Raw genomic sequence first — 72,089 nt, 5'->3', positions numbered from 1 at the left:
ACATACCACCACTGCTGGCACATCAGATGCCATCACTTACATCTTCTTTAACATTACTCACACCACTACCTATACAGGTCTTAGAATTGATAGTTTTACATATCAATATCAACGAAAGAGATAGATCTACCGTTATTAGTTTGCATGTATTACCATCATACTACCATGCATATTTCCATTAACACCACCATACCACCACTCGCATTTCCATTAACACCACCTACACACCACATACCACCACTCATCACCACCTATACACCACTCAAACACCACATACCACCACCTATACAGCCCATACCGCCACCTGTACACCACTACTGGCACACCAGATGCCATCACTTACATCTTCTTTAACATTACTCACAACATTACTTATATAGTTTTGCATTTCTTGACATGACAATATTAATGAAAGAGATTGATCTACCGTTTTTAGTTTGCATGTGTCACCACCATACAATCACTCACATTTCCATTAACACCACATACCATCACCTATACACCACATACCACCACTCATACACCACATACCACCACTCAAACACCACATACCAACACCTATACACCCCATACCACCAACTGTATACCACTACTGGCACACCACATGCCATTACTTACATCGTCTTTAACATAACTCACACCACTACCCATTTAGGTCCCAAGTTATGTATTTCTTAGCATAACAATATTAATGAAAGAGATTGATCTACCGATATTAGATTGTGTGTCACCACCATACTACCACCCACATTTTATAAACACCACATACCACCACTTATACACCACACACTACCGCTTATACGCTAAATAACACCTACTCCCCACTATCGGCACACCAGTTCCCTTGACTTTGGGTTTCTTTAACACTACTCACACTATTATCTATATAGGTCCTTAATTTTACATTTCTTTCCATAATATTAATTAAAGAGATTGATTTGGTTTTATTAGTTTGCATGTTTCACCACCATAACACCGCTCACATTTTCGTTAACACCACACACTACCAACCAAATTTTCATTTACACCATATACCACCAAATTTGGACCACATACCAACCCTCACATTCTCATGAACACGACTACTGGCACCGCAGTTGCCACCACTCATATTTACTTTAACAAGTATCCGTGTTTACCCTACTCTCAATTGTGTAATCATTATAAGATTGTTCATTATCTTCACTTTTTCATGAACAATTATGAGACTTCCTATAGTTGATATAGTAAAAACCCAGATCTATAGAGAGACCAAGTGCTCCAATAGAGGGAAATTTAAAATGCAGCTAATGCAGGATACTCTTTTTTCATTTTCAAGAGTATGCCAGACATAATCAAATGCGGAAAGGAGGGTTTCTTTATGTGTCAGAAGTGTGTCCTAACTTTTCCTTTGGAAACAGGAATATAAATATAAATATATATATATACACCACCATACACCGTATATCGTCACTCCTTTACACTCTGCTCGCAATCATTATGTAAATTAGATTTTCTTACATAACGTAGTGATGATCGGGAGAAAATAGAGGGGCAATTTCAAGGTCACAATGTGAATTATGACCTTCGCGCAAATATAAAAATGTTGAGTTATTTTATACGAAATTGAAATAATATATTATTTGACAAGAAATTTTTTCACGTATACGGCTTATCACTTGATAACGCCTATCAATAGAACGACACCATATAGACATGAATTGTAAGATGTACGTCGTGACGTACTTTTTCGTTGTGATCTCATAGGGTGCGAAGTGCACAGATAGTTGTTTTTATATACTATAAAACTGTTCTGCTATATCCATACTAGAGTTTAGGTCCAAAGTACTTTTAGAGTAAAAATGAATTATTTTTAAATATAGAGCGTAAAACTATATGGGATCCGGGTTAGAATAAGTCCTCACTTCCCCTTGCTTGTCGTCAGAGGCGACTATATGGGGCGGTCTTTCGGATGAGATCGCAAAAACCGAGGTCTCGTGTCACGGCAGGTGTGGCACGATAAAGATCCCTCCCTGATCAAAGGCCGTAAGCGCCGAGCATAGGCCTAAATTTTGTTGTCCTTCACGGGCAGTAATGACCTCTCCTGCAGAAAGATCTGACTCAAACCACACAATATAGTGAACATATGATGAAACTCTTTGCATGTTAACCGAATTCAGTTTTATAGAACTACCAAATAGCTGAGCTCATTGTTTACAAAACAGTCAGCGATTTTCAGAAATAGCCGCGTTTCCGAGAAATGAAAACGAAACCTCTCGCCTATCTATTTTTCTAGACATGATGCAATACTACGGACCAGTAAATTATGTGTCAATTTGTTCATTGAATAAATGTGTAAACTTTCAACCATTGTTTTTTTAATTCTTTTTATTTGAAAATTTAACATAAAGGAATACACCAGGAATACAAAACGCTCACACGCTATCCCCCCCCACACACACACACACAGCGCCTGCTACACATCGCCACCTCCCCAGCTTGACCGCGCCAGGTGGCCAGCAGGCCACCTGCTTGACCCCTACACTCAATAGCGCTCAAAACTGCACTTAGTTGAACCCCCTATCGGCCCGTACTCAAAACTGCACTCAGTTGAACTCCCTATCTAGGCGGGTTATACTACTAATATATGCTATAAATGTAATTTGCCAGAAATCTTGTAAAGAAGTTGAATACATACTCCAGAAAAATTGCTAGAATGAATATACGGATAGGCGTACATTTCCGGACTTTGTTGTTTTTTTGGTTTTCGGACCTTTTTTTCACTGGACATAACAATCCCACTTGGTTCATGCCTGCCAAATCTCAAAAGTAAAATTAACTGCTTACCTTTACATTGAATACATACTCCAGGACAATTGCTAGAATGAATATACGGATAGGCATACATTTCCGGACTTTGTTGTTTTGTTTTGTTTTGGTTTTCGGACCTTTTTTTCACTGGACATAACAATCCCACTTGGTTCATGCCTGCCAAATCTCAAAAGTAAAATTAACTGCTTACCTTCACAAAGTCTCGTCAGTAATACTTTCAACAAAAATGTATTTGAATGGTTTCCAGTGGTTATTCTGTTATGATGCCAGAGAATTCACCCAACTGGTTTCGTACATATTGCACGATACATAACAGGTTCGTATTAAAGGTTCGGATTCCGGTGTTCAGAGTGCTCCACCATCTTCACCACCAGGAACCAGCGACATGCTAGAGAATTCACCCAACTGGTTTCGTACATATTGCACGATACATAAAAGGTTCGTATTAAAGGTTCGGATTCCGGTGTTCGGAGTGCTCCACCATCTTCACCACCAGGAACCAGCGACATGCTTGCCGCGACTTCAGGACCTCTGTGGTTAATTAGGAGACGGGGACTCAAGGATGCTGAGAGGGTAGAGTTTGCCAAGTTTCAAAGAAATCGGGCTAAACATGTGAAACCATTCATGAAGCAAATAGTCCCCAATGTTTTCAAAGGTAGGAAGGGCCTCAAAGTTAGCACGTACACACAGCCACTATGTCAGCCTCCAAACAGAGGTAAGAAGCGAGCACGAGGCTCATTCAGGACTCTAATAGCATATTGTCCTCTGTTACAACCACAAAATACACCATTTTCAAAACCAGAAGACCCCTAAGTCAATGTGGCAGAAGTTCCATACACTGTGGCTGAAATGCAAGCACCACCCTACGTGCCAACAGAAAAAGAAAACCAAACACCCTACGTGCCAATAGACAAAGGAAACCAACCACCCTACATGCAAACAGACAAAGAAAACCTTTCAATGGCTATCCTGTTCGAAATCCAGAAAAAGTGGTTGATTCTCAACATTGGGGGGAAGATTTCGAGACATGCGTGCCAGAGGGGCTACTGGCAGAGATGGTCAGCGAGGGGTCATACAGAGGGCATCCCTATGTATTTCCTGGACAGGAATCCCAGGTTCTTCGACTTCGTGTTGGACTATCTGAGGGACCCAATGAATTTCACGAAAATCCTTCCCACCAATTAACAAATACTGCGACAGCTCCACGTGGAAGCATCATACTACCGGCGAACAGGACTGACAGAAATAATCGGAAAAAGTAGATGACACACCCTTTGGGACCAGCAGTGAATCACTCTGTAAAAAACGAGAAGACAGGAATGATTTTTGTGATTCGTTCGGTGACAGGAAATGACTTGTGAGAACACTAAATTTTTCATTGTTATTGTTATAATTTGTTCGTGACCTAGAGTTGAAGTGTTCCCAGATTTCTCAATATGTAAGAGTAGTATAACCCGACTCGATGGGTGGTTCAACTGAGTGCACTTTTGAGGTCAAAAGGTCAAGTTTTAGAACGCAGTGGAGAGCGGGCGAGGTAGGGCGTTGCTAAGGCGGGGGTGTGCCTAGCGCGTGCTGTGCAGGGCTAGGTTGGTATGAACTAGAGCGGAGATAGGTGGTATGACGCAACAATGGGTCGATAGTGCTATGACGCAACAATGGGAAGAAAAAATAAATCGATAACACTTATGTCGAGATCGCTATGACGACGAGGCCTGAGCCGTGTGTGTGAATCCTTTAAAATCCACAATGAATAATAAACGCATGATGTGAAGTTTACACATTTATTAAATAAACAATTTGAATAACAATTGAACACAATTTTATACAGTTAAACATTAAAATTGTCAGAATAAAGTCCACACCAGTTTTATCACACGTTCATTCTTTATTCTTTCGGCTCAGCTTTCTCTTCTTTTTAGGGGGTTCTCCTTCACTCATCTCTTTGCTCGTTTTCTTAGGGGGTGGTGGGTTCCACTTCTCCGATGGGGTGTACTCTCTTATGACCGGAGGTTTTGTGCCGGGTAACTCGCCAATCATAGCCATCAATTCGTCTTCATCTCTCGGGCAGTCGCTGATCCAGTGGCCTAATTTCCCACACTTGTAACAAGGGTCCTTTTCTACAGTTTTCTTGACTTTCTGAGGGCAATCTGGTGACCAATGTCCCGTTTCTCCACATGTGAAACAGGGGTTAGTGGCTGGGTCCTTCCTTCTACTGCTGGTGATGTCCTTACGGGTTGCTGCTAATTTCTCTCTGGTTGCTGCTAATTCCTCGATTTTTTTCACCAGCACCGCGGTGTGATTGGCGATTTCATCAGCCATCACGTTGATCCGGTTGACAATACCGTCCAGTGTGGTCGTAATGATGGCGAAATCGGTCCTGCTCATGCGGGAATCTTCTCCACCGAAGGGGGGTTTATTGTATAAGCCCATCTCCAGTCCCGTAGCATCCTGTGAATCGGGAAAATAGAAGCCTAATCCCGGGTCTGTCGGATTCTGGCTAGGGAGGTAATCCGAGGTCTGGGCCATCTTCTCTTGTTGAGCAATGTAGTCTGAAGGCGTGAGATTGAAGCTCGTGGTCTGGTTCGGCGGTGAGAGATTGAAGCTCGAGGTCTGGGGCATCTTCACTTGTTGACCAACGTAGTCTGGAGACGTGAGATAGAAGTTCGAGGTCTTCCCCAGTTCAGTCTTCTGATCGTCAGTCTTAGCTTTCTTCAGTTCAATGTAGTCTTTCTGTGGCGCTATCTGCTTCTGTACCAGCTGATCTATTTTCTTCTGAGCTTTGTCCACAAATTCTAGTTGTTTCTGAGCCATGTCTTCTGGAAGGTGATTGAAGATCGAATGAGGACTGACACTTGGGCTCCGCTTTTATAGCCAGCAAAATGTCTAGACTATTCTGTCTCGTGGGGAGCACGTGGTTGCAGCATCTTTTCTGGAAAAACCGGTTTCATTTAGAACATCTCGCGACCAGCGCGTGCTAGTGCACTAATTGAACTTGAAAAACCGGTTTCATCTAGAACATCTCGCGACCAGTGCATGCTAGTGCACATTGCTACACATTGACTTTAGTGGAATGGAACTTATATTGGTGTTTAAAATAGCCCTGAAAAGGGCTGTTTTGTGTGTGTGTGTTTTTAATAATCTCTTAAGCCAAATTCGTAGGGATAATCTACATCATAAAAGTTATAACTGTGATCTGCTGAGGTAATGGCGTTTTCTATTTTTTGAGCTCTGCTACCTCGGAAATTCATCACGTTGATTGTTTCCAGCCAATAAATGTTTGCACAAAAAAGCTGCCGCCATGCACCGCCTCTGTTACGACGTTTTTTCAAACGCATGAATCCCGACACTTTTCTGGTTCCGTTAGACAGCGTGTAAAACTGGGCAATCATAAACTGTATTACAGTATTGTCGCGGTAGCAATCTTCCAAATCGATCAGAATGGCATGTTCCGTTTCCCTCTCTTGTAAGACATATTCAAAACACCAATTTTTAGATCTTCTCCTACGATTTCTCATTCGACGCATCTCTCTCAATTCTTCCCATACGTTGTCATCCATGACTAACAGTGTAATGGTCGAGAATACGCGTGCTACTGTACAACAGGCTATTGCATCATCGGAAAAACCGGTTTCATCTAGAACATCTCGCGACCGGCGCGTGCTAGTGCACTAATTGAACTTGAAAAACTCTATTGTATCAAATCTAGAATATTCTCTGCACTCCACGACCTTTTCCCTATAAATACGAATGTTTTCTTAACTTATTTATTCACTATGGGTGGAACTTCCAACAATAGGTTAGACGGTCATACTTGTATTATAGATTTTGTCAAGATTGTTGAAAATTCGTCTTGGTATAAATCTGCTAAAGCCTATGTACAATCGGCGATACACGAGGTGGGGAATCTTGACAGTTTTCAGAGGATTGGTAGATCGTTAGTTAAAGACACGAATCCCGGGCGATTGATCATGATCTATTTGTATGCTGAGGAACTGAAGAAAATCATCCCCGATCAAATCCGAGACATCGAAATCATTCTACGAGAATGTTTACAAGAAGGATTCATGGAAATAATCCGTTTTAACTAGTTTTCCTTCATTATCGAATCATGGCTGGAAGTGACAACATCGTAGAAAAAGCGGATACTTGTATTCATTTTAGTCATTTACAAATCATGGGTGAAAGTGACAACATCGCAGAAAAAGCGCATAAGCATGCATTAGAATGGGTCGAGAAAATGCAAGACGATGTGGTGTTTCAATTCGCTAAAAATTTTCTGATAGCGGGAGTGTTTCCATTGACTCTGGACCAATATACAGATCTACGGAACCAGGTGTACATCAATCTCTATAACGATGCGGGGTTGATGTTAATTTATGTCGTGGGGGAAGAATTCAAGAAACGCATGCCAGAAAAAACCGCCGAGATTGAAAGTATCACCAAGGACTGGCTTCGAGAAGTATACATAAAGTGTGAAGAACTTAATTCATTTCATTTATGAAATCATGACTGCCAGGGATAACATCGAAAAAACATTTGTCCTACAGTGTATTGAGGAAATAGAAAACTTGCCAGATTTTCAAAAATTGAAATCCTATCTTCGTGCGGTATTATTTCCAATCACTTTAGACGAATATTGGTGGATATGCAGACATTTGATCGAGAACCGTATCAACACCGAGTCATTGGTCTTGATTCATTTAGTAGCCGAGGAATTAAAGAGAACAAAGCCGCACATCAGTGGCGTGATCGAGACCCTTCGAGTGCGGTATCTTCATCACATGTACAACAAAATACAAGAAAATGTGTAACTTTTAATCTGGACAATAATGAAGTGTATCTGTTACCCGAAGAAGACCGGAAAAGTATCTGGATGACTGTAGCCGCTGATCGATATCGATTTCAACGCAGGATTCGAGAAATGGAAAAAATGTTGGACCCTATTTTAAAAAGACATGTGTATTGGTGTTGTGTGTGGGAGTTATGTATTTGAAATATGTGACATGAATAAAATTGTTTACACGAAAGCTGTGTTTGGTTGAGTCTCTCAGAGAAGGGTTTATTTGATGAGGAATCCAGAAAATCCTAAAGGTAGAGTGAAAATCGAATCAAATAAGGTGTTTTCTATCGAATAGACCTTATGAGATGTTTTTATGGATGTACATGGTCGAGAAATAAATTTTTAAAGAGGCGGTGAAGAAACATTGAACCTCGACTCGACCTCTTTAACCTCTGTTTCTTTGAAAACTATGCGACGTAGCAAAATAAAAGTAAGTTTAACGAATTCGCCGTCTCAGAATCTATCAGATTAAATCTACCATGCACAGACATCGAATGTCTAGAAAAAGACAATGAGAAAAAACTCTCTTCTCGAAAGCACAAATCCGCCATTTTGACGACCGCCATCTTGGCTTCGTCTCCGAAGCGAGGGATGTTTTCGAGGAGGTCCGCGCTTTCCTGATATATACCGGCGCGCTCGCCAGTTCGCTTCACTGGTGATCCAGCAAAGGTTTGATTATTTTTAAGTTATAGAAGATAGAAGAAAGAAGAATGGCTGAAGGAAGAAGAGAGCCTATTTACAACTTTCAGACCCTGCCTGGCTTTCGGTACCGGCTGGTAGTGGTGGCTGAGTAGCGGGTAGGGGAGAATTGGGTCGTCCGTTCACAGAACGACCTGAGTACCTTCTCCCCTTTCGACCGCAGTGGGGCCCGTGAGATCGTGAACCGGGTGCGGCAAGAGTATGAAGGGAGGAGTCACCGCCGCACCGCTCGGATGTCCACGGCTACGAGACCGCGCCGACGGGCCCCACAGCCACCCTCACCACCCCCACCTTACTCCCCGGCGACGCCTACAGCACCACCACCAGCGATCCCATCGGCACCGGAGGAATACAGCCCGGTGCCGATGAGCGAGTCGCCAGCGTCACCGGTGGAGTATTCACCGAGGTCACCGTCCCCCGCGCCACCTCCAAGCCCAGCCCAGAGTCCGTCGCTGTTGGTCGCAGACACGCCACCACCATCACCACCGAGACCAGCAGCCCCTGCAAGACCCCCACCACCTACCATCCGATCTGCAGGGAGGACTCCGCCACCGAGACCAACCCACGCACCTGTGGCAAGTAATCCCCCGAGGAACCACCCTATGACTGTCCCTGGCTGGGCAGATAGGGCGGTTCCTATCTGGTTTAAGTGCCCTGTCTGCTGGCAAGACAGGGTACACTCCGGTATTACGTGCAGGGGATGTAGGCAGCGCCCAGCTTGCTGCCTGTGCGTGGAGCGGATAGAGGAGCGGCGACACACCCGGGGACGGTGCCCGTTATGCCGGTTTAACGGAACCAGGCATTGAAAGTCGGTCTTAGGACCAAACGGCCCTTTTTAGGGCCACCCACATGTTACGAAAAGATGCTTTTATGGCAATGATTGAGAAACAAATTAACACCAGTTCCACTTTATTAACAAATACATGATTTAATGACAATATACACTTGTTGATCATACCTATAAGCAAAATCATGAATACATTGTCTGTAATGAGTCCAATTTCCTCCCGCTAACCCACACCCAATCTTATAAGGGAAGGCTAAAGTCTTGTACGATAATGTGGCCAATTCACGTAAACATTGTTGAAACCATAGTTCTCGCTGTTCGGGTGTATCTCGATAGCGGGGAATACGCTGAGTTCCTTTTCCGTAATCCCACTGGGCTAAGAAACAAATCACATCAGGGTCTGTAGCATTTGATAAGATGCGTAACGTGCCGGGTATTCCTCGATCGGGTTCTATAGCTAGATTTCTATGGCCTAAGGGTCTCCGTGTAGCATACAAGTTGCCCCACGGATATTTGTCGGCAATACTTTGACTTAATCCATGAGGTTTCACCGTTAAACAATTACATTGTTGTACAATACCATCGACTTTCATACTGAGTAAATCTCCCTGCACATAAGTCACACTCATGATGTGAATGATACGTGTCGAGGCTACACCTTTCGTTTTTATAAGTCACATTCACGCGATGTGTTTGTTGAGTGTCAATCATGGGGTTTCTTTGATAAGGGTTCACTACCCCATTCAAAGTGGCATTAAAATAGGATGAAATAGGTTTTTCTCTATCGATCTAACTATCATTGAGGTTTCTACTGCCTCACAGACGTGAGAAATGAAGTTTTAAAGAGGCGGTGAAGAAACATCGAGCCTCGACTCGACCTCTTTGACCTCTGTTTCTTTGAAAACTATGCGACGTAGCAAAATAAAAGCAAGTTTAACGAATTCCGCGCCCTAGAATCTATCAGATTAAATCTACCATGCACAGACATCGAATGTCTAGAAAAAGAAAATGAGAAAAAACTCTCTGCTCGAAAGCACAAATCCGCCATTTTGACAGCCGCCATCTTGGCTTCGTCTCCGAAGCGAGGGATGTTTTCGAGGAGGTCCGCGCTTTCCTGATATATACCGGCGCGCTCGCCAGTTCGCTTCACTGGTGATCCAGCACTGATTTGAAGAAGTTATAGAAGAAAGAAGATTTTTGAAGATTTGAAGATGAGCCAAGTTCCGAGCCCACCCATCACGAACCACAACCTGGTCCCGGAGGATCAGCGTGAGGACTGGGATGCCGAGCTGGAACTGGTACAGCGGCCCCCGGGGCGCATTGTGTTCCAACCCGACGACTCATTTGAGTGGCACTTCTTCTATGAAGGAGTGCCAGATGCCCCCAAGAAGCCGCTCAAGAGACGCCGCCGCCGCCAGCGGAAGAACAAGGCCGCCAGACAGTAATGAGGTAATCAACCTCTAGACAGTGTGGGGGGCTTTCATAGTCCCCCCGGCCCTTTTCAGGGCCACCCACATCTTATGAAAAGAGACTGTATATGACAATGCTTGAGAGAAACAAAAACTAACACCAGATGCACTTTTTTTATTAAGAAACTCGCTAAAGTTACACAGTGTTGATAGTTAATAACTTGCCGTGTTCTTCATAGTCTCCCGGATGCGAGACTATTCTCATATGCTTTCCAACAACATAGAGGATGAACGAAATACCTCATGTTACGCTTCGTTCTCCAGTGTTTCATTTGAATTAGTCCTCTTAACGTTTGTTGATCTCGGGTCATGATCAAATACTGGTATTCACTCTGTACGATTTTAACGATATCCTCCGGTCCTGCATTGTCTAAGATAAAAGTCCATGCCATACTTTGAGGAGTTTCTCTCACTCCTTTGACTCTTCTATAAACTGGCACGTAATCCATGTCTAAGTAGACTGATTTTTTTTATTGTGGCAAGCCTGTCTTATATAGGTACACACAACACAGATTTTTTTTTTTTTTTAATTTTTATTTTGTAAACAATTAAACATTTGAACAATTACATCAGTGACAAGTTAATACCATGACATTGACAACTTTGTCCTTTATGGGTTCTAGGTTTACGAAATGTCTCTTTAAACCATTGGGCTACATAACGATCTCGTTGTAACGCCGTGCCTTTCCAAGGAAGTAACCAATCTTGAACCGTTTTTCTTTTACGATGGCGTTGATGTAGATAATACACACAATATTGGCCACAGACATCCGTGTTCAACGCTTGATAACAATTCGTGTTATGAATCCAAGTGTCGCCGTGGCGTCGCATAAACGCTTTGATTTCTTGATGCATCGGGGGTAATCCGTAAGAATCAAAATATTCTATGATGGGGCTGTTCAAATACAAACACACCCAGTGGGCTCCGGGGCGATGATGAGGGTCTGTATTGATCACGATCGCTTTTTGGTGGGGTAAGATCTCCGGTAATACATCTCTAGGATACACACCTCCAAACGCAGGGCCTAAATCTCGAGATAAGACGTCTCTCAATTGATACGTGTCCATCAGTAATCGATGCTGACTTCTCGTTGTTTGTTGATTTCTAGAAAATTGTCAAAGACGGCATACACCACGCAGTTTAAGGTCGTCGCTATGCTGTCGGCAAATTGTACTTCTACTCTCAGGTTCCCCGTCTGTATGAGATGAAATTTATCCGTCTGAGCTTCTTGATCTTTGGTGAAATCCATACACCATAGGGTGTAACCGTTTTTATACTCTTCCAGAGTAATGTCCGGAGCCCAATCTTGCCCTAATTTTCCCAATCCTTTGTACAGACTTAAATACGATCTCAGATACTGATCGGCCGTGAAATTCGGTTCCAGGGGACGAGTTTCCATCATGTCTCCATTGATACTGACTTCTAATTTTTTGATTTTCTGATTTTGGAAATTAAACGGATTTTTAGCATCATCCCCATTAAAGGCGGCGTTTTCCACAAACCCCAAGAGGATGAGTTTGGGCATCTGGCCTTGGAATAGGTGATCGGTGATTTTCGATTGGGTCCCGGTGGGGATCGTGAACGTTTTCACTTCCACTCTTCTCAATGGGTATTTAGCTGTTTGAGTACTCAGCTGTTGATTGATCAGATTGATGATCGTTGGAGTCGGTTTGACTTTTCTCACCCACAACACCATACTTTGAATGGCTACTTTCCCACTACTTCCGGCATCGGTCATCATGTAGAATTGAGGTCTGGCACGATTGAATCGGAGACGGACGTCTACTCCGTTCGGCAGACATTTCTCTTGCTGAAACAAATCCAGATGTAAACGGTCCATCAAGACAATTTCCTTACTGTTATTTATTTTGTGGTGACGTTTTCTCAACCCCACATTCTGAGAATCGTCGGGATATATTGGGGTGGGTAACATTGCATTGATGGTGACTTTATCATTAGCTACGGGAAATTCCTTTGGAGGTTGAACCAGACCAGAATACTCTCGATCTTCCATTTGACCGGCGGTATCTTTTTCCCACAAGGTACAGGCTCTCATCTGAGTTTTCAGAGTTTTGGGGGCATAAGACAGTAATTTTTCCAAGTAGGCTTTGTACGGATAAGTATCCGTTCCGGGGGTAATGACTTTGCCATTGAGACTCACATCGATTTCACTGAATAAGGAATGTAAGATGTTATTGACCGGGGTGGAAGTAGAACCCGCTCCCGTGAGAGCCGTCCCGTCTGCTTTGGTGAATTTACAGACCATCTGGAGATACGATTGAGATAAATCCAGATATTCATCTCCTTGACCTTTGATTTCAAATTCAATGGGAGCCGTATCCGAATTTAACGTACTGGAAATCGGATAATATTCCATCCATTTAGAGTCTTCTAAAGTGACGTTTGTCGGGGGAACTTTAAACAGTTCCAAACTGTCGGTCCCGCACGCGCAGGATTCTCTGTGCATCATTTTTGAACGATGTGTTACTGATCGTTGTTAGGAATCAAATGGGTTCACCCCTCCCTCACATCTCCTTTTTATAGGTTCAGTCGAAAATGTCGAGAGATCGTTTCTTCTTACCCCGGACCGGTGCCTGGGGCTTTCTTTTACGCGGTCCTCCTAAGAGACGTTGTTGAGAGGGGGTCTTGGACTGTCTCTTACGATGTCCTCGTGCACCGGCCTGTCTTTTACGGGGTCCCCCTCTTGCTAAGAGACGATGTTTGGCCATACCGGCTGTATTCTTAGCGGCTCGTATACCATGTGTCTTAAGAGCGTCTTTGAGAGATCTCTTATTTTCTAAAACATCTAACCCCGTCTTTGCGGCGGCCGTCAAAGCTTGTTTAGCTCCCGTTTTGAGTAAATCGGTAAAAAACTCTTTTCCTCTCTGTTTTCTTCTTTTCTTTCTCCTCATAGCGGTTGCTAACGCCTCCCTATCGGTAAAAAAGCCTTTTCCTCTCTGTTTTCTTCTTTTCTTTCTCCTCATAGTGGTTGCTAACGCTTGCCTTCCGTGAGTTCTGAGCGCTTGTTTGAGAGATCGTTTATTTTCTAAGACATCTAACCCCGTCCGGTACCCGGCTTTCATGGATTGTCGTGCTCCTCGTTTCACCATCCCCGCTAAAACACTGTCCCCTTGACGGGATCTTAATTTTTGTTGAATTCTCGGCATGGCCATACGACCCGTATTTTTGATGGCTTGTATTCCGTGTGTCTTGATGGCATCTTTGAGAGACCGTTTATTTTCTAAGACATCTAACCCCGTTTTAGCGACTGCTGATAAAGCACTTTTAGCTCCCGATTGAGTAAATCGGTGAATAAACCTTTTCCCCATTGCGTGGGGTTAACCTTTTTGAGGAAATCGACGAAACCTGCCCTCCCTTTGCCCCCTTGTGGTGGCGGTATTATATTGGGCAAGGAAAATCCTCCGATGACTTTAGCGGCCGTGTTAACAAGGCCACGAGCCAAACTCTTGGACCAATCTCCAAAATATCCATCGCCTGTTTGTGGTGCGGGGCTCCCTCCCAGTAACCCTCCAACGACCTGACCGATCACGGGAGCCGCTAGTTTACCGACTGTTTTTAAGAGACTACCCCACCCATGACCCCGCTGGTGTAATAAACCTCGTTGATACTGCATCTTTGTCGAGACTGACCCCTTTCAGAGCCTTACCCGCTTTTTATACTTTTTGCGACCCCTCTTTTTTCTTTTCATACCTTTGCCTCCTTGAACAGCCCCGGCTATGGCAGTAGCAATCAAAGGGAGGAGAATGGTGAATAATCCGTGTCCTTTCTGTCGTCTGACTCCGCGATGATACTTCATCGTCACACGACTTTTCTCTTCAATACACTTTTCGGAAATGAAGTTTCACGATCGTTCTTCCATTTAAAAAGGGCATGGGGGTCCCCAGAGAGGTCATGATGTGAATATCGATGGTATCGAAATGTTTTTTACTCAGTTTCAAATATTCTGCTCGGATAGGTTCCCATTTGGCTTGTTGTCTATCATCTTGATGAAAGGTACAAGGAACCACTCTTAATAATTTCAATTCGTTGGACCCCACCACTTGCGGATCCACCACATCGCAATACACGTACATGGATTTCAGATTTTCGTACAAATCCATGGTATGGTTAGCTAAGTAAGTCACGTTCAACCACGTAGTCATGGGTTCATTGGGAATGATGAGTTTCTCACTCCCTATTCCGAGTTTGTAAGCTAAGCCAGTGGGAAAACGGATGGCTAAGGCTGTTTTTTTAAGTATACTACCATGAAACTGATACATGACTCGATCATATTTCTCGAAGTACACTAATTTCATAGAATTCTCTTCTCGCGGATCGCCGGCTGTTTTCCATATCTTTGCGAATGTTCTGTGCAAGCCTTCATTGATTTCATCGATTAAAGCCGTGGAATGAATGTAAGCCCCGGTTCTAAAGTGAATTCGGTAAATAGTCATCATAGCATTGAGTGGAATGACATCCCCCCAATCCGTATGGGTCCAATCAACCACTACAGCACAACGATTTAAAGGGATCGAGTTTTTTTTTGGTCAGTGTAAATCGCCCCCATTTAAACGTATCTGGATTTTTAACCTGTTGGGCGTAAGCTGTAGGGATAAGGATGTCAAAATAAGCCTCTTCCTTTGTAATGTTTTTCAAGGCATTGGTATACATCATTTCGGTTAACCCTACTTCCCATTCTCCGTCCGTTAAATCCAGGGTTTGTGGTAATAAGGTTTTAAATTGAGCAGTCGTATTATTTGAAAAAGCTTCCATAGACCCGTCACTGAGGAGAGTCATGTAAAACCCTTCTCGGTGAGCCATGATGATTCAAATGATGACCATGTTTCCGTTCCTTCTCTATTTATACTCATAACACAATGAACATTTTCATATTTTATTGAACATACAACATAATGTTAATACACAATTTTACATGTCATTCTTCTTGATCGCGACCACCACCGCAAGTCAACGATTGTAGAAAAGAGTCTTCCAACTCTAGTGTTCCTCTCTCGACTAAACGGCGGCGCATCATCAGATAGTGTCGGGTTCCCCAGCAATCGGCCACATCATACCCCTCCTGTAATATGTCTTTGAAATGTCGGAGACAGTCCTTGGAATTGTCAAACCAAGGACTCTCAATCAATGTCCATTCCGATTCGTGTTGTCGTCCGAAACATCCCCAATGGGCTTTCACTTTCCAACGAAAATCTTGATACTTGGTCTTCATGATAAAGGCTGACCATCCGTGAGGTATCAGTATACGTTTGTACAAGTACACCGGTTGATCTAACACTTTGTGTTGTTTACAATGTCTCAAACACATCTTCTTATCCGCAAACCATGCCGTTTTCTTTCCCTCTTGTTTCCATGCGTACTGTGTGTTAGCCATGGTGAACTGGTGAATCTGAAGAAGATCGTTCCTGTTTTATACTCGGGCTCGCTAACGTCATTTGTGGACTAGGCATGACGTAGCCTACGAGAGAACTTAATGTGACCATCCAAAAATCACGATTGGAATCGCCTAAGGCTAACATTACGACCGACGTAATAATGATTGTTAAACACAGGAATAATTGTGCAAAATACACAATTTCTGCTCGAGGGACTTTTTCACCCAAGAATTTCCATTGGACGGTCATGGCAGAATGAGATCCGCTTGCGGAATCCATGAGTCAAAACTAGGGGGATATCCTTTCCAACGCACTTTGACTTCTGAAATGACTTTTTTCCCCACGCGGCGCTTTTTATACCCTAAGATCTCCTCCACTTCGTAGACATCGTCTTTTTTAATTACTGCTTGTAATTCTTTATCGTAAAACGTTCCTTCTAATTCTTCTCCATGGTCGTCTTTAATTCGATATACGTTGCGTCCTGGAACTTTTCTGGAAATGGTAAACAATTCTGTCGTCCAATTCGGTAAATAACCTTTTTCAAATGTACGTTTCGCTTTACTGATCCGTACACGATCTCCCGCTTGTAATGAAGAGGTCGATGATAGTTTCTGTTTTCCGTACAAGATTTTCCATACTTTCAAGACGTTCTTGGCATTGACTTGAGCAGGAGCTCTCTGAATACTGCGATGATACGTGTGATTGTAACCGTGTACCAGATCGGGTAAAACATCCACATACCGTCGTGTTTTATGACGTGTAAAATATCGCCACATACGTGCTTTCAGGGTGCGTTGAAAACGCTCCACAATACTAGCTTTGGTTTCGGCATTACGCGTCGTAAAGAAATGAATGGATTTGAAGGCTTGCAGAAATTCTTTATTTGTGAATTCTCTCCCTTGATCCGATTGAATGCGAACGGGGCGACGTCCGTCTCGAAATATCCATTTGAGGCCTCGTATCATTTCTTTCCCCGTTTTCTGTTTTAAAGGCACCACCCACGCATATTTCGACAACACGTCAATCGCACACAATAAAAACGTATACCCATCATTGTATTTCTTCAAGTTCGAGACGTCGGCTAAATCTAACTGCCATTGTTCGTCTATATCCGTCACTCGCGTCTGTTGTCTTTTAAATTTCCGACGTATGGGCTTATGTAGGGTATACGTATCCTGTTCTTTGAACCATTCTCGAATTTGAGCAAGAGTAATCTTATGACCTAATTTACGCACTTGACGGTATAAAGCCTGTACTCCTCCATACCCTGTCTTAGGGTCGTAATAAAGTCGCTGTAAGATCTGATTCCTAGATTTTTTCATGGTAGCGTTAACCATTTTCCAATTTCACGTGATGTCTTTTTACCAGCCTCCCTGATATTTTTAGGGGTCATCATTCGTCTGGGAGTTTCATAGAAAGATTGGTCAAAACCCGAGATTTCTTGAAATCCGCTCTCATCTTCATCTATAGGTTTAGGAGTACTGATTTTTCCGGGCTTGTCCATCGCTTTTATAACATCACGATTGGTCACATATCCTTTAGGGGCATTCGTTTCTTTTAAAGCTTGGGCAAATTGCTGTAACCCTGCAGGGGGTTCACGATGTTTTAAAGGTTTTTGTCTCTGGGACTCGGTGATTAAATCCACGATATTGGAATCGGGAACCTTATGTCCTCTATAACTGATTTCTCCTTCTTTACTCCAAGTTAAGACTTTGGATTTCTTGAGATGATCGAGTAATAAACCCGCTTTCTTTTGACCCGGTTTACTGACACTTTTGATAATCTGATCTTCTAATGCATTGGTATCAGCGACTGTGGCACCCCCAGGCGGTGTTGGTGGTAAAGGTTTAGACGGAGTCTGTTGTCGTGCTTGTTGTAAATATTGTCGATATCGATGAAGGTGATGGCCATACAAAGCTACTTTTTCCCCCTCGGTTAAATCATCTCGATGTTCGATGTCATCTAATTCACTGCGTAACCCCACGGTCGATTGAAATTCGGGAGGCTTGGGTAATTTTCCCTTCAGCTCATTCAGCATGGCTTCGGGTACTAATACCATTTTACGACTCATCTTCTATTGGGATATTTGCAAATTTTGTTAATTCCACAAACGAATGAAGCCAAGCCCCCTTTCTGATTGAGTAACGCTCGTCGTTTTTTCACGGGTTACGGCTGCACCATGCGTCTTAAGATGTGCTTCTTCGGACCAAGTTGTCGCTTCTGAGCGGGAGTGAGAGGAATCACCCCTTTTAATATATTGTACACGATCTCACAAATCTTTAGAATGCAGTCATTGGAACAATATTTGATGACCTCTCTCTTTAATTTGGAGGAATAATGAGGAGCTGCTAAGGTTTGCAAGAGGGGTAAATGAGGTCTTAATCGGGATTCACACTTCTTCGTATCAGCCATAGTGTAATAATGAAGGTCTGTGCACATTCCCCCTGCTTTTTATAGTGTTACGCGCTCGGGTGTTGGGGATTGAAACGTCCGTGATGAACGGTCTCCTCGTGACGATCGCGACTACTTTTCAAATTGTATTGCAGAGGACAATATCGACATTTGTATTTCTGCTTAGGGGTCGATGTGCTTAAGGGAGTAAAATGTGCCATACCCCCAAAGGCTTGACCAAAACTGGGTAAGGCTGTATCGGTGGTTCTGGAAGTTCCTATGGGTCCTCGCATGGCTCGTTCCATTTTCTTTTCAGCTAATCCTTGTTTCAGTTCTGCTAAAGTCTTCGTTTTCCTGGGTGGGGTTGTTTGAGGTGTCATATATTTCGAAAAAGGGATTTTCACGATGAGTTTAGGGGTCTTCTTCTTAGGAAATTTAGCCATGCGCAAGAGATAAGGAGCCAGGACACTGGTTTTAGGATCGTGGGTCTTCCGGTGAATGATGAGTTTCGGAACTTTCTTAGGAACTTTAGGAACTTTCTTTTTTCTTTTCTTAGCTAAGGCTAAGAGGGAAGGGGGTAACACACGTGTTTTCTTTTGCTTCACGACTCTCGCCACACTACGGGGACGTCTTTTACGTTTTTGCCCCGTTTCCCATTTGAACAAATGACGAATGATGGTCCCTCCTAAGAATCCGGCTCCACCCCGTTTCAAAATGGCTTTTTTACGATCTTCTTCATTCGCATTCTTATTGGCAATGACATTCAAGTCGTGACGATGTGTTTGAATGAAACGCCCCGTGAGTTTATTCACGGGTAAGACTCCTCGTAATAAATTTTTAGCGCCCATGGCAAACCAGTTGAGTAAGGCTTTACGGCCTAATTCAATGAGATGGGCTCGTTGAACGGGATCCCGTTCCCGCTGTAAACGTCGTAACGTTTTCACTAATTTACTCTTGGCTGTAGGTCTACCCATGATGAAAGGTGTTTGGGAAATGAAATGAATAGTCATTCATAATGATATTTATACTCTCGGTGGCATGTGCACCGCTAAGGTAGAAAAGAGTTGACTTCTTAATCTTAAATCCTCGGGTGTCTGAGGACTTAAATCGACTAGTAAATACCCGTGAGGAATACTGGTGGCTTCATCATACGCGGGTAATAAATGAGGCATTTGTAATTGACGACTTAATACCCCAATCTGAGATTTATCTCTAGGATTTTTAAACAACACGAGATAGTGGGCATTCAGACTGATAGTACGATGTTGCACGGCGCGATCAAATAGATTTTGCATGATATATATAACACTGGTATTACGATGATGCGCTTTGCGCGTAAACCAATCTACAATAGATTCTATGGCTTTACCGCCCATCATATCATCAAAAATGAGTAAATGTCGAGTAGTGAGATCGGCGACTAATTTCTCATCGTCTTGAGGAATGTTGTGAACGAATGTTACAGCTTTTTGTAATGATTCGTAAGCCGGTTGCCATTCTCGATAACACCATACTATTTTTTCTGGGGGTGGTGATATCCACTGCGTATTTTGTACCAGTTGCTTTACAAATTCCGTTTTACCCGATTTAGAGGGACCCGCCACCACCATAGTAAATTCATGTTTCAATTGAAACGGGGCCAGTGTCTCGTAGGCATACATCTTGATAAATGACACAAGTTCATGGGATCATACATATTTATTAACAAGTAAAAATACGAACCGTTTCTACAAAAGAATCTCTACAAATAGGACATGTTCTAAGTCCTGAAGCACACATAGCACAAGTACATAAATGACCACAAGGTAAAAAAGCAATTCTCAAGTCTCGTTCTAAACAAATGTGACATTTCTGGGTACACATTGGATTCCCTGCCCCGTCTAAGGGTAAGTTTCCCCAATCGCGATCACTGTCTTTAGCGCGGGCATAGGCATTGAAGGCTTGTCGTACCCATTTGACACTTTTATTGCACAACACGTAAGCACAATGAGGGCTCCAATAGGCATGTTCTATCCAAGGATCGTCCCCGGGTTCCCAATGTTTGAGAGACAATGTGCAATGAAAACAACGCACATGATCATCCATTCCTTTGTAAAAGAATCCGGCTTCTGCAATGTTAGGTAATAAGTTCAACAGAATATCGGGGGCTGTATGAAATGACACTAGACGAGCCGATAATTCACCATAGGAAGGCACTGAAGGATTCTGTAGTGATCCGTATTTACTCATTTTGCAGACTGATGTTTTTCTCAAGACGCGTTTCCTTTTTTATACCTAATATCCATAAGGAAGCGTGTTGTAATGGTGAACCCGCTGTCGCTTGTCGTACACTACGCGGTATTTCTTTACTAAGGGGATGGTGCGAACATCGTGCTGGCGCGTTCTCTGAATGTAGTGAGGATAACGCACGTGGACTTCTTCTTCTTCCCCTTTTAACATTTTTTCTAAGGTAGCGAGTGAGACGATCCTAGAAGCGCGATAATTGAGCGTCAGTCCTTTAACTTTACACATTGATTTTCCCCCCTGGGTCTCGTATGCATAATTTTTAGGCCCTCCCGACATGTACTTGATGATACGATCTCCACTCAATTCATCGGTCCAGCCGCCTAAACTGTTGACAATGGTAGGGTTAAATTGGGTCTCATCGTGTTGATAGATAATACTATCCGTATCAAAATAGAGGACGCGTTCCCCCAAAGGTTCTAACGTCTCGTAGAGATGTAAACGAGCATGCGCTGTGGTAAAACAAGCCAGCACTACGTTTCCGAAAGGACAGTCTTCTAGGAATTCTTCTTTCTCCTGATAATTGATCAGCATCATGTCGGTTTCGGGGTGATCTCGATTTTCCAGCAGCTCGACTCCTTTGATTTCTAGAGTGGCATCTTGTAATTTTTTCTGTAATTCTTCTTCTTCGGTTAAATACTGTGTTTGTGGTAGTTGTAATCGTTGTGCAAATTTTCCCCAGAGACAATTTAAAAAGAGTTTGGCAATGGTTCTACGGACGGGGTTTTTCTCGATGTCTATTAGATTCATGAAGATGCCTTCCCGGCGCCGGATCTCATCGATGTAGTCTTGTTTCTGTTCGGGCGTCTGACATTCATCGGGAAATCCGGAAGCTTCTTGTTTAATTTTTAAAAAAGTATCGATGTAAGATCGAAACAAGTCCTGACTGGTCTTTTCAAAATGCCAGACTTCATAGATGCGGTCGAGCCGATAACCGAGATCTAGAGCTTTGTGTACTTCTACGGTCACCCAGGTGCCAGTCAGACTGCGTTCTGAATCGCTGTGACTGCATCGATCGTCGGGTCCTAAGTTGCGATGTTCGGCGCAGGTTCGGCATAAGGGGAAAAGTAATTTTCCTCCCGTCTTATAGGGTAAGACGGGGTGATACAGACCTCGTGGTGGTAAGACACGACAACGAATGAGACCAAAGTACTCTCTCACATTCTTGAAATCGCTGGTGATGACTTGAGGATGATCGATGGGAAACGTTCTGTATTTCAACACGTAAGGATACAGAGAACACACATCGACGTATCGCATGTCTCCCTCCTCGCAATACAGGCGAGTAGCATTGGTACGACCTCCGTATAAGGCATCGCGGGGATTTAAGGGGTCCTGAATATCGAGGTCTCGTAGTAATGTTTGTAACTCTGGATTGTTTTTCACTTGTCGATCAAACTCGTGTTCCCAGATGCTCACGACTGTATATCCTTGTTGCTCTAAGGCGGTGGCGCGTTTCAAGGTTTGCTCGTACAGGATTTGATACGTCTGCTGGACTCGATGGGGGTGAGTTTCCGTCAACAGATTCGGATAACAGGTGGGGCACCCGTGCCAGTAGCAGCCGTAAAATTCGTACACGGTGCGGGATTCCTCCTCGTAGCCGTCCACCGTATAAGGGCCTATGGTAATTTCGCCCCCGTTCTTAGCATGACGTATGTTGCGGTTCAGGGAGGTGAGCCAGCGACAGGCCTTGGCCGAGTAGCGGCGCGACGGTTGATATCCCATATTGGGTATAATGGCTATGGTGTCCTGTGCCATGAATCCTCGGCGATACGCTAAATTAGCCGTGCTAGCAAAAGTGATGGATTCCTGAAACGGGTCGACGCGGACGAGTCCGTAGAGCGTCGCCTTAAATTGCGCACAACAACGGCGTAAAATATCCACATCCGAGATACAGTAAGCCAAGAATTCCTTCTGGAAATCGAACACTTTCCCGGCCTGTTGAGTGTACCAGGTATAGAAGGCTGCACGATTAGCGATCGACATGTCGTCAGGATTGTAGTAGTGAGCATCGGGATAAGCCCCCACGTAATTCTGGTTCTGTTCCGTGTTAAAAAAGTGGGGGAAATAACCTTTTTTCAGTTCTGTTAATCCAAACGCAGAGGGCATCTTGGCGAGGGCAAAGGGGAGGAAATTGTATGAATCGATGAATCTCAAGCCGAACACCCCCATGCATAAGATTTTACTGCCGTTGAGGATGACTGCGGGTTTGATACAGGCCGTATGCACTAGATAGTTCAAGATGAACTGCCCATCGTATCCCTTGAAATTGTGCGCAATGGCGGTCGTTTCATCGTGTTTGAAGCTCACATTACCCTTCTCGTCCGTCTGGGATTGTAACAGCCATTCCATAAACTGTTTTAAGGTGTCGGGGCCTTGAAATACGAAGCGGCGTTGCGAGCCAAACGCATGACAGTGATCACACCGCATGTCAATGTCTAAACTGTCGCAATGTTGACACACGCGTTCGGCCACACAGAGGTTAGGGGTGTGAATTCCGTTTTCCTGTGTACATTCAAAATCGAAATAAATGTACATTTTCAATTCCTTGTTGCGTTTGGGCTTGGGTTTCTTTTGAACGAAGCAGAAATGTGGGGTGGTGACGAGTTTCTTGCAGATGTGACATTGTGTTTTTCCGCCGCACGCGTGTCCCTTTAATAATTGCTTAGACATCCATTTCTGACACTGGTCGCAACGTCCCATTAAATTACACACGGTTGTCGCGGTATTGCTACTGTAAGGTTTCAAGTGGGTCTGGTAACACGCAGCATTTCTAAAAAATCCCTTACAATGAGCACATTCCGTGCGGGTGCCGTCCGGGGTACAGGGAGAATCGGCTAAACAAAACGAACAGCGGTGAGGACAGACGGTACGGTGCTCTTCGATGTGGCTATATCCAATATCACAGTAATCACAATAATATGGATTTTCCGTCACTCCCGGCATCGATGTTATGGTATCGTAATGTTCGTTATCCAGTAGAATGTTCAAACATTTTCCGCTCCCCTGACCTCTGTAGATGGGGTCTAATCGTAATCGCTGCGTGTTTGTCTTAAATTGAAATATTTTCAAGCGATACTCGGGTGCCAGGACCTGATGTAATTTCTCCCATTCCTGAGGCCCACACGGTTGGTCGTTTGCACACCCGGCGAGTTCCATGAGCGCTAAGGCCTGTCGTTTCTGGTCGAGAGCTTGTGTATCCCCTTTTCTCATCTTTAACCATTTTTTCTCCCATTCGGGGTCCGGAACCTCGGGTTTTTGACTGTGTAACTGTGCCACGGCAATAGCTCGGGGTAGACACAGGAAATCCTCGGGGTTGTTAATACGAACGATAGCTCTCTTGGAGATCTTAAATTTCTTTTTATCGACTTGTAGATGCTTTTTCTTCATACCGCCGCCACTCCCTTGAGGATATTTGACATGAAAAAAATCTAACTGTGTGGCTCCGTCTGTCATCAGGAACTCTTTTTTAGATTGCTGTACGGCTTCTATTTTGTTTAAAATTTTATCCTCGTTGAGGTTTTTAGACTGGGTAAATTCGACCCAAATCTCGGAATCCAAAGACGGGTGTCGAATGTTGAGCCGTACATAATCATTGGGGTTGCACTGCATTTCCCGTTTCACATTTTTGAGCATATCTTTGAATAATCGCCGAATAAAGGAAGAATCTGGAAGCTCTTTGAAAGTAACGTTGTACACATTTTGTTTCACTTTAAATTTCCTGGAATGGCGGCCTCTGTGGAGCTTGATTCGATAATATTCCGACACTAACTGGCGTTTTTCTCTGGCTATCCCCCCTCCCCGCTGTAAAAATCTCACTCGTTGCCAGTTTTCTCTGCGGAGTTCTAATTCACGCTCTCGCTGTATGTGTAGTTGTTCCTCTAAAAATCTCAATCGCTGTTCAATATAATTGGTTGGGAGCCCATTTCTGCTATTCCGTAAGTCGTTGGGTAATCGCTCAGACATGGTAATGAAAGTGACAACGCGAATTGTGTATTGCGTTTATATACTTATTGTGACGTCATAGAAAAGCAGGTTTTTCCACAACGTCAATAACACTCTAAATTAATTAAATTGTTTATTTAATAAATGTGTAAACTTCACATCATGCGTTTATTATTCATTGTGGATTTTAAAGGATTCACACACACAGCTCAGGCCTCGTCGTCATAGCGATCTCGACTTTAGTTAGTGTTATCGATTCTACCCCATTGTTGCGTCATAGCACTATCGACCCATTGTTGCGTCATAGCACCCGCTCCTATCTCCGCTCTAGTTCATACCAGCCTAACGCGCTAGGCACCCCCCGCCTTAGCAACGCCCTACCTCCCCCGCTCTCCAGTGCGTTCTAAAACTTGACCTTTTGACCTCAAAAGTGCACTCAGTTGAACCACCCATCGAGTCGGGTTATACTACTTGGAAGTTTAGAGGTTTTCTTATATTAGGCTTAATAAATTTGTGTAATGTATGAATGTAATGATTGATTGATTGACTATTGTTTAACATCCCTCTCGAGAATATTTCACTCATGTGACGACGACACCATTGCCAAGGAAGGGCTGCAAAATATGGGCCTATGCCCGGCGCTTATGGCCTTTGAGCAGGGAGGGATCTTTATCGTGCCACATCTGATGTGACACGGGACCTCAGTTAACCATCCAGTTATTTATACGCAGGTGATAATCAATCTCTACCACTTATGATAATATTCATTTGCTTATTCAGGACGCGCAGGTTCCCTTCACTACATATAAACAATACACAGTCAACATCCTTGTAAATGGCGACTAACACTAACACGCCATGACGACAGCTGAAAAAGATCACTTCTGATATCGGCTCTGTATTGCTAACATCCAAAGAGGAACAAGCATGGAACAGCCGCTTCAGTCCTTCAGAGGGAGCTGAATTATAAAAATTGACGTATTAAAATTGATAATCATATTGATGAAATTATTGGTAAAGGGCTGAATGGGCGAGGGATGGATATTTTTGCATTGATGTAAATATTTACATAGTTTGAGATAATTGAGGTACAACTTTTGAAATTGATAAATTGTGATGATTTAACATTTAAGAATACTTTATGGTTTCACAAATCCTGACTCGTTTTATCCTTTGCCGGGTATACAAATTTGGAAAAATCCACGCGTAGTTTTGCATGACAAAACGCAAAACCATCAAAAGCTCAACAGATGTATATGAAAGGCGAAGATAACGAACAGTGGTCAATCTTAACTCCTATAAGCAATACAAAATAGATAGTTAGGCAAACACGGACCCCTGGACACACCAGACGTGGGATCAGGTGCCTGTTGACAGGTCACACCCACTGTAAGCCCTATATCGTGATCAAGAATATATATATATATATATTATACAGATACAGTACCCACAATGTTATTCTTGACATTCCTATCGTGCTCTATCGTGCGTGTATCCTATCGTATCGTGCGTGTATCATATCCTATCGTGTATCAGATTTTCCATTTTTTATCATGTTTTGCGTTTATCAGGTCTATCGTGTATCGTATTTTGCGTGTATCAGGTTTTCCGTTTATCGTGTAGCTTCGGAAACTATCGGGATCGTATATTAAATCTAATGAAAAAGTAAGATACTTTCCGAAAGCTTTATTCGTTTTGTTAAAGAAGCTATTTTTAGGAATCGAGGAAAGACAGTATATTTGAAAGAGAACATAAAACTGTCGATTGTAGGGCAGAAAAAGAGCTATATGTCTGTCCAGAGAGGGTGAAAATTTATCAGAATTTCATTCAAAGTAGTCTGGAAAGTAGGCAGTGGTTTGCCGAGCAAACCGAGAACAGTAAAACTGAAAGCTCCTTCATCTGGAGTTCATAAACATTTCCTTGTCTAGAAACAATTATTTGTAATTAACACTAACAGAGAAATAGGAAGTTCCGATCTGAAAGGAAAAATCAGTAAATTACATTGTTTATTACATATATTTTAATAATGGTTCTTTTTCTTCCGATTTTGTTCACCTGTATTCAACTTGTATACCAACTACTGAACTTGTGCGCGTTCTTATCTATCTGATTTTGTGTATCACCCGTGTTTTGACAGTAAACATTCTCAGGGACATTGTATTTCACACATTTAGAAGATTAAGATTTAAAAGAGTGCAAGGGTATATTGCATCTCCCACAGTTCTGCTCAATTGGGCACGATTCAACTATCATCGTTGTTTTGTTTTTCATTTGTACATGTACACATATACCAATAGTCGTTGTACATTTCCACATATACCAATAGTCGTATGTGTAGATACTGGAAATTTATGCTGGTTTTGATGATTATTTGAATTTTTTACATGCTAAACACAAAAATTTTAAAGCGTTTCTAAATTGCGACTTTAAATCCAGCCGGGTTTCGTATATGTTTTTAATAGTTCATTTATTTTTTGTTTACAAAATATCAATTCATGTAAATATGTTCCAATTACTTATGACTATCAATTATCACTCATAGTGTAGAAATATCTAACATATGAGCATATGGTGTAGTGCAGTGGATTGTATTTAAAGCGGTCATTATGAAAATAATTGTAGTTGTTGAATGAGCGGTGAACTCAGAGCTTGATGCAAAATAACCCTCTCCTCGCTACACACAAAATATTACTTGGTTTTATTTGATTCCCAAGATAATAGACATTAGAATAAGAGAGCTTTTGAAGCATGATATCACTACATTATATTACATTTTGTTAATTCCCTGTTTAATTGCTAAACGCTCGGCATCAAGTGTGAATGCCACGGGTCCTCGGAGATGACCTTAAAAACAGACGCCCCGGATCACGGTAGGTGTGGCACGCTAAAAAACCCTCACTGCTCAATGGCCGTAATTGCCGAGCTGATTCATATATTTAACGTTCAAGGTGACAATATACGTTTAAGAATCATCGGCTGAGAAAATTCATATAGATATCAAATAATGAATTCAATACCGTGTATAGTTGAACTTCCGGATTTTAGCTGTAATGACGTTAACAAAAACATAAATAGAATTTTAAAAAAAAAGAAGTAAATGTACAACCGTGGATAAATAAATTATATGCTTTAGGTATATATTGAGTATTGAAATCCTTCAATATTATTATCAACATAATGTAATTATTTTGTACGTATCAAACTTTCGTTCTGTCTAATTTGTTTCTAAATTTACAACATTTCTATCAGGTTTTCCGTTTATCGTGAAGATCGTTTATCGTGTTTTGCGTTTATCAGGTCTATCGTGAAGATCGTTTATCAGGTTTTGCGTTTATCAGGTTTACCGTGTATCCTATCGTATCGTGCGTGTATCCTATCCTATCGTGCATGTATCGTGTTCTATCGTTCATCATGTCAAGAATAACGTTGCGGGTACTGTGATATATATATATATATCCTAGGGATTTTTTTTAAGTATATAGTCCCTTGATTATAAATCAGGTTGTTTGACATTCCTACGTGGGAGCATTTATGAGTTATTTGTAAACATAATCGCCGAAAATTGAACCAAAAAAACCACTCCAGATCCGTTATAGCTGTGATGGACATTTCCCAACAAGTATTTTGTGAACGTATATTACCCTTAAATTATATATCAAGTTGTTTGACATAAATATGTGGGGACATTTTTGAGTTTAGGGGGCTAAAAAGTATTTCTTGTGACAAGACCTTTCCGTAGGTACCAACATTTTTTATCTTGAAGTTTGACCTACTTTTTGAAAACTTTAACCTTGCTAATAACTGTTAAACACTAAGTGTTATAGAGCTTTGATATTTCACATGAGTATTCTTTGTGACAAGACCTTTCTGTGGGTACTAAACCTTTTGACCTTGACATACTTACAAATTAATTTGACATTGATCATAACTTAAATGATAAATATTAGAGCTTTCATATTGCACATGAGCATTTCTTATGACAAGATCTTTCTGCTGGTACCAAGATATTTGTCCTTGTGACCTGTGCCATCTTTGGAATTGACCATTATCGGGGACATTTGTGTTTCACAAACACATCTTTTTTTACATATGAAATCCCGAAAAATGGAGAACCTCTTCAGATCCTATGTAGATAATATGGACCATTATAAACAATTATTTTCTTAAAGTATGTAACCCTTTTATTGCAAGTCAGATTGTTTGACATGAATGCATGGGGTTCTCTTTTAAGTTTTGGGTAAAAAAAAAAATCTCCAAATTGAATATAGTTGTTATTGATATTTGCAATCAAGTATTTTGTTAACTTATATTACCCTTTGATAATATATCAAGTTATTTGAAATTAATGCGAGGTATATTGATGAATTTTGAAGTGTAGAAACTTTTCTGGCATTTTGTACATATATACATGTAACTACATGCATTTATCAAAGGTAAGTAACAGGGGAAAATATGTCTATGAGTTCAAGAGGAAGAATCGGCCCTCTTTTGTCCATTCAAACTGGATTTGACCTGCGTCTTTGTCTCGTCTCCAGCCATATCCTACAGGAGAGGGAATGCCTCATGTGCAGTAGTCCAAATGAGGGCTTGATAAACATGCATGTGAAGAGTATTTCTACATGGAGGAGGCAAGCTCAAATCTATTCCATCATAGTTTGAGAACACACATTCTGATTTTGACTGGAAACTTCTTGATGTCTGTGTAATTTGGTTTCCCATACATGCATGGCACAAACATATTTTTCTAGAACTGTTTGCAAATGACTGGAAACAAATGCCGATTTTCCGAAGGTAGAGAAGATTTCGTAAAATTCTGAACTTTTCTTCAGAACTTTCAGGGGATTTGATTTTCGGCTATAAAGTCAAATACCTTTCCGTGACGCTCAAGACTCACCTAATCTTTAGTTTCTGACTTGTTTCGGTCGTTGAACTTAGTGTAGGTTTTTCTACAGGGTTAGAATAGGTCCTCAGTAACCCTTACTTGTCGTAAGAGGCGATCAAATGGGGCGGTCCTTTGGATGAAACCCCAAAACCAGAGGTCCCGTGTCACAGCAAGTGTGGCACGATAAAGATACCTCCCTGCTCAATGGCCATAACCGCCGAGCATAGGCCTAAATTTTCCAGCCCTTCACCGGTAGTGGTGACGTCTCTATATGAGCGAAATATTCTAGAGAGGGACGTAAACAATATTCAATCAATCAATCCATTCAACAGATTGGATGGCACATCGCCTCTCTGGCAACCAAATCAATATCTCGAACTTTACTTGTTATGTCATAGTCTCTTTTCTTCTCTGCAGATTTTTTATGGCTTCTTCTGCAGTTTTTATGACACACTTTACCAATTTGTTTTTCTCCTTTGTACTTTAGAGTTTCTTTATTACAGAACAAACACTTATCGGATGGGAAAAGTGCTGATAGTGAACACTGGTTGAGAGAACGTATCTTGCTTTTAAAAATTGGCTGTTCACTCGACTCGGTGCGACTTTCCTCAATACTCAATTTTCGCTTCAAGGAACTAATATTTGTAAATTGTTGATAATACCAGTGATGAAACCATGTAAATCGTCAAAAAGTTTCTGGTGAACAATCTATGTCTTTTGTATTCTTGGGACTCTGCTTTCTAATCTCTGCCACTTCCTAGATTTTTTGGAATCTTTGCTCCGTAAAAGATTTTATGTCATTATCCTTTACATTCTGTTCATAATGTATGATACATCTTTTTTCTTGATTTTGATGGGAGCTTAAAACAGATTTCTTTCCGGGCTTAAGATTTAAAGCTTCTTTTTTTTTCTAAGTGACATCTTTTAAAGTCACAAGAAAATTGAAAAGTTGTACAATTGAATTTCAAGTATGACGATATGAAAATTTATCTATTTTACAAATGCAGAATATAATTCATTAAACTACATAATTGATAAATTAGTTCATTGTTTTCTCTACAGCTAAATCATTATCTAATTATATTTCCCCATTTTTTGCACGTACAGTACGCAGAATGGCCGCCGTCAATAAATCCTACAGACATACCTGACGTTTTTGTTGTGTTTTTCCCAACAAAATAAATTAAAATGTATCCTCCCTTACCAGTACTGGGTTATCTCTGAATCGATAGAGGTCCATATTTCCTTCACTTCACGAATAAGGTCATGGCGATTTTTGATTTCGTCCAGGTGGTGTTCCAGTCGAATTTTGATTGTTCTTTATACATTTTCTATAATATTAATGTCAGGAGATTGACTGGACCAGGTGATTGTGGGTATATTGTTCGTTGTTTTCCAGTCAACTGTCTGTCTAGATTGATGCACTGGACAATTATCCTCCTGCAGTATCCAGGGACTTGCAGGGAACTCCTTCGCGACAAGGGGCCACAAATTACCATCTAGGACTGAAATATACTTTTCTAAGTTTATATTTCCTTCGACTTCGGTCAAAGTTCCAACACCATTAGAAAATAAACATCCCCAGAACATAGTCGATATGGCGGATCGGGGCGAATGGTTGCTGTATATTCCAAAACAGTCAGGCTGAAATCTTTCCCCAGACGTAATTTTTCTGTTCTTGCCTATAACAACCTTCATCTCAACACAAAATATGACTTTAATCCAGTTTTCCTTCACTGTTCACCCCAACTTTGATAGACACCATAAAACACGGTTTTGACGATTTGGTTTCGAAATTGTTATTTTCTTCGTAACTGAACACCGCTGATACTTCTCCACCTTCAACCTTCTTCTTACTGTTCTATTAGACACCTTTTCAGGTACTGATTCATTAAATTTACCAGTTAAGTCTGACAAGGTCTGACGGCGATTTTTCTTCAACAACCTTGACAAGACGCGATCGCTTCTTTCGCCCACGAATCGTTTTCTGCTCGGTCTTTCTTTGTTTTCCACAGAACCCTTTTCAGCATTTCGTTATACGACTTTCTGGACGGATTTTGCACTTATTCCAATAATTTATTAAATTTTCCGGCTACTAAATCCACTCTCGGTCAATTTGATTATCGTCTGCTTTTGCTCTGTTGACAGGTCTTTTCCTTTCGGAGCCATTTTGTTTGACGTATGTTTTGATGCTAATAATAGATGCATGGAACTTCTTATAATCCATGACGTGAGATATGACGCTCATGGATACGTGTAACTGTCATAATTTTGACCGTATATTTACCGAGAAAATTGAAAGAAAACGCCAGTGTAATTTCTTTTATTTACGGCGGCCATTTTGCGTACTGTATTATGGCCAGGTACTGTATGCTCCAAAAATAGTCTATGCGCTTTCTTTTAGTCTATTATATATATTAATGGGCTTCAATGCATTAAACATACATAGAGAGCGATATTCTACGTTGGAAGTTATATAACTTACTTACTGGCCAACTAAAGATGGTGTATTAGGCCTATACAAAGTAATATAACCTAGAAATGACCGTTCACCATGTGTTGTACACTTTATTCATTACTAGAAAAGACCTTGGGGCTATTCCAGAAATAAATACATGGGGGTAGGGAGGCACCTTTTGTATATACCAAGCACCCATAAAAAAAAAATTGCCCCATGACTCATCAAATTGATAAAACTCATTTTACAATGACCCATCTAATTAAAAAAAACCTAACCAGACCCACCACAAAAATATTTTTAAAAATACAACCACCTGTAAAATATTAAAAATTAATCTTTTTGAAACATGTTATTTTTTTTATTTTTTTTTTTTTTTATTTTTTTGGAGAAAACTTGAATTCCCAATTGAGCACCGTTCGTTTACAACTGCATGCACATTGATATAATCTGAGTATCATTGGATAAATTCCTATGATCTGTTTGAATTGTTTATCTCTATATTATATATATATATATATATATATATATATATATATATATATATATATATTACTAACTTTTTGTTGTAGGATTCCATCTTAACATGTCAAAGATCACCATTTTCATAATTTCTGCTATAATCAAAGTACTGATACAGTACTGAAAGACGGGGTCAAAATAATAAAGCTTATAAATTTTATTACTGCTGAAGATTTTTATAGGATTTTGATACTAAATTACAAACTTAAAAAGAATTTTTAGAAATTAAAAAATTTGAGCCCTTGACTGACAGTAAACTAATAGACGGGGTCATGTGACCCCGTCACAAGAGATTTTTTTTTTTTTTTGCACTCAGTTCTGTGAATGAAGCCTAAATTATGATGAAAGAAAAACTTAATTATGTAATATAAAAATACAGGAAATTGTGTTCTTTAATAGCAAGCCACCAAAATATTTTTATTTAAAATTTTAGATTTAAATACTATAAAATGAAAGCACACACACAAAATATTTAAAGAAGCTCATATGCTTTAAATGCAGTGGTCATTTACAAAGAAAACGTTAAAGGCCAAAAAAACCCACTTAAAATTTAAGGGTGAGCAGGTCCAAAAGAACAGTGAATGAATTTGGATTAGCCTAAACATGATCAGCAATGGAGACAAAATATTGTTATTCATTCCAAAATTCTTCCTGTGATAAACCAGATTTTTTCACGACACCATCTAGTAATACCAACAAATCTGCTTTGTCATTTTGCTCCCTTGTAAACGAGACACCGTGCTTTTCTAAATGCCACTTCAAGTCAGCAATTGTTAGTTGGCCTAGGGGTGATCCCTGGTAGGAATCTTTAACTGCTTTTCGTTTTTCAGATGCCTCTTTCTGCTGTCTCTGATGAATATATTTTTAATGTCATCTTTTGAAACACCTATCAAATTTTGAAGATGTTCCAAGTTTTCTGCGTGGTCATTCTAATCTGCTTTTTCCATGTAAAATTGAATGTTCTTAGATGGAAGATAGTAGTCTGGACAATCCAAAAAAATTGGTAAATCCATTGATTTTTCAACGAAATATTTCAATATCGTTCGTCTTCTAATGGAGGCCTCTATATCACCATCACACTGACTGATAAATATAACGCATCGGTACCCTCGCATAAATCAACCAAGGTTTGCCTATTTTTATTAGAAAACGGAATACCTATTGATTTCAAGATATTCCCAAGATCGATGCACTGTAAACTGTAATAATCTACAGAGTTCGCCGCCATCACGACCCAAGGGACCCTACTAAACGCGCCTCTAATTTGAGTAGTGTCGTAATGGAAATAAAGGCGCTACAAAGAGTGACAACTCGAATACTTCTATGTTACTTCCGATTTCGAAAGCACGTTATCTATTTTCCTTCCGACGTTTTGTAGCCAACACGACAAGAACGACAATAAAAATATTCTGAAAACTCAACACCCACGTGGCACAAAATAAAAAAAACAAAACAATAGAAACTACCCATAATAAACATTTTTTTAACAGTCCAACCACGGACCAAATAAAATATGAAAAAATACGACCACCCACACAAAAAAATATCGTTTGCCGCCCGACCCCCCCCCCCCCATTTGATCATTTCTGGAACAGCCCTTAGCGAATTGTGCGCCGTCTGCCTTATAAATTTGAATGCGGTATGGAACACAGTAATGGTCACATCGAATATGCAAAAAATGTCAGAAATTCAAGTCGTCATATCTTCAAAACGCCCCATCATAAAATTGTCAAACAACCGTTGTTTACCTTCATTTTTAATATACTTCTAAAAAAAATTATAGTGTAGAAAAATCCCTAAAGGGGGGGGGGGGTAATGTGTTACTGGCCCATGGACTAATATGAATTCAATGTGAAAAAGAAAACTCTTACATATGACTGATTCATTTTCTTCAATGAACTGTATTATTTCACTGGGCGAAGTGACATGAACATATCGTACATCTCAATGAGTTGATAATTTATCTTCCCCATCCCAAAATGCAGGGGAGAAAATTTTAGTCTCGAAACTAAAATGGCATGGTGGTTTTTTCTTCGAATGCCAACTCTAAACAAGTAGAGGACGAAGGCCTAGGTAAATATTGCTTCCATAAGAAACCTGCATTGATAAATTGCGTATTTTTGTCACTTGATGGCGAAGACATTGTATATTTTGTGCTGATGCCAAACATATAATAAATTGATTACATTTTCGTTTTTGAAGAGCATCTCTATTTAATAAATAATTATTTGTATACAAATTTTGAAGAATACGTATTGCATTATTCTAATTTATAAGTAACATATGTACATGTAATTTGGATCCTTTGCATTCTGACATCAAGCAAAGCAGCCTTCAAAAGGCAGGTGCTCTCCCTTCTCCAAACTATACAAAACATATGGGTAAGGCAATTCGTTAAAGAAAAAATATCCACATGAAGATCTACAGCGGTTTTTATTTTTATAGAAAATCAAGGTTTAATTTCAGATTTAATACCTGTGACAGGCTGTCCCAAAGAGAATTATTTCAACAAGTTGCCACGCTTTGTGGTGATCATTAGCATCCAGACAGGCTTGGAGTGCTTTGGTGATGCAAGGTGAAGATAACGAACAGTGATCAATCTCATAACTCCTACAAGCAATACAAAATAGATAGTTGGGCAAACACGGACCCCTGGACACACCGGAGGTGGGATCAGGTGCCTAGGAGGATCTGATCTGATTCCAAGAAACTTGGCTAATTCACGCCCATTTACTTCCCAAAAAAGTTTTGCAATGGCTGTAAATACATTTAGCTAATAATAAATTTTGTGATTTCATAATCAACCATTAATAATATATTCTGATAGTAGAGTTTTTCTTACATGCCCTACCCTTTGTCATGTTGATTTAAAAATGGCCTAGACCAGGTTGGAGTACCATGTCTTGGAGATTCTCATTCTCCCGAATTACTTTTGTTCCTAATTAAAAACATGGGATGAACATATTTTCCATTTTCGGGTATTTGGAACTCCTGTGTCCCGGAGAATATACTCCAACACTTCCTTCTCTGCTGTGTAGGAGCATGAATTAACAAGAACAGGGTTCCCTATTTCAATTGATTGATGTTTTTCCGCCACAATCAACAATTTTTCAGTTATCTGGTGGCGCCCAGTTTTTATTGGTGGAAGAGAGAACAGAGATACAATGTACCTGGGAAGAGACCACAGATCTTCCGAAAGTAAACTTTCTCACTTACCGGCGCGAGCGGGATTTGAACCCGTGCCGACAGAGGTGAGAGGCCGTGTGATTTTGAGCGCGATGCTCTAACCACTCGGCCACGGAGGCCCCCTCCCTGTTTCAAATAATGGTATTAGATTATTTGCATGCTGTTTATAAATGTGGCCTTATTTCTTTTGCGGAGCAGTGATGGACATAGGTGCTTTTTGTTTCTGTAGGATAATTTACAGACACGTTTCTGAGGGTGGGGTGGGGCAGCCGCAAAAAATTCAACTTTCCAGAAAATCTTTGACAAGCAAAATAATAATAGTATCAATAAAACAAAATTTTCCAATGTTGAGAATCCTTGTTGTGGGGTGGGGGGGGGGGGTTACGTTCAAACTTTTATAATATAATTGTTTTTTCTTCTGACCTTAAAAACGGATGACCCGTGTCACAGTAGATGTGGCACGCTAAAGAACCCTCACTGCTCAATGTCCATAAGCGCCGAGCATAGGCCCAAATTTGAAGCCCTTCACCGGTCTTGGTGACGTGTCCATATGAGTGAAAAATTCTCGAGCGAGACGTTAAGCAAGATACAATCAATCATTAACATGATCGCATATCACTACATTGCAAAAAAATGGGGGACCGGCCTCTCAATAAACATTCTCATAGTAAATTAACAGTAAAAATCTGTGTTTAAAAAAAAGACCACCCCTGTTCCCATGTCCCTGATGTAATTATTTTCGTACTAATTATATTTTGGAGGGTTGGTTGGCATGCATCTTCGTTAATTTTTGCCTCCCCTTTTATTTTTACATAATCACTTGTGATTCATGTTTGTGGTGCAAAGGTTTGTAGTTATTAATTTATAATTCCAATGTTATTTATTACAATTGTTTTGATTGGACAAAAATAAAGCTGAACAAGAGTTTATACATCAGTAAATCCGAAAACTCGATGTATTGATACACGCCGGAAAACAAATAACATAGTGCGGGGAAACTATTCAAATTTTTGCAATTGTAAATAAAGTGAATGAATTGGAATTATAAGAATCAAACATACTTTTTGAAGAATTTATCGATGTGTAAACTTCGGACATTTTACTCACAAACTTAACATGAAAGTGCTTCGCACTTTTATTCAGTTTGTGAGTAAAATGTTTACACATCGATAAATTCTTCAAAAAGAATGTTTAATCCTATAGTACATACCCATTACTATGTCTGCAGCATCCTGATGCTGTTGTGCCATAAATCCATATGGATCCTGTTTGGTCTTGCTGTTATGTGTTCTCTGCATTGTTGCCAATCTTAACCCTCTTTTTCTTCTTTGAATAAGTAACTGTATACGATCTTCTGATGATGTAAGGCCCTCATACTGCTCGTTAACAATAATTTGACTTCTTTCCGAAATAAAATTTTCTCTAAACTATGAATCTGCATCTTAAAATATTTTAAATAACTTGTGAACTGAATCTTAAATGTTTTTACAATACAGCCAGTGTTGAAGATATAGGTTAGAATTTATTTGTAATTCATAAAGAGGGTACAAAAGTGCACAACTGTGGTCACAGCATTAACAATGGCCTTGGCGTTAAAGGGCCAGCATGGACACTGAACTGAAAATTTTATTTTCCCATTTTTATTGTATACAATGCTTAACTAAAGTATTTCTAATGGTCAACCAACTTCGAATATCAGTTGTTGAGTTATAAGTGAGATACAGCACTCGCAATTCTTTGTTATGTAAACAAGACCCGTGCCATGTTTTTGTTTACATATGACTGTCTAATAGAAAATAGCGTATTTAAAACAAAATGAGATCTGCCAAACCATTTAAATGTATTAAGAATTCACTTGTAAATTGGAAAAAAATCTTTAAACGATTGATTGAATATTGTTTAACGTCCCACTCAAGAATATTTCACTCATGGAGACGTCACCATTGCCGGTGAAGGGCTGCAAAATTTAGGCATGCTTGGCGCTTACGGCCTTTGAGCAGGGAGGGTTCATACATACGTGATTGGGCAGTTCCCCTTATTCCTAACAGAAACATATCACGTATGCACTAAATTTCAGTAATTTACTTACCTGAATATACCTCACATTTGTTGTATGCAGAATTCATGAACTCAGAAAATTTCCACGGAAGCAATATTTTTTCGATACGTAAAAAGACAATATACCGGTGTTGACAGGCCGATGAAACTTGTGAAATATCTTTATAGCTTTCAAAAATTACGTACGCCTCAAGAATTAATTCTGTAAACAGACACGTGTGGTAATCTGAATTAATTCTTGGGGTAATCTGGTAATGAAACCGCGACGTTCATCAAATTATTTTAATTACTCAGTGTCAGAGATGGCGCTTTTAATTCCTACAGATTGTCTTTGCGCACGCCAACGTGCACTAACATGACAATGCACAAATACAAACTTACCTGCAGCAGACGTAAGCTGTCTCGTTTTCTTTAAACTGGTTCCCTGTTAATTGGTGAAACCGTAGCCTGGTTCCCGAGGCCTTCCGATGTGCAAGCACAGAAGGCCTGGCACGCACTGTTGAATGGCGGCGCGCATAGGGCAAACAAACATGGCGGAGAGTAAGGTAAGTTTGCATAGAAGAGACTGTTCATGTTCTAATTTAGGTATTTCCTACTGGTTCACTGCCAATTTTATTTGATATTTCAGAAGGATAGAGTTCAAAGAAGTAGTATGGACCTTTATTTGACCACGAACCGCTCTATTTCTATTTGTTTTCACGTTCCTTTATATCATAGTGAGGTGATCAATCAATGTTTACATTGAGCTTTCGTCAGAAATGAGGTCTTTCCCCACTGGTTCATCGCCTATTTTTATTGATGTATCATTAGATAGAGATTTAAGGAAGTGTCCTGTATATTGGTTTTCTGACGAACCACTCTGTGTTTAAAATGAAGTGAGAAGGTTTAAGGGGGGGGGGGGTTAAAGAAAATGATTACTTCATTCTGTATGATTCCATTCTGGATAATGTATGCACAAGTAAGTTTGCTTTGGTGTAATTGGCAACACACCTCATTCAAGATGTAAATGTATTTTTTAAAATACAAAATAAACATGGATGAGGAGATCCTGGTTCAAATCCTGGGAGCAAAGTACTTATAGTCATCACTTATCATGCAATGGAATCAATTATCGACTGACATATATGAAAAAAGTTCATGAAATAGTAACAGCTTGAAAGGGTTCCATACCCACATGAAAGACTGTTTTCTTCTGCTACCACCACTGTACAGCTTTTGAACCTTTCAAAAGGATTTTGTGTATCTGTTGATAACTTCAGGCACTGTTACAGAATAAAGATAAGACTTGTATCCATCGAGAAAGTCCTAGTAGCTCTCTGGGTTGACATCCATTGTAAGACCAACAATTAGTCTATTCTAGAGATATATTAAGGTCATTTGAATAATGAATTTGAGAAAGACCTACTCGTACCATGGAAACTGATCAATTGCCATGTCGATGATATCATAGATGTAATAACCTTAAGATACTATAGATCTCATTACATTGTACATGATTATAATGAACAATATACCTGTGTTACAGTTTATTAATGTTGTGTTTTGTTTTTAAGATGTCCATGGTTATACAGAAGTATGACACTTTGTTTAACCAAACAATCAAGGATCTAAAACCGCTGCAACAAAAGGCACTGGAATACATCATGCAAGGTGATGTGCTGGCTATTTTGCCAACAGGATATGGAAAAAGTTTAATTTACGGACTGTTACCATTTTACCACTTAGAACAGACTAATCAAGCAGCAGTTGTTCTCATCCTGGAGCCACTCAATGTAATCATTGAGCAGCAGATACATAAAATGAAAAATGTTTCCTTCTTCTTGAAAAAGAATACTGTAACAGATTGTTTGAACAGTTTTGTTGATGACCATAACATATCCATGTATATATTTGCTCACCCTGAAGCTGTTGTTGGAAACAAAGATGTGTACAAATCTTTACAAAGCATTAGAAAGTGTGCTTACATTGTTGTGGACGAAGCCCACTGTGTTTTAGATTGGGGTAATGACTTCCGTCCAGTATTCAAGGAAATTAAACTGTTAAGGGCAGTACTTCCAGATGCAAAAGTGTTAGCTCTGTCTGCAACAGTGTCTGTGATATTGTAAAAGCTCTAGGAATGAACCCAGAAATAGTGTAAACATCACCAGTAAGAGATAATATATCGCTAATTGTCCACTCAAGGCCAGGTAGGAAGGTATCAGCTCGCACATCATATGATTATATCTTCCAGAACATTTTCAGTGATCTAAGGATAAAAAAGGAAGAATACCCTGTCACATTGATTTACTGTGTGGGAATCAATTGGGTTGGGTATGGATATGAGGTAATTTAACATAAATTCTAAGATAACTGTTTACCAAACACTGATTTTCATCGGAAATTTGTGTATTTTAAATGATGTACATGTATCTTGAAATGTTGAACAGGTAGCACAGTGTACACTGGGAGAGGAGATGTATGTTGTAGTCGTAGCTCAGAACATGCCAGAGTAGTCATGTTCCATTCTTCAGTCAGTAGATACGAAGAGGTATTTCAACATAATAATATTACATTTAATTTGAAATACTTTCTATTCATTATAAAATGATTTTTATGATATTGGATTCCAGACTAAATCAGTCACATACAACATCTCCAAAAATCCTGAAGAATCCCCACTGAGAGTTGTTCTATCCACTGTTGCATTGGACATGGGGGCTGACCTAAGACACGTAAAAACAGTTATTCATGCAGGTCCACCACAAAACCTTGAAGGTACTGTAAAATACTCTTGTCTTTTGGGTCATAATTCCATTAAATCAAATAATGTTCATGGTGTCATGCATGGTGCCAGTAATGTGGAAGAAACTTGAATTACATGTATGCTACTGCAAACACTGAATATTTGAATTACATTGTTGAAAGTACACCTACAGCTAATTCCTAGGATGCACGGTGAAGATAACGAACAGTGATGTATAATGTGTATCTATCATTGACATGATTTTAAATGATGAACTATACTGACTATATATATATTGACTATATATGAGAATTCACTATACTCATATTATACCCTGGCCCTTCGAAGAAGAGGGTATTTTGGTTTTCCCTGTAGATCTGTCTGCAGACAGAGTGTTGTCTGCTCAATATCTTGAGAACCCGTTACTTGATAAGACATCAAACTTGATACAAAGGTTGACCATGACTAAACAAACTCAAACCTGAGCATATCTCTGGTCACTGATCAAGTGTCATTAATTCGATAGATATTCCAGATTTAAAGTCGGTCCCATTTTAATTTTATACATTCTACTTTGCAGCATACATTCAGCAAATAGACAGGGCAGGCAGAAGTGGGATACAAGCTGAAGCTGTTCTGTACTTCAACAACTCAGACTTAGGTCACCCTTCCATTAAGAAAACAATGAAAGTGTATTGTAGAAATGCAGAAGGAAATGTCTTAATATGTACTTTGGATGTGACAATGAAAACTGTGCTCTTTCACAATGCTGTGATGCCTGTCAACCTGACTTAAAGTTGCAGTGGACATTTGATGCAATTCTAACCAGCATGCAGAAAGCTGTTTTACACGATAAATTAGTACAGCTTTTATCTTACATGAATTGTATGCTTGACCCTTTCATTGTAGAGAGAATTGTTTTCGATGCACATTTATACAATAGCCCATCTTTACTTGTATCAGAGTTTGGATTACAAGAAGTATTTTCAGTCAGAATAGCCAGTATGTTGACCTCATTTTTGCAAAATTGTAAAAAAAAAAAAAAAAGAAATTAAAGTTATATGTGATTATGTAAATACATGTACCTGTTGTCTCGCTGGCCAAGGTCATGTAGGTGAAGATATTGGTGCTCTCTAATCCACGCCAATATAACTGGTATGCTAATTTTCTTTAGCGGACACTGAATAGGGTTGTTGAACGATTTCATTTGCCGAGTATCAGCAATTCATCATCATTAGCAGAAGGAACTTTATGTTTGTTCGCCCGTACTAAGGTGTTGGATGTAGTATCAAATTGTTCAGCAATAGCTCTCATTCCAGCCAGGGCTGATGTTCTTTTTGCCATGTTTTTTCTGTCTTGTTTGAGTGAATAGATTTCAAATGATCTTTCACAAGTCTTACAATATGTTCCATCTGGAGATCAATAGCTATACATGAGTCACTTTTCCCAGAACTATTCACAAACAGACCATAAAATGTTTCATATGCTGACTTCATGTCCATTGAAGAATGTTGTTGGAATAAAAAACCCAGAATTGCAAGAGCATATTTGGACTTCCAGTTATGAGCTTTGAGTAGACACAGCAGGTACTTTAACAAAGCCAGCATTCTGTTTCTATTGGGAACTTTAACATTAAGAAGTAAGCTCTCAAAGGCCAACCCTAATTCTAAAACCCGAGAAGAGTGGCATTCTACTGCATCAGGACCAGGATTCAACTGGAAGCAATGATGTCATGGGAGTACAATCTGGGCTATTCATGTTTATCTCCACATAAGTTTGTGATTGACACTGTGTGTCTGTTGCAGAATTCATAATGTCAACAGAATCTTTCAATATATATTTTTGCACAAATTGCATGAGGCAATCATGTAGGCATTGCTACTTCTCAGCATCATCAAGTTCATTCAACTCTTCAAGTACAGCAGGTTCATCGTCAACATTGCTCATGTTGAAATAGTACATTGCAGCAACAGTAACATGTGCAGAAATGACTGAACTTGCGAGTTCTTTGCAATGGTCATAATTGTTGTTGTTTTTACATCTTTACCATTTGCATGTGACCCAGTTTTACTTTTTCTGCATGTAGTGTTCCTGCCTCTGTACTGTTTTCATTGTATATTATTTTAAATAACATGGTCAACACTGCCATTTGCAAATGAAAAAATTCAAAAGTGATTGGGGATAAATGTGCAGAGCGTTCCATATCTGTATCATATTCTGTCCAATCCGGCACGTTTATCGTGGAAACGACCATAGTCCAATCCTGCACATTAGCAAATGTTCAAGTCAAGATATCTATCTAACCAAGGCAATTTAAGGGACAAATCGCATACACTAGTTCAAGTTTTCATCAAAAGATATGTGCAGAGTCTATTTTACCTAAAGTATCTTTCTTAAAATGCATGAAAACATGATTAGAAACATTTTCGCACGCTTCGAATTCTATCGAGGCAACATCGTCAACTTCGATCAATGAATTTAGAGTTGTACGTGTACATGAGTAAGAATTCCAACAACCAATCAACTTAATGATGCCTCCCTGGGCAGGCAGTGTTTTAAATTCATAAATTCGTCGTCTAATAAGTCGGTAAAATGAAGATGTTTTAGAGCCTACCATTGTTTGGAAATGCCGTCTGCCATCTTGTTTTGTCCAATCCTGCACACGACCATGACAGTGTGTATGCTTGAACCAACGGAGCAACATAGGATTTCCAATCCGCTTTCTGGTCTTTTTCCAAAGTACCCAGCATCTTTATTAGAGTTTTGTTGAAACGTTCGGCGGACCTGTTTCCCATATGATGGTATGGTGTTGTCCTCGTTTTCTTTATGCCTACTACCTTACACAATTCTTTTAAGACTCTGGACTCAAAGTTTTTACCTTGGTCACTATATAATTTTTCTGGAAATCCATAATGCAAGAAGTAGTTTTCATAGAGGGCTTTAGAGGTTGTAATAGCTGTCTGATTCTTGCAGGGAATACACGTAGCTTGGGAGAATCTAGTGAAATGGTCAGTTATAACCAAAATATTCTCAAATCCACCCTTGCACCTTTCAGAAAGTCTATACACACCAATTCCATTGGATGTGTAGTTTCAATAGGAAATAGTTCTGCTGTTGGCTTGACAGGCGTCTTGCTCCTGATACATCTAGGGCATCTCTCAATTATCTCGATAACTTCTTTCTCTAGAGAAGGTCAGAAATACCTCTGCCTTGCAAGCCACAGAGTTTTCTCTTTCCCTGGGTGACCTGTATCCCTGTGAATACCTAAAAATGCTACTTCCCTATACACCTCTGGTACCACAAGCTGTTTCCTCTTTTCCCCATCTCTCAGTGTAATTCTGTACAAAACTCCTTCGATTAACTGCAACTTTCTCCACTCTCTAAAATACCTCTGTACCTCTGATGGTTCCTGCTCCATGTTCCGCTTATTGGGTCTAAATCCCTTGTCCTTAAGCTCAATCGCCCTACGAATTGGTTCTATCCTTACGTTGCTCAACTTGCCAGTCTACTTGACTACACTGAACAGGGTCCTCGGATTCCGTACCGGCCGTATATGGAATAGAGTCAACTGTTAAGCTAATACCGTGTGGCAAGGAACATGTCATAGCTTGGCATATGGCTTTCACTTCCTCATTGAAAATCACTGGCTTCCTTGATAATCCATCCGCATCTCCATTCATCTGTCCAGACCTATACGAGATGGAAAAATCATAACTGGCTAAAGCAGCAATCCACCTTTGACTGGTAGCATCCAGCTTGGCTTTAGAGAGCACATATATAAGTGGGTTATTGTCCGTGACCACTATGAATTGAGTTCCATATAGATAGTCATGAAACTTGTCACTAACGGACCATTTAAGTGCAAGAAATTCTAATTTATGAGCTGGATAATTCTTTTCGGCCTGCCTGAGACCTCTGCTGACATAGGCAATTACCCTTTTCTTTCCTTCCTGGACTTGATACAGTACTGCCCCTAATCCTGTACTGCTAGCGTCTGTATGTACTATAAACGGCAATTGGTAGTTTACATAACCAAGAATAGGGGGTTCCAGCAGTTTCTGTTTGATGGCTCGAAAAAATTCTTCCTCATCTCCTGCCCAAGTCCAGTTGAATGATTTAGGCTTTCTTTTTGTTCCTTTCTTCTTAGTAACAGTCTCGATTGAAGTCAGCATTTCGCAAATTCTATGGTCGTTATAACGATCTAGTTCGTCAATACAACCTCGCATTGGGTCAAATGCTGTCTGACGTGTTTCATAGCGATTGTTAAGCCGTTCTTGGCACACTGATTTTGACTGCGGATAACTCCGTTTACCTGATCAGGATATGGGGCTCACGGCGGGTGTGACCGGTCAACAGGGGATGCTTACTCCTCCTAGGCACCTGATCCCACCTCTGGTGTGTCCAGGGGTCCGTGTTTTCCCAACTCTCTATTTTGTATTGCTTGTAGGAGTTATGAGATTGATCACTGTTCGTTATCTTCACCTTGCATTAGTCCCATGCCCTTTAAGAAGAGCATTCATAGGAGCTAAAATCCTGGCAAATTTTTTGATAAATCTGCGATAGTAACCAGCGAAACCCAGGAACTGGCGGAGTTGTTTGATGTTGGTAACGCTGGCCAATTTCTAACTGCTGACAACTTTTCTGGATCCGTTTCTATTCCCTTTTCTGAAATGATATGCCCTAAATATGTTACTGACTGTTTAAATAATTCGCATTTGGAAGGTTTCAATTTCAATACATATTCAGATAATTTCAGGAATACATTCTTCAACCTTTCACAATGTTCATCAAAAGTATTTGAAAAAATCAAAACATCGTCCAGAAAAATAAGACATTCCTTCAAATGCATATCTCCCATGCACTTTTCCATGAGTCTCTGAAATGTTGCTGGAGCATTTGTGAGACCAAAGCTCATTCTATTACATTCATAAAAACCCAAATTGCCTACCGAAAATGCAGTCTTATGCTTGTCTTTCTCATCTATTTCAACTTGCCAGTACCCTGATCTCAAGTCAAGTTTGCTGAAAAACTTCGCACCGCATAACGTGTCGATCACGTCATCGAATCGTGGTAGCATATAGCAATCTTTCCGGGTTTTCGAATTTAATAATCGCACGTCAAGACAAAACCGCAATGACCCATCTGATTTCCGACAAAGTACCACATTTGAGGAATAGTTACTGTTCGATTCTCCTATCACCCCTGCCTCTAACATTTCCTTTATATGTTGTCTGACTTCTTCATACATTCCTGGTGGTATTCTGCGGTAGGGTTGCTTAAATGGTGTATTGTCTTCTAACTCAATAGAATGCTTTACAAGATTGGGTTTACCTAGATCTAATGGACCTGTAGAAAACACATTACTAAACTGTTTTAGGAGAGCTTTCACAGTATCGGTCTGTTTTGTACTCAACTCAGTAGAATCAACTTTGACTCCTAGCTCAATGGGGTCACTCATTTTTTTCTTGGAGTATGGTGCAGTTACTGCATCATTATTTACAACCTTAACCTCTTGGAGATCACAGACGACAGTACCATGCTTGATCGATATGGGTTTGGCAGATATATTGCATATCTTAACCTGCACTGTGGGTTTAGTAGTATGTGCAGACAACTTAACTACTCTAGGACAAACTATGAACTTAACATCATGATCAGAACTTTCAGTCACCAATGTCAGATCATCTTTGGTAGGTACACCTTTGGTACGCCCCTTAATGACAACAGATTCATTTGGTTCAACAATAAGTGTTTTCTTACAGATTGATTTCACACTGTAAGTTTGACACCTCATACTGTCTTAAGCTATTTTCCAAGCACTGGGCATCCCATATGTATAAGTACTATCACCTAAGAACTCTCTACAAATTCTAAGTACATTGGTACCTATGATTACAGGGCAGTTTTTGCTGAACTCTGTGTCTTGTACTATCAGTACAGGGACAAATACCTCTAAATTCATACATGGAACCTGCAAAGTACATTCAATATATCCTCTGTAATCTAGTAATGAACCATCTGCAACAGTCACCTCTAGACCCAAGTTTGATAACTCTTTCAGTTCAGGTTTGTTTTGCAAACAGTTATAACCTGATATAGACAGTGTAGTTACCATTGATCCACTGTCAATAAGAGCTTTGAACTGTTCATTTTGTACCACAACAATGCCTTCATTTGACTCACCTATCAATTTACAATTCAAAATTTGGCCTTGTGTAAAACCCTTGGTCCCTGGTCGGCCCTCATCAGAGACCTCTACTCTTTTGGGTTACCAGAATTGTTCTTGGTCTCCTTTCCTTGACCTTTACCCTTATTGTCATGAAATTTCCCTTTGTACTGTTTGTAGCCTTTCTTATAACCCTTACCTTTGCTCTGACTGTAACCACCTTTTCCTTGACCATTCTCAGAAAACCTCTGGTTACCCGACATATTTCCTTCTAGTCTCTCCAATATTTTGTTGAACTTGTCTTCAATCTTACCTTCAAGTTTTTGTTCTAACTCATCCATTTGCTGAGCTTTGTTTCCATGTCACCATCCCCTGCTGACATCCAGTGCTGATGTACAGGCTTCTTCTCTGTCCGGCTGCTGATTGAAATCTCCTTCTCCACACGCCTTATTTCAAGCAACAACTTATCATAATTCTTGATAGAATCATATTTGTGTCTGGTTTGCCCTTGTAATTTTTCTGAACTTAAAGAAGTCCAAAACTTGTGTCTAAGCAAATCATTTTGGATGCTTGATCCATATAACCACTGTCAATAGCATTTTGTAACATCGTTTCCAACCTACAACTAAATGAAGTTACACACTCACCAGGTAATTGACATGTACTGAAAAATTCTTGCATAATCATGCCATTTGTCGAAATTTCACCAAACAAAATGTCTAATTTTGACAGTATTTTCTGAACATTAGCTCTCTCACCGAGCGGTATCAGCATTGTTTTTGCTGTTCCCCTTAACGAGCGTCGGATACTTTGTATCAATAAATTTTCTTTAATATCAGGGTCACCAAGCAGGCACTGTACCTCATAACGCCACTCTTTATAGGACACATCCCCCTTCTGAGGAGGGTCATCCCCTGAAAATTGTGGAATTTACTGACTTCATACACATGAGTAGTATTACTACCTGGGTGATCCATGAGAGAAGTACGAAGTATACTAGTCTCACCCAATTCTGCAAAATTTGTTAACCCTCCTTTATGTTTTTCACCTACTTGCTTGAAAGGTATGTTAAATTCAGGCTTGGGTGGAAAGTCATAGCTAACACGTACCTTTGGTTTAATTGGGTCACCTGTTGCTTAAACTTTAGGTGTGCTAGAAATGGGTAAAAAAAAACTTGCTGCAAAATCAAGCTTATTATCCTCTGCTGAGGACACCGCCTTTTCTTTTTCTGTTTTCAACTGACATCTTAATTTGATCAGCAATAGAAACATTTATCAATATTCTTGACCAAGTCTAAACTCAACAAACTCCACATCAAATCAACCAAACAAACAACTAAATCAACTGTCCAACTCAATTCAGTTATGCCTGGGAAACACACTTGAACTACAATGTGAATAGAGATCAACTTCACTGGTATACCAATATGTTGTCTATATCTTCCTACAATCTTTAAAAGTATGTACAAGATTTTTGGGTTTTTTTTTTTTTTTTTAAAGTATATGTCCTTAAAACAATAAACCTTCACACCTCTTTCTCACTAATCTAACACTCAGTATATCTTTGTCGAGAAGTCTCTGCTTTACTGCAAAATTGTTAGTTCATTATTAATTAGTTAGCTTCATACAAGTTAGCTGGAATTTGGCTGCTACCTTCAACTGATACAAGTTACACCTGCAACACAATTCTGTAATTACACGTAAGTCAACCCAATCAGCTGATTAAAAAAAAATTGAAAAATCTTAGTGTTTGGCAAATTTCACACAAATTTTTGATTGGTAATTAAAAAATCTAAAGCTAAATACCTTAATTAACAAAGCCTACTAAATATAAATACCTGTAGAACTTAAGTTCTGAAATCACACTTTCGCTATAAATAGACAAATGACCTTAGACGGGAATTCCCTATTCAATACACACTGTCCTGTAACATCGACAAAGCATAAAACCTACATATATGCAAAAGCAAACACTACAATTGTAGTCAATTGCTTACATTGTACACAAAAAAAAATGCTCAAGTAACAGATGCACATATAACATTCAGTTTACAGTACCTTCATCAATCAGTTCGGATACACAAGACGAGCGAGTCTGCCGTGAGTTGCGCTTCGGGTTTTCTCGAACGACGTCACCGTCGGAAATCCTCGGAAAATTTCGCCAGAATCCACCTCACAAGATCCGCCTTTGATTACATTTCATGTGCATCCTTGCAGATTTTTTCCTAATGATTGACGATTGAATGCACTCGGATTTTCAGCCACAAGCGATCGATATTGCCTTTTTCACGACGTGTAGAATTTTCCATATATTTGGACCGAAAATCGACCTCTCCTCCTTGGTATGGCCTAAACTTTCGTCCTCCTCCCCGGCCGGGAATTTAATCCAGGAAATTCTGCCATGAATCCTCAGTGCTTGGTTTCCTAGTTTCTTTTATACGTGGGCACCAATTGCAACCACAGAGACAAATACTATCAGTCTGAGGGATAAGTTTATTAAAACTATTAAGTGAAAACCTAAATATAATGAATAATTAGAAATACGTTTAAATATGACAATGAATATCACAATTACATATAGTTAACATTATCGTGAATAATTACCAAACACCGGTACATATATTTCCTCAATATGAAATATGAAGACTAGATGCTATGCAGCTATTCAATTACATCTGTTCCCTTCAAGGGTAGCGCCGAGAGTGCGGGCCCTGGGTTAGAAAAAGCGGGAAAGTGAGTGAGTATTAGAAACCGCTTAAACAAGTATAGGAAAGTCCAGTGGTCAGTTATAAACACAAACACACACACACGTGGTCTATCACACCTGAGCGCAGAAATAAAAACATATTTACACTTATGCAACAATGAGTAATAAATGATTGATGATAATTTATTTACAGAGGTTACATATGGAACTTTCTTATATGGAAATATCTCTTGTGAGGAAAAAATTGTAAATCTCCCAGAAAACTTTGCACCAGGTGTGACTCATCTTCACAAGTCAAGGGTTATTGATTCGTTACCTCGCACTAGCCCTTGACATCAGTCGCTATTTAAAAGTTGGGCTGGAGAAGAAGGATGACGCAATACGCTAAAATTAATCAACCAATAGGATTTTTTGTTTCAGATGAAATAAACAGAATGTAAAAAATGGTGTCCATTGACGAAAAGATATATGAAAAACATCAAATCGATCATTTGACTGAAAACCAAAAGCTTTCGATATCATGTATCAGAGAAGGAAAAGATGTTTTTATTGGGACTAAAACCGGCAGTGGTAAATCGCTATCTTACGAAGTTGTTCCCATTATTTTGGACAATTTGTTTAAACATAGTCGACAAACGTACTTCGACAATCCATCATTTTCATTCGGCTCATACCCCAAAACCTCGTCTAATTGTTTCTTCAAGCAAAACAAACTCCTGAAAATCAATCGACGGTATCTGTCTTGTACTAATTGGCCACAAATTCTACACCTTAATGCCGTCGCCATGCGTGTTTACTGTTTAGTTTTGTTTTCGACCGATTATAAAAGCCGTTGTCTGATTGGTTTGCAGCTTCAGGCTGCAAACCAATCATATGCTTCTTGTCGAGTCCAACTTTTAAATAGCGACTGATGTCAAGGGTTAGTGCGAGGTAACGAATCAATAACCCTTGACTTGTGAAGATGGGTGTGACTGGTCAACAGGGGATGCTTACTCCTCCTAGGCACCTGATCCCACCTCTGGTGTGTCCAGGTGTCTGTGTTTGCCTAACTCTCTATTTTGTATTGCTTATAGGAATTATTAGACTGATCACTGTTGTCTTCGCCTTTCATTTGTTATTCCGGAATTTGGATTTTATAGAATTAGAATTGGATATCCAAGGACTTGCTTATAAGGCCAAAATAAAATGTGTGTTTCCTATTTCATTTCACTTTGGCCTATTAAGAGTTTTACAAATGCAACTGCTCATCGGACAATAAGTTCATAGTTTTTACATATAAAGTACTATGTTGTCACCAAGATTATCTACATTATTTGACCCTAACCCTAACCCAGTATTGTTGGTACAACAATGATTATCAAATTATCTTTTGAAATCAGACTCAACAATGGTAAAACAACTGAAGAAAAGAACATGACCCAAAATTTCATGTGATGACATACTCTTGTTTTCATTTATGAAATAAGCACAAAACATGAAGATATGGATCAATAAAATCAATCTGAAAATTAAATAATTACATGTATAAAGAAAGAAAAACATCAAAGAAATATTAAAAATGTTGAAATAAACAATTGAACAGAAAATAAAACCTGAAATAGTAAATATATCCTTCAGCATATACTGGTATGAGTAGTGTTGACAGGAATAATGTTGTCTGGGAAATGCAGTTCTTTGCACACTTGCTTCTTACCACTGTAAATTGCCCTGTGACTGCGGTTTTATAAGAGAGGGTGTGTTGGTTGCCTGCTTGGACATGTAGGTTGCAAATGAGTTCCCCGAATTCTTCCCACAACAATGACTGTCTTGCACAACAGCATTAGAGCAAATAATAGTACACACAGTGTATATATGTACTTATTTGTGAATCATCAGAGTAAAATAAAACTCAATTTCAAAATATACTGTTCTTGAAGTCCTATTTATATTTCACTTAAATGGGTCGTTGTTGCTATATAGCATTTCGTTTGAAAGTAGTATTGGTTATCCAACAATTAATTATAATTTTTTATAAATCAGTTGATTACCATCAACTCTTGAAATGTTTTATACTTTGACTTTAAAAGAAGATACATGATGAATTACGGCCCTAGAAATAATAAATCAACAGAAATCTAAAAATCAAAAACAAATTTAAAAACAAATCATTATATATTAATGCAAAATAAAAAACAAAATATAATCACTTAAAGATAAGAAATTACAATGAATGTCATTTATATTTTTAATCATACAAGCAAGTCATACCTTTTGGTGTACATTTTCCTCTGCCATTGCCATAGTAACAACTCTCTGGACTCTAGATAAAGTATGGTTTCTTCTTTTCATCAGAACACCATATATAAGGCCGATTTCTTTTGATGCCTCTCTGTAATGTTTTTCATTATCATGTTTGTTTTTGCTTGTTGCAACTGTAAGAAGAACATCTGAAAGTCTACTCTGGTTAATAAACATTTCTTCAATTACATTTGACCATTTAAATGATAGGATGTCATCATAGCTTAATTGCCCGAGGTAGCTATGTCGTTTGTGTGTCATGTATCTGGCACTCTCAGCAATTTCTAACATAAAAAGTGACCACAAACATTCCTTCAGCTCTCTTAGGTCATCTGGGCAAATGAATTCCTCTTTCTCAGTTGCATTTGACTGTCTAATTAAGAATAGTATAATGTAAGTGAAAGCTTTTAGGGGATACAAATAACTGTCTGCAATATATATCGAGGTAAGCTACTGACAAACAAGTTGATGGTACAGGGATTTCAACAGTCTCGATTGAAGTCAGCATTTCGCAAATTCTATGGTCGTTATAACGATCTAGTTCGTCAATACAACCTCATATTGAGTCAAATGCTGTCTGACGTGTTTCATACCGATTGTTAAGCCGTTCTTGGCACACTGATTTTGACTGCGGATAACTCCGTTTACCTGATCAGGATATGGGGCTCACGGCGGGTGTGACCGGTCAACAGGGGATGATTACTCCTCCTAGGCACCTGATCCCACCTCTGGTGTGTCCAGGGGTCCGTGTTTGCCCAACTATCTATTTTGTATTGCTTGTAGGAGTTATGAGATTGATCACTGTTCGTTATCTTCACCTTGCATTGGATCCCTTTTACTGTACCACATGATACATAAAATCAATCATACACCAAATTACTTATCTTTCAACTTATGGACTGGGAAAAAACGAATACTATCAGTACCTGAAATATATGGGTATACTGATATCTGTTTGACACGATGTCTCTTCATAAAACCTCTCCCCTGAGTCTTTCAAAGTGTTTGATTTTACTAATCTCTCATAGAAACTTTTACAAGATGCACCTGTAAATATCACATTTCAACAATTAATAGTGTCTTGTTGATAAAGGCAAAAACATGTAATCATAGACACTATGAAATCATGATGTAGCATACCAGTTCTGGACGTACCCAATGCTGCGTTCATTTCAAATGCCAATGAACGCCAATACTCATTGAAAATCGGTGTAGGAGGTGGGTTATCAACTATGAACTTTTTTAAATAACTGCTTTCCCTTATGTCCCATTTTGAACCAACAGACTATGTTTCAAATATAAATAAAATAACATACATGGACAAAGAATTACACTGCAATTAAAGGCATCAAACTGAAGTAAAAAAGGAAATGAAGCATGAATATCACACCTGGTTTATTTGCTTTAATGGTTGGAGAGGTGTCTCTCCAGTAGGTGTGCCTCTACTTCTCTTTGGCGGATGTTTCTTTGGAGTATGCTGATCATTCATATTCGCATATGAATGATGATTCAAATAAAATGACGGCATCCTCTCATTTTCCTTTTCCTCTGTTTTAGCATAGCCATGCTCATCATGTTATAATAACAAAAAAAATCACCTAACTGAAACAATTATTGATTCCATTGCATGATAAGTGATGACCACAAGTACTCTGCTCCCAGGATTTGAACCAGGATCTCCTCATCAATGTTTATTTTGTATTTTAAAAAATACATTTACATCTTGAATGAGGTGTGTTGCCAATTACTCCAAAGCAAACTTACTTGTGCATACATTATCCAGAATGGAATCATACAGAATGAAGTAATCATTTTCTTTAACCCCCCCCCCCTAAACCTTCTCACTTCATTTTAAACACAGAGTGGTTCGTCAGAAAACCAATATACAGGACACTTCCTTAAATCTCTATCTAATGATACATCAATAAAAATAGGCGATGAACCAGTGGGAAAGACCTCATTTCTGACGAAAGCTCAATGTAAACATTGATTGATCACCTCACTATGATATAAAGTAACGTGAAAACAAATAGAAATAGAACGGTTCGTGGTCAAATAAAGGTCCATACTACTTCTTTGAACTCTATCCTACTGAAATATGAAACAAGAGGCCCAAGGGCCTAGAATCGCTTCTCTGATAAATTGTACAACCCCATCATTTCTATTCTTAGCCTCTTAGTATTCTAAATCTTTAGTCAAATCCTAAGAATTCAAAAAAAGTAGGTCAATGTGACCTACTTTTTGGTTTACACATTTTGAGAACCCAAGAAATACCAACTGACAAAGTTTGATGATTTTAAGCCAATTAGTATCTGAATATTGAAATATAGCTGTCAAATTCCAATCGTAGGTCATGGTGACCTACTTTTTGGTCAGCGACCTCCGAACATGCAAGACCCATCAACTGACAAAGTTTGATGACTGTAGGTCAAATAGTATCTGAAATATATAAATATAGCCGTCCAATTCCAAAAGTAGGTCAAGGTGACCTACTTTTTGGTCGACACACTCCGTAGACTCAAGATGCATCAACTGTCAAAGTTTGATGATTGTAGGTCAATTAGTGACTGAAATATATAAACATAACTGTCAAATGCCAAAAGTAGGTCACAGTGACCTACTTTTTGGTCGATACACTCCGAAGACTCAAGATGCATCAACTGACAAAGTTTGATGATTGTAGGTCAAATAGTGTCTGAAATATAGTAATTTAGCTGTCAAATACCAAAAGTAGGTCACGGTGACCTACTTTTTGGTCGACACAAACCGAAGACTGAAGACGCATCAACTGACAAAGTTTGATGATCCTAGGTTTTACAGTGCCCAAAATATGCATCTAAAATTGAAAATGTGAAATTTGAATATCTGCAAAATTCAAAAAGTAGGTCACTGTGACCTACTTTTTTTATAAATATGTTTCAAGGCCTCAAGATGCATCAACTTACAAGATGTGATGATTCTAAACCTCTCGGTATTTGAAATAACAACTTAAAATATATCTATAAATGATAAGCCATAAAATTCAGAAAGTAGGTCACGGTGACCTATTTTTCAGTTGACGCATTTCAAGGTCCCATGATCCACCAACTGACAAGTTTTGATGATCATAGGCTTCAAAGTGTCCAAGATATGTATCAAAATTAATTTTAAAATAAATACCTGCAAAATTCAAAAAGTAGGTCACCGTGACCTACTTTTGAGACAACTTGACACAAGGTCCTAAGATGCATCAACTGTCAAAATTTGATGATCCTAGTCCTTATAATGACTAAAATATCAAAGATTTAAGGAAATATAAATTTAGGTCAACTTTGAAGTGACCTTGAGACCACGCCTTTTGCCCCAGGGTAATGCCTTGAACAATTTTTAATCTACAACATATCCTCATCCTTATGTGTAAGTTTGGTGATAATCTGCCCAGTGGTTCTTGAGAAGAAGATTTTTTAGCAACCACTACTTTTATTTGTATTTTCCTGATTATCTCCCCTTGTTAAAGGGTCACATCCCTCTATTTAGTATGCATGAAAGCCCTTGGGCCAATGATACCCTGTAACAAATTTGAAAAAAATTGGCCAAGGGGTTCTTGAGTTATAGCCCTTTTTCTAAAAAGTTTACGCACACCGCACAAATGGCCATAGCATTAGCTCTTTGAGCCTTCGGCTCAGAAGAGCTAATAAAATTGGCAGTGAACCAGTAGGAAATACCTAAATTAGAACATGAACAGTCTCTTCTATGCAAACTTACCTTACTCGCCGCCATGTCTGTTTGCCCTATGCGCGCCGCCATTCAACAGTGCGTACCAGGCCTTCTGTGCTTGCACATCGGAAGGCCTCGGGAACCAGGCTAGTGAAACCGAAGCGACCAGAATCGTAACTTGACAGGGTACCAGTTTAAATTAACTGGAAGTGAGTATTGTCAACTCGTGCATAAAATTTCACGGTTTTTAGGTAGTAAAGACGCGATATTCTAAGAAATATTTCACCGATTAACTTGACAATGAATATGGTTCATCTTTTTACTATGCCATATATGTATGCGAAGGCTGAGAATCGTTAGTGCAAAGGTTCTCTTTAAATCTTGCCCACAAGCTGTAATGGACACATAAACACACGGACACATGCACAGTAGCGATGCTATATCCCCTCCGCAACTAGTTGTGCGAGGGGATAATTAAGCTTTCTAAATATTCAAAATCAAAAAACAAAATTTGAAAATTTTCAGCTCAAATCGTGTCCATATCACTTTAAAGTGAACTCTCCAATTCCTAGCCAATACCTAATTGTTATCAAAATATGAAATCACATCTCTTGAGGAAGTCAGCTGCAGATGAGTAAGGGAATGGGACTGGGCCCAGTTCTGAATTGTGCTGTACGAACCTAATGGACTGGAAGCAATATTCATATTACAAAGGGCTTTGCTTCCGCAGATGTAGTAAGAGTTTTTTTTTTTTTTTTTTTTTTTTTTGCAAATGAGGAAGGTAATATAACATTACTCTGAAATAATGAATATATAATGTCAATTGCAAACATAAGTCCGACAGCTTCCTTCAAAGTGATGCTGCATTGATCTTTGCCACAAAGAGGTAATAAGAAACGGACAATAACGTTGTTGCGATTTCCAAAATTATAAATACGACCTTGGTTCAACGTTCAGCAAGAAAGTATCATTTTTATAGAAAGAAGATAATGTCTATAGATGATAAGAAAGTCAATTTGCTGAGTATCTGCTATGGCTTAAGTAATCTTGGTCAGATTTTCACTTGATTGCTGCCTGGTTTTTTTTTATAAGGGAAACTACATTATTCACAAGTGAGTCTTGTGGGTCCATGGATTGATTGAATATTGTTTACCGTTCCGGTAATATTTCACGAAAATGAAGACGTCACCACTGCCCGTGAAGGGCTCCAAAATTTAGGCCTATGCTCGGCGCTTATGGCCATTGAGCAGGGAGGGATCTTTATCCTGCCACACCTGCTGTGACACGGAACCTCGGTTTTTGCGGTCTCATCCGAAGGACCGCCCCATTTGATTGCCTCTTACGACAAGCAAGGGGTACTAAGGACCTATTCTAAACCGGATCCACCACGGGATTTCGAGGTAATTTTTTTTAATGAACGAAAGAATTGCCGTGGATAGAATGTAATCAATTGGTCAAACACGGACCACTGGATATACTAGAGGTAGGATCAGGTGCCAGGGAGTAAGGATCCCGTCAACTGGTCACACCGACTGTGAACCCTATCACTTGATCAGGTGGACGGAGTAATCCGTAGTCAAAATTAGTGTGTAGGTAGCATTACTATAACAACGTTGGAAAAGTCTACATAATTTTCTTGAGAGTGTCTCTCATGAAAATGATGAATATATACGTTCAAAGGAATCAGACTTGAACCACCTTCTCTTAACAGCAGAACAGCTCAAGCAAATACAGAGCGCACTTGTTGATCCAGTGTTCAATCACATCAACAAGAGTATGGGTGACAGACACAAATCATCTCTTGAAGGACATGCAGATACTTTACCCTATAAACTTGCCTGCAACCGATGCTGAACTGGATGAGTATGGGGAAGATCAGCTTTAAGCGGCTTGATAGTGATGTAGAGCATATCAAGCAGACAGAATGGCAAGCTCTAAAGATTAAGATGAGAAAAGAGGCCAATAACACAAGTCTTCGGGATTTCTATCGCAGGCTATTCACTAATCTCAATCAAGAGAAACCCTTAAGATCATCCGTGTTAAATAGTTCTATGTATCCCAGTGTCTTCTTTCATTTTTGAACAAGGTTTTTCAGCGATGACAAGGATCAAATCGGATTGACATGACAGACTAACACCAGATATGCTGATTTGCCTTATGGCAATATCATAACAAGGTTAGCACCATTCCAGACTCATCCCTTAATATTCAATATATGAATATTTGAGTTTTGGTAAGTCTGCAATGTTTCTAGGCCTGTCATGCATACAGTCGGGGAAATTGGTACACGTTACTCGTGATAGGTGATGAAGGAAACGAAAGACAACTCTGATAACCCTCGGTCCAAGAGCATTATGATTCCAAGCTCTGTGAGGATCCGAAAATATTGTATCTATACTCTTTTTATTTTAACTAATCCCAATTTCACTTCACGGTAACGAGGTAAACCTGAATTCCTTGGCACCAACCCCACATGTGAAATTGGAGCAGCCTTCTTCCCCGCCTGTTAGAAACGGAATAGAACAGCCATTTTTGTTTTCCGAATGATGCTGACTGTCTCCCGGTCTTATTTTTTTTACCTATCGACATTCTCCAAAATTACTTACCTTATTAGCCATTTCAAAATGTGCAATGTTTACATTGAAATCAAATTTAAACCTAGAAGTAACATAATTCCTTTCTTCGAACCAATAAATCTACTTATTATATAGCTAATAAATAGTCTAATATAAAACTGCGTAAAATCTAGAGAATGTTAGCGTTCAATATCCTGAGAATTTATTGAATGCTAACTTTGCATTGCGTAAATTGTATGCGCCCGAAACATTCCGAGTATGATCGTTCAATATTGACGTTACCGTAACGACGTAAACAAGCCAAAATGGCAGGCGACGGTCCTCCGAATCTGACAGCCGGTATTTGATATTTACGTAAGCAAAATGTTTTACTGTACATAAATTATGATGTTCCCATTTACAAAATCAGTTTTCTTCATGCATTAATGACGGGTTAAATATTGAACAGTTAAGAAATGCATGCTGTTATTGCACACTGCCAATATTGATGAATTCTCGTCTATTTTGAAGTAGTTTGAGTGAAAAGGGATATAATTTAACAACTAAATACTTTAGCTATATAATAAAAGGGTTATTAATCTTATATAGGTGCATATTGGCACTCGTTGGCTGTCAAAATGCACTCGCAAGCTCGTGCATTTTGACAGCCAACGAGTGCCAATATTCACCAATATAAGTTCAATAACCCTATATTATAGCACATTCAAATTTATTTTCTACTTTTTGCATAACCTTTCGTTTTTATTTCGAATAGATAATTTATGCAAACGATTGACCTTTGGTCAGTTATGTCCGATTGACTGTATCTCTTTTCCTGACTAAATACACGAACAACTAAACAATTTACAAATTGTAACAATATAGTTATGCCTACTGACAGTATTAAAACTGGCTGGTTTAACTAAAACGGCAAACAACACTTTCTCTATTAAAAACTTAATTGTCTTATGATAGATCATTCAAACTCTGGTCTTCTTGCCAGTTCCCCATCACAATTAGAGATCCCTTGCTGCATTAGTTCAATGGATATTCCTATGGTAACAAAAGTCGCAGCATCCGACGTACATATAGACACTCGCTTGGGATAGAAGCTCGGATGAACTTTGCAAAGCAATAGGGCTCACAAAAGGGGTTATTTCGCGTACATTTTATAAATTATTTAGTTGTTCATATATATTTGGTCAGGAAAAGAGATTTCAAAACTAACAATACGCAGAACAAGCTCTTGCGTATCGCATCAGTTTAGATATACAGTAAAATTCTGATATAGCGAATTTCTGGGGACCCTCCATAAAAATTCGCTATAAGCGTAATTCGCTATACGTTTATAGCGAATTCATACTTCAAATATAACGAATTCGTTATAAAATTTATTTGTTCTACATGTATACCAGTTATATAAGAAAGCAGCAATCGATATACTTGCGTTTGTATTGTCTTTATGAGAAATGAAGCCTATATATTTTCGAGAAGAAGAAATATTTTTAGACAAGAAATATACACATTGATTTATATATGATAATTTATCTTGATGGATTATTAAGTCATGCAAGAACATGTCGAGAGAGAAATGTCAACAAAAGTTTGTGCAATACATACATGTACAGTCTATTGCAATTGCCATTTACTTGTTGTTTTACACAAATAAAGGAGTGTACGATAAAATAAATGCAATCAAACTTCAAATTCAATTAACGAGAATAGTAAACAATACCGACAATATATTTCCTAACCGTATGTGTAAGTATTGTTTTGCGTTTTTGAAAAAATACAAACAGAAATGTCGCAATAAGTGTGGATCCTTTATGTCAATGGAAAACGATTGTTATAAATCACAAAGAGTTTAAAATAAAAAAAAAATTCGTTATAAAAGGTGATTTTTACGTTCATTTTTAATTCAAGGGGAATAGGAATTTACTTCGTTATATCCGTAAATTCGCTATATCGTTGTTCGTTATAGACGCAGATTTTTATATAGAATATATAAAGAATTTGCCGGGGAAATCTTTTTTCACTTCGCTATAGCCGTAATTTCGCTATATCCATGTTCGCTATATTCGAGTTTTACTGTATAAACACAATATGCAGGTGATAATGCAATATTGCTTCATAAATATGGCAAGGCCTTGTTCTGCAAATGATCAGTTTTTAAATCGAGATAGACTACTGACAAACAAGTTGATGGTGGAGGGATTTCAACAGTCTCGTTTAAAGTCAGCATTTCGCAAATTATATGGTCGTTATTACAATGAAAGCGATGAAAGGTGAACATAACGAACAGTGAACAATCTCTTAACTCCTATACGCAATACAAAATCGGTAGTTGGGCAAACACGGACCGTCCCCTAGCCACACCAGAGGTGAGATCAGGTGCCTAGGAGGAGTAAGCATCCCCTGCCGACCGGTCACACCCGCCGTGAACCCTATATCGGAGTTATTCGTAGTCAAAATCAGTGTGCCACGAACGGTATAACAATCGGTATGAAACACGTCAAACAGCATTTGACCCAATGATAGATTGTATTGACAAACTAGATCGTTATAACGACCATCGACTTTGCGAAATTCTGACTTCATTCGAGACTGTTGAAACCTCTGTACCATCAACTTGTTTGTTAGTAGCTTGCCTCGATTTAAAAACTGACCATACGCAGAACACGCTCTTGCGTATCGAATCAGTTGAGATATTTATAAACACCATATGCAGGTGATAATGGAATTCTGCTACATAAATATGGAAAGTTGACGGTGGAGAAGCTGAAGTCATCCCGTTTGTTATACAGTTGAGGTGTCAGTTTGCCGTTAATGTCTACTTTCAATAAAATATCCAAGTATGAAGCAGAAGCGGACGACTCTGTGGTGTCTTTTATTTCGAGCTCACAAGGATATATCCAATCGACAAACGAATGAAAGTTATTATTCTTAATAGACAAAACGTCGTCGATATATCTAAATGTCGAATTTAAGGCCACAGCAAGAGATTATTTTTTTTTTTTTTGGTCGTTATAACAATCTAGTTTGCCATTACAACGTTAACATATCATTGGATCAAATGCTGTCTGACTTGTTTCATACCGATTGTTACGCCATACTTGGCATTTTAATTAGGGCCCCGCATGAAATACGGGAAGCCCTATAGTAATCACATTGTCCGTCCGTCTGTCCGTCGACACTTTCATTGTGACACGATAACTCAAACAGTTTTCAAATTTTGTACAGAAATACTCTACAATAAGAGGAAGATACCTATATATTTTGGAGTCATGTCACTTTGTCTGTCTGTTTGAATGTCATCATCTTTCTTACTATGATCGTATTTATTTACCACTGTCTAGGGAAGATAATTCAATTTGAATTATGATATGCATTGTATTGATGCAAGGTGAAGATAACGAACAGTGTTCAATCTCGTAACTCCTATAAGCAATACAGAATAGCGAGTTGGGCAAACACGGACCCCTGGACACACCAGAGGTGGGAGCAGGTGCCTAGGAGGAGTAATCATCCCCTGTTGACCGGTCACACCCGCCGTGAGCCCTATATCCTGATCAGATAAACGGAGTTATCCGCAGTCAAAATCAGTGTGCCAAGAACGGCTTAACGGTCGGTATGAAACACTTCAGACAGCATTTGACCCAATGCAAGGCTGTATTGACGAACTAGATCGTTATAACGACCATAGAATTTGCGAAATGCTGACTTCAATCGAGACTGTTGAAATCCCTGTACCATCAACTTGTTTGTCAGTAGCTTACCTCGATTTAAAAACCGACCTCACGCATAACAAGCCCCTGAATATCGAATCAGTTGAGATATATATACACCATATGCAGGTGATAATGGAATATTGCTACATAAACATAGGAAGTTGACGATGGAGAAACTGAAATCATCCCGTTTGTCACACAGTTAAGTTGTCAGTTTGCCGCCAATATAGAAAATTTACAAGAAATAATTCTACAACATTGTGTATGTGTATATATTTGGTTTTTTTTTTTTTAAATGTGATATACAAAATGCTTGATGTTACATGTATATTGAATTAAAACACGTCATTCCCAGTCAATAACTTTCGATCGGGATCGGAATACGAAATAAAATTTCCTATATCCGGTTGCAAAGTGAAACTGCTTCATGCGTCAAGTTATTGAATTATGTAGTAATAGCACGTTACACATTAGAGAACTGTTCCTTTTAATAAAGAAAGTCACAAAATAGATACGAAATGAATGTATCTTATTCATTACTGTTACCAAACTTTCGTCAGCGAAAATCTCGAAATGGCGTTTCACTGCGCTTGTTGACGGTAAGGTCCACATGAGTATTTTGATATTTGTTTATGAAGTTTTTGCGCATACATGATATGTCTCGGCTAGGAATAATGGAAACTTTCTCACCTATGCAGGGTTTGACATTAACTTTTTTGAGCACTAAACCAATCGGGCTACTTCAAATGATTTTTGCTAGACCTGACCTTACATCCACTAGCCCTGACCAACTTTCCAGAAAAAATCTGATAGATTATCCATATCAAATACTTAATTTAAATGACAAACGTTAAGTTTGAACTAAAATGCATTTAATTGTCTAAAAACAGTCTTTAGTTTCGTCATTCAATTTGATGCTTTTACTATCAAACATATTTTCAGTTTCTTTAAATTCTTACCAGCACGGAAATTCTTTAATCCATTTAGATTAAAATGACCTCAATATTTTTTTTTTAAATTCTATTTCGTAGGTCAAATGAACTGGGGGGTTTTGGGGGGTTTTTTTTTGTGCATGAAAATGAATTCAATAATTTTATTGATCCAAAACATAACTTTACACACATTAACATTGTGTAGATTTCGTAGAACATCACTTCCGACCGCGACTTATTAGAACTAAAAATAGAGATTATGTCACCATGCGGTTCAAAATTGCTCGCAAACTCTTTACAGTTATTTTGTTTTAAAGAATAAAATATCTTATCATTTAAAATAAAGTCTCTTAAATTTGTTTATTTTTTAAACACGACCAGTCGGACTAGTAAATCGACATTTTACCCGACCGGACCTATCATTTAGTGAACACGGTCGGTCGGACGTGCCTTAGTGTCACACCCTGCTATGTATGTAAAGACATTAATCTCTATTTTTAAAAATGTAGAACACTTTTATCAAATGACAACACTTAGAGCCCCGATGTCAGAATTTCCTTTTCCAAGACATCAATATGTCAAATTCATAATCCTTTTTGAATAGTATGTACCATATTTTGTACCAGTTACCAGGTATCAATTTTCAATTCCCTATTACTATGGGATTTTGTTGCACTCTGTTGTGGATGAGTGCGAGTCAAACAGAAGTAATTTAAATTGCATAAGTCTCTCATAAATATGCTTCATGATTCCTTTTTCACAAATTGACATTCCAATGTATCTTTACATATTATTAATTCTAACATATATACCAGCCCCAAACATTGCTATATCAAATACAGATGTCACTTTCCTCTAATAACACTCAGCGGGGCCCTTACTGACCGTGTCAGTTTTTTAGTTAAGTCTCCTAAACGAAGTTTGGAGACATTGTTTTTGCTCGGTTCTTATCATTCTTCTGCTTCTTCTTCTGTGGGAATCCGGGTTAGAATAGGTCCTCAGTACCCCTTGCTTGTCGTAAGGCGACTAAATGGGGCGGCCCTTCGGATGAGACTGCAAAAACAGTAAATAAACCGGTCCCGTGTCACAGCAGGTGTGGCACGATGAAAACCCTTCTCTTCTCAATGGCCATATAAGCGCCGAGCATATGCCTAAGTTTTGCAGCCCTTCACCGCCAGTGGTGATCTCTCCATATGAGTGAAATATTCTCGAGAGGGACATTAAACAACATTCAATCAATCTGTACCCAGTTGATGAAAGTGATAGATATCCAAGGATATGAAGGGCCGAGTGGTTAGAGCATCGCGTTCCAAATCACACGGCTTCTCACCTCTGGTCGGCGCGGGTTCAAATCCCGCTCGCGCCGGTAAGTGAGAAAGTTTCCCAGTTTACTTTCGGAAGGTCGTTGGTTTCTTCCCAGGTACATTATATCTGGGTTCTCTCTTCTACCAACAAAAACTGGGCGCCACCAGATAACTGAAAAATTCTTGAGTGTGGCGGAAAACATTAAAACAATCAAGGATATGACAGGTCAGTGTATGTAGATGTGCAGAAATGTTTTGGGGGTGGGGTTTAACATACATGTAGAACTCTATGGGGAAAAATTAATTCCAAAATTCAACAGATATAACTTGATAAATGGAGTCTTGGGATTTCCAGAAAGTAATAGAGAATGACAGGGCCTACTAATTAGTATTAAGGTCAAATGACCTCTGACCATGAACATAAAAAGTGGTATTACTTTAAAACAGGGACTAATAGCGACATGGAATCTTAAGAAATGGCAAGAGGATGACAGGACCTACAAACTTTTAATAAGGTCAAGTGACTCCAGTAATCTTGACCTTAAAATATAAACTGGTATTACTTAAGTCCATTAGATGGAGACCGGCCGCATTGCCGTGAGTTTAGCTATTTGAATAATTATCATTTAATGGGACTGGGGTGGTATATTATCTAGACTATTTAGCTAAAATATTTGTGGGGTATTAGTACACATCTAGACGCTATTGTGCCAGTATGGAAATGAACCGGGACTCGTGACTGGCTACCTAACATGGCTACGTCTACGAACGAAATCATCAAAAGCTGTGATCGAGTTTTTGGGGCTTTAATAAATATTTGAAGGTATGTTTGGACACAAGTATAGGAAAATATGTTAGGAATTTTTTTGATATTAAAGTTATGAGACAACAACACAAGAATACAATTTTTTCTCTTTCTTTCTTTGAAGTTTTTTTTCCATCTAGCATCTGGCCGTCATGTTTTCAAATGCTGACTACTCCCGTATAAGGGAATTTGGGTGGACTTATACATATGGACCAATGAGAGTGTCTGTTGCATTTCGCAATTGTATTACAGATTCAATTGTGTCGTCGCACAACGCAATACTATATCGGCCAAAGCGTTCTAATTCAAAGGTGAATTGCGATAAAAGGTCTTCCATTCAAAATGATATATTTGACCTGGTGACCTTAACATTGACCTTTGTCCTCCATACTTACAGAAAATTTTATTATAAATTATATTTTGCAAAGCGTATGAGGTACTGCTTTTATATTTGCATTTATTGTGAGAAGACCTTTGCAATGAAACCAGAATTGTTGACCTTGTCGCCTTGACATTGACCACTGATCTTGTTTTTTTGTTGTTGTTTTTTTTTTTTTGGAAGTTTTATCTAAATAACATACAATGGCACATGGTTTCTTTTTGTTGTAATCAGAGGGCATCAGTGTTTCACAAACATGTCTTGTAAAAGATACATATTTTTCAATAACAAAATGTTGTTTAAAGTCAAAATATGTGGTCAATTTACTAGTCAAGCAGCCTTCATTTCTTTTCTGTAACTAGTATTGTTAAACTTTAACAATATTCTCTAATATTTTTTTCAAATACATTAATAAGGTTAACAATTTCAATTATTTACAGTTAGGCCATGATATACCTAATTCAAACAAGTATGTTACATTTGTAAACCAACTAATCACTTCTAGCCTGTATAGATTGTGTTGAAATCACACAATACAGTGTTCCACAAACAATGCATTGGAAAACAACTCGTGTTCACTATGAACATGAAAGTACATGGAGATTTGAACACCTAAATCTGAGATGCATTTCGTTCAGGATACATTGTTACAGTACTAGGATATCCAATACATACTCTGTATCATATATATATATATATATATATATAATGACAAAAGTAACAGTACATACATGCACATGTTCCGGAAATGGAAATTGTAAACAAAAAAGTCTTTAAAATAAATGTATAGTCTATCTATAATGATTATTGACTTATTGTTGTGTGATCATATAATAAAGGGAAATTATTTAATACATTACTATCCCACAACCTTAACCATGTTGATATTGCATCTATATGTTTGTACAGAGGTATTTCACTTTGAGCTTAAATCTTGTTGTATTTCCAGAGTTACTGCATCTCTGTCAATAGCATCAATGGCAGCCAAGAGATCTTCATCCTGAATCTGTTCATTTACTTTTGAACTCTGTTTTCTAGAGAAGTAGGATGTAATTTGATTTACAGTCAGCCACTCTGATGGAAGGAAGAGGCGCTCACCAGTAGGATTTCTCATGGCCACTCTGATGGAAGGAAGAGGCGCTCACCAGTAGCATTTCTCATGTTCTGCATTTCTTTTGCAACATCTGTGGCATTGGCTTTCCGTCCTGTTTCTTCTCCTTCCCTGAACTTGTTGTCAAGAAAATCTCGCAACTTTGAGCTAAATCTTCTAACATGACGCCGTGGAATTTTCAGGGCCCACCTGATTCCCTTAACATTATCATAACTGACACTGGTGGAATTGTCTCTTGAAGCCAGCACTGTGTCTCTGTATGTTATCATTATTTCATTGCATAAACGGGCCCACTCGCTTCTAATACGGTCATATGTTGTCTCCTTTTGTAGCTGGAACTCATGTTGGCCTGTTGTAAGATGGCTATCCAGTTCAGAGTAGGTATGGAACTGACATATGCAGCCTGATTCTGGACAAAAATAAAGAGCAGACTCGGTGGACATGGGGATGAGTTCCTTGGGATTTTCAATCTTCCCTGTTGCAGTGATGGGAGTACTAGTTGTGAAGCCATTCAGAGTGAAACATCCTGACCGGTGATGGTGTTGTTGATTTCCACCGACTTTGTCCAAATTCTCCTTTGACAAGTCTACACCCCCTCCAATGCCATATGCTTTCCTCATGGTGAGTGACCCATCATCATGGAACTCTACTTCACTGTACAAACTAACCTGCTTCATTTTGTGAGATTTCAGAGACTGGTTTTCAGGGTTGATGGAAACATGTGACACCTGACATCCACTGAATAATGATAAATGATAATACACATGCACATTTTATTCCATGGGCTGGAATGTTTAGAATGAATTTATTATGTTGGTAAATATACTTCACATACATATTAGATTTGTCTTTGTACAAACTGAATAATGTTGAACAATCTATCATCACCTCGCAATTCATTCCGAGAGGAGATATGGTTTGATTGATTGAATGTTGTTTTAACGTCCCTTTCGAGAATATTTCACTCATATGGAGACGTCACAATTGCTTAGACATATAAACCATTAGTGGTCATGACAAGATAGCTTTACTCGTACTACTACAAAATTACATCATTTAAACAGAGAAATGGGTATCCTATCAACAAAAAGAATAATTTTGTATGTTAGAAATGGGTTATTCACCTGATATGGAGTCTATCGCAACTTTCATATCTTCTTCACATATGATATCATGTCCGCTTGCAACCCAGGATTTCATTTTTCTTTTCATGTGGGCGATCTTGGAATCACAATAGGACTTTCCTGACTTTGGCTCAGAATAACAATATGTTTTGATGTGTAAACCTATAGAGAGAAGTACACAAATCAACATGGTTAAATAATTCCTGAAAATAATATTGACACAAAATCCATTAGATATGAAAATACTAGTGTATATATACTTATGTACCTACTGTAATTTGAAATTGGATGGTAGTACAATATATATACCTGTCCGGGTGCTTATCACTGGCAGACACAACCATAAATGCCCACAGTGGTAGCAAGCAGCATTGTCAGACCGAAGGAAAATTTCTGTAATGTCAGGTAGTTGATGTTTGATGGTATTCAGGACATCCTCCAATAAAGAAGAAACACAGAACCAATCTTGTTTTGTTCCATCGAATACGTGGGTAAAGGTCCTGTGCTGTAAAAAGAATGGTATTAAGTAAAACCTAATAAGTAAATCCAAACTAACAATAAAATGAATATATTGCACATTGAAAAGGTGAAAATAACAAACCGTGATCAATCTCATAATTCCTATGAAGAATACAAAATTAAGTGTAGGGCACATACGGACCCCTGGACAAATCAATGTTGATGGGAAAAATCCATAATTTTACTTACACATAAATTCCCATCAGCGTCACGGTGAATGCAGACAGTCACGTGCCAATTCATTCCTCGCTGCCCGAACCAGTCCGTCTGTTTTTCACGGTACTTCATTGGTAGGAATTTCATTGCCCAATCCATGACAATGAACATCTGATGGGGTTGAAGATTTCTCAACTTGTCAAGCCTGAATTTATCTTGGTTCACTGTCCTTACAATGTGTGACTTCCACTGTATAATTTGCCTTATTGAATCAGATGTACGTTTCTGATACTCTTCTTGAGTGCCCTGGTCCGGGATTTGGGATGTTGCTGTTAGTAACTGCTCTTCGACCTCAGATACAAGGTTGCATCGATCACATTGTATGGGGTGTGGATGATCACATGGATGCTGGAACTCTTTCATATGAGGGTCACTTAAGCTCCATGAAATGCAGTGGTCTGCACACATATCTGATTCTTTGACATGAAGTTTGTAATCTGATTTCATATATATTAAACTAGCAGTAATTCTGGTGTGCAGTTCTTTTTGTTGTTCCGCTGTTATCACCTGCATATCATGAAGTCTATCTGTGATGGTTTTCAAAGCCTGGTATCCTTCTGCTCCCTCAGCGGCTGTGTTGTCCAAACCTTGTAGACTCTTTCTCTCCGAAGCACTTTTTTTTAGCAGAGCATACTTTGAGAATTTGGAATAAAGTGGGACGAAGTTCGATTCTTGACTATAATTCTCATATAACTGGATCATCTGGAAATGACAAGATGTACGGACAACATCAGGAATTGTTAGCTTTTCACCCGAGTCAAAAGAAAGGTCTCTTGTTCCAAATGATACGATTTGCATAAACATTGGACCAAAGAAGAAATCCAGAGCATGTTGTAATTTTGCAGAGTCCATTCTTTGTCTGTGATGTATTGTCTTAGTTGGTATAACGAATCCATTGAATCTGTTTGATAATTTTCTTGCTTGATCTACTTTATAAATTGTTATTCCTGGAATTTTTTCAATCAACTCTGTTTTTGTAATTTCTTTTGATACATGTATGATGGAGAGAATTTGTACTTTCAAGTTGTTGTCCGTTGTTTGATTGTAGAGTTCGATCATTTTCTTTTGGAATTCTTCTTTTGCTTCTTTTTCAATATTAACATTAGTTGACTCGGGATTCAGTAGGAGTTTTTTCAAAGCGGAAGACTGACCAGGTGCAATGAGTTCTAACACAGCATCCAGTTTCATTCGCTTTTCTTTTATAGTAGCTCAATGTTCTGGAATGGACGTCTGCCACATTATGTCGAAGTTGGCTTCTAAGGGGACTAGATGTGCCTTTTGTTGTGAGTTGTAGAATGTGATTTACATCCGTTAAATCTAACTCACGGTCTTCACTCCAATTAGAATTCTGTGATACTGATTGGGAGTAAGACTCTTGACTGTCCCTCATTGTCTGAAAGAAAGGGTATATATGTATTTCAAATACTTGTGAAAGTAGTTATAATTGTAACGGGACTGTTACAAATGATCCTTAACAGCAACAACAACCCCACCCTAATTTAAACAAGAGGCCCATGAGCCACATCACTCACTTGAGTCACATTGGCCTGCCATTGTTCAGCTGATGTGAATTTTAAAAGATATTTCTATCGGTCTTTATTTCCATCAAAAAATTTGACTACCCGGTACTGATGTGGCCCCCATTTACCTCCAAAGGATCACAACATAACAGAAAATAAATTCACAGAATGGAGATGCCTCAACACAAATATGAACTAGTGCTAACTGTAAGGGGGACCTATTGCAAAAAAATCATTTTATTTTAGCCTTTAGTGAGTACATTTCAAATGGTCTTTTCAGTACCAAGAAGTGAAAGAAAGCAATGCACGTGCATTCACGCACGCGCAAGTATGATTCCGTACTTTTGTTGATGTCATTCTACAGGCCTTTCTACCATATAACCACAGTTAAAAATCATTGCCAAAAAAAAAAAATGATGCCGAACAAACAAAAAACATTGATATGAAAAGAAAAACAAAAGACACTACGCCTAGTCTTCAATTTCAAGTGACCTTAGTTTTTAAGCCATGATAATACAAGTACAACAGTTTTACGGTAGATCTAAACAAAATTTGTTTTACACTACATAAGGAATTTTATAAAGGTGAAGGACAATTATAAATGGAAAATAGCAAACAGACGACATTGATTTCTACTTTTGGTGTTTGTAAGGGATTTTAAGATCACGGAATAATTAAAGTGTGTGATGAGTAATAGTTTTATTATTCAACTAGATATACATGTTTATGTTTTTTGCTATATATTCAATTCAGATAAAAAACGAATATTGATTTCCGTTTACACTTTATCGATGAACAGGCAGGCTGCCGAGTTTTCCTCAACATTCAGATGCATAAAAATGTTAAGACATGATGACATAACACTATAAAAAAAAAATTGGAGTAAATGTACATGTATTCAATCTATTTCCAAAGGTTTTATAGTCTCAAGTGTTTTGTTTGAAATAAGAGGGGGGGGGGGGTATGGAATACCTACTAAGTCACGTACTCATTATCAATACAAATAGATTTTGAACACATATAGGCTACATGGGATTGTTTACTTTTTTGACAACTACAGTAACTTTATACATACAAGGAACAAATTTCGGTCCAACATTTGTTTTTCCGCTAATTGGTGTTGACATCTTTGTGTGCGGCAAACAAAATGGCTCTGTTTCTTTCCACCTCCCCCACTAATATCTCCACTTCCTTGGCAGAGAAGTTCTTTTTTCTTTCTTTCTTTATAATTTTGTCTTCTGCCATTATTTACATGTATAATTATGTAACTTCCGGTAAATTACGTCATATGTAAATAGCTTATATTTACGTCGGTCTTACGCATCTTTCGTGAAACGGACGTAACGCAATACTTACGTAGTACTTATCTACGTCGTAACTCGCTACGTAGTACTTAATTTACGATGCTTTTGTGAAACGGTGCCCTGCTGGTCTGATAGATATGAGAACTTCAAAATGATGAAATCCACAAAACAGTATCAAGGTCACGTGACTCCCTTGACCTCTGACCTTGAACATACAAACTCATATGATTTGAGAACTTGAATTGATAGTGACATGGGATCTTCAGAAATGACAAGATCATAAGATATACAAACTAATATCAAGGCCAAGTGACTCCGGTGACCTTGACTTAAGATCATAAACTTGGTATTACTTAAGAAAAAAAGATAAAAAGGTGGAATCTTCAGAAATAATGAAAGGATGATGGTATCTACAAATTCGTATGAAGGTCAAGTGACTCCAATGACCTTGACCTCTGACCCTAAACATAAGTCTGGTATAACTTTAGAACTGGGGTCCTGTGGGGATCCGGGTTAGAATAGATCCTCAGTACCCCCTTACTTGTCGTAAGAGGCGACTAAATGGGGCGGTCCTTCGGATGAGACCGCTAAAACCGAGGTCCCGTGTCACAGCAGGTGTGGCACGATAAAGATCCCTCCCTGCTCAATGGCCATAAGCGCTGAGTATAGGCCTAAATTTTGCAGCCCTTCACCGGCAGTCTCCATATAAGTGAAATATTCTTTAGAGAGACGGAAAACAATATTCAATCAATTTAGAACTGGGAATGATAGAAACAAGGAATCTTCAGAAATGATAAAAGGGTGTAGTGACCTACAAAGTAGTATCTCCATTGACCTTGACTATATAAACTTGTATAACTTTAGAACAAGGACTGATAGAGACATGGGATCATCAAAAGTGATAAGAGGATGTTGGGACCTACAAACTAAGAACAAGGTCAAACGACACTAGTTTTACTGAAGGAAAAAGATTTTATTAAAAATTTCAAAATCAAAGCCTTCGTATAAATTTAATTTTTTAAAATGGAAGTTAAAATTGGCATGGATTTTGTCAAGGGAGGAAAATAGTAGCACTCGGAAAAAGCCACTTTTATACAGCCAGTACTTCGTTTGGGAGAACTCCGTTTACCTGATCAAGACATGTATTGTGAGATTGATCACTGTTCTTTATTTTCACCCTTCATAGGCCTTATGACCGGTCGACTGGGGAAGCTTATTCTCCTAAGCACCTGATCCCACCTCTGGTATATCCAGGAGCCGTATTTGGCCAACTCTCTATTTTGTATTGCTTACAGGAGCT

At 39.0% G+C, this 72,089-nt stretch overlaps 1 protein-coding gene and 2 pseudogenes across 1 annotated transcript; 1 reads left to right on the top strand and 2 right to left on the bottom strand.

Annotated features, from left to right (window-relative positions):
* Positions 1-20,665: 20,665 nt before the first annotated feature.
* Positions 20,666-24,640, bottom strand: LOC130053774 (uncharacterized). Its single transcript, XM_056161336.1, has one exon. The coding sequence runs from the start codon at positions 24,638-24,640 to the stop codon at positions 20,666-20,668; it is 3,975 nt and encodes a 1,324-aa protein (XP_056017311.1).
* A 5,306-nt stretch (positions 24,641-29,946) lies between these two features.
* Positions 29,947-41,242, top strand: LOC125668929 (bifunctional 3'-5' exonuclease/ATP-dependent helicase WRN-like; annotated as a pseudogene).
* Positions 41,243-46,884: 5,642 nt separating this feature from the next.
* LOC125668928 (uncharacterized) lies at positions 46,885-66,109 on the bottom strand (annotated as a pseudogene).
* Between the last annotated feature and the right edge of the window lie 5,980 nt (positions 66,110-72,089).

The sequence above is a fragment of the Ostrea edulis genome, chromosome 4 (assembly GCF_947568905.1).
Source record: "Ostrea edulis chromosome 4, xbOstEdul1.1, whole genome shotgun sequence".
Classification (NCBI taxonomy): Eukaryota; Metazoa; Mollusca; class Bivalvia; order Ostreida; family Ostreidae; genus Ostrea; species Ostrea edulis.
Note: the sequence above shows the minus strand (reverse complement) of the source record. Positions and strands in the feature narration are given on the sequence as shown.

What these genes read in the sequence shown, in the direction of transcription:
- LOC130053774 (XM_056161336.1), bottom strand. Translation starts at nt 24,640, where the DNA reads ATGTCTGAGCGATTACCCAACGACTTACGGAATAGCAGAAATGGGCTC.